This window comes from Chrysoperla carnea, chromosome 1, assembly GCF_905475395.1.
Source record: "Chrysoperla carnea chromosome 1, inChrCarn1.1, whole genome shotgun sequence".
NCBI lineage: Eukaryota > Metazoa > Arthropoda > Insecta > Neuroptera > Chrysopidae > Chrysoperla > Chrysoperla carnea.
Window position 1 is genome coordinate 123,244,666 of NC_058337.1, and position 72,089 is coordinate 123,316,754.

General features: G+C 29.5%; 4 protein-coding genes across 5 annotated transcripts; all 4 read right to left on the reverse strand.

Moving 5' to 3' along the window:
- Positions 1-244: 244 nt before the first annotated feature.
- LOC123298455 (cytochrome c oxidase subunit 6C-like) lies at positions 245-932 on the reverse strand. The gene is made up of 3 exons (XM_044880459.1): positions 803-932; positions 495-661; positions 245-426 (listed from the first exon to the last, which is right to left on the reverse strand). The coding sequence occupies exons 2-3, from the start codon at positions 659-661 to the stop codon at positions 354-356; spliced, it is 240 nt and encodes a 79-aa protein (XP_044736394.1). The 5' UTR covers positions 803-932; the 3' UTR covers positions 245-353.
- A 40-nt stretch (positions 933-972) lies between these two features.
- On the reverse strand, positions 973-2,578 carry LOC123298463 (cytochrome c oxidase subunit 6C-1-like). The gene is made up of 3 exons (XM_044880471.1): positions 2,434-2,578; positions 1,221-1,387; positions 973-1,157 (listed from the first exon to the last, which is right to left on the reverse strand). Exons 2-3 carry the CDS (start codon positions 1,385-1,387, stop codon positions 1,085-1,087), a joined length of 240 nt encoding a protein of 79 aa, XP_044736406.1. The 5' UTR covers positions 2,434-2,578; the 3' UTR covers positions 973-1,084.
- Positions 2,579-2,749: 171 nt separating this feature from the next.
- Positions 2,750-4,851, reverse strand: LOC123298422 (cytochrome c oxidase subunit 6C-like). Of its 2 annotated transcripts, XM_044880419.1 has the most exons (3): positions 4,775-4,851; positions 3,100-3,261; positions 2,750-3,041 (listed from the first exon to the last, which is right to left on the reverse strand). In XM_044880419.1, coding segments are annotated over exons 1-3 (297 nt in total). In that variant the 5' UTR covers positions 4,777-4,851; the 3' UTR covers positions 2,750-2,908. The 2 variants fall into 2 exon arrangements, with proteins under 2 accessions (XP_044736354.1, XP_044736361.1); XM_044880426.1 differs by lacking the exon at positions 4,775-4,851 and having other exon boundaries at positions 3,100-3,328.
- Positions 4,852-7,993: 3,142 nt separating this feature from the next.
- Positions 7,994-30,873, reverse strand: LOC123294149 (focal adhesion kinase 1). The gene is made up of 17 exons (XM_044875247.1): positions 30,446-30,873; positions 20,779-21,022; positions 20,558-20,713; positions 18,785-19,592; positions 18,260-18,295; positions 17,538-17,639; positions 17,290-17,475; positions 16,992-17,216; positions 16,081-16,468; positions 15,723-15,856; positions 14,590-15,662; positions 12,879-13,052; positions 12,354-12,507; positions 12,109-12,293; positions 11,182-11,513; positions 9,605-9,987; positions 7,994-8,214 (listed from the first exon to the last, which is right to left on the reverse strand). Exons 1-17 carry the CDS (start codon positions 30,775-30,777, stop codon positions 7,994-7,996), a joined length of 5,133 nt encoding a protein of 1,710 aa, XP_044731182.1. The 5' UTR covers positions 30,778-30,873.
- Between the last annotated feature and the right edge of the window lie 41,216 nt (positions 30,874-72,089).

Genomic DNA, 72,089 nt, shown 5'->3' on the forward strand with positions numbered 1-72,089 from the left:
TTTAACATTTTTAATAAAATGGCGTATCACCGAAACAGATGTAATTAAAAATAAACCAGTTCAATAAATAATTTTTAATGAAATCATTTCCATTTCAAACATAAAAATTAACAAATAATTAATTGTATATAATCTAATATATTCTTCAAGTTTCAAAACCTAATACTTTCATTAATATGATAATTTATCGACTTGGTGCTTAATTAATTATAGCGGCCATTTTATAAAAATAAATCTTTAGGCGTAATTTTTTTTAATTAATTTTTATTTTTAAATTATTTAAATATACAATAATGTTAACATCTAGTTAAATTGTCTAATAATCATTTTAATTTTTAATTCAAGAAATGCATTTATTGTTTTGGAACAGCACTGAATACACCTGCAGCTCTCATTTTATTGAACAAATCGTTGTTATCAAGGTTTCTATAAATAAACAAATCAAATTTAATATATATTATTTTCTATGTAGGTACCTAATGAAAGTTTTTTACCTGTAATATTCAGCGTATTTCTTTTTCCTTGCATCATTTACTGAAAGTTTCATTGCTGTACAAATTACAACTACTAAACCAAGAGTTACACCTAGATTAACCCCAATTTGTTTATTTAATAAACCACGTAAATTTGGTTTGGCCAATTTTGCTACTTCACCTGACATCTGAAAGAAAATTTCTGCTCATTAAGTCATCACTAAATCATTACATAATTATTATTATTATTAATTATAAGGGTATTAAAAGAGTTAATAATGACTTATAAAAATTTGATTACCGTTTAATTGAAAACAATTATTACTTACACTGATATTTAATTTGTATAAATTAGAAATATAAGTTAAAAACCCTTCGACTTTGGCGATAAGGGATGTTCTTTCTTTGCCTTATTCTTGCTATTCAGAATGATTATGTTTTAATGAGGAATAACTTCGATTTACAATAAATTCGTTTTTTTACGTTATTTTTACTAGGCACGTAATTTTTTTTATAACTTTTATTTTTAAATAATTCAAATATATAATAATGTTAACATCTAGTTAATTTGTCTAATATAATCATTTTAACTTTTAATTCAAGAAATGATTTTATTTTTTTGGAACAGCACTGAATACACCTGCAGCTCTCATTTGATTGAATAAGGCGTTGTTATCAAGTTTCCTATAAATAAAAAAAAATCCAATTTAATATAAAATTTTTTTCGATGTAATCAAAATTTTTTACCTGTAATATTCAGCGTATGCTCTTTTCTTTGGATCATGTACTATAAGTTTTACTGCTGTACAAATTACAACTACCAAACCGAGAGTTATACCTAGATTAACTCCAATTTGTTTATTTAATAAACCACGTAAATTTGGTTTAGCCAATTTTGCTACTTCACCTGACATCTAAAAGAAAATTTTTACTCATTAAGTCATCTCTATATAAAAATATACAGCTGTTCGGATGTCTGCCTGAGGGTAAAAAACGGCTTGACCGATTCGAATAGTTCTTTTTTTTTTGATATGTTTGTAATTATAACGAAGGTTTAGCAACCAAAATATTAGGGAAAACTCAAAAGAACAGCCCAAAAATTAATAAAATCAAAATTTCAAAAGCATCTATGAACGTAATAAGAACTTATCAAAGATCACAATAATTATATTGTCATTCTGATCGTCATTATTATTCTTATGCTTTCGAATTTTGATGTTTGTATTTTCAATAACCACCAAAAAAATTTTAAGGTCCGAGCAATTTTGAAAAAATTATTATGCTATTCGTGTCTTACAATGTTAAAATTAAACTATAAGTTAGAATCATAATTTGCTTAGGTTGTTTCGGGTTGAGTGACTGAAAAACTAAATTACGATCGAAGCGACTTCCGGAGTCGAAGAATCAACCCAGACCGAAAACCATCTAATTGACCAAGGAATGAAAGTAAATTTTGTGTTTAGCGGGGCCAATCATAATATAGATATTTATAAATTGGAGCTGAATGCGAGCACAACCAGCTCCAAGATCGAAGGTGTAAGCAAAGCCGAAGTTCATCTAATTGACCGAGAGATGGAAGTAAAGTTTGTGTTTAGCGGGCAGGCTAAGCGAGTATATTAAGTATAGCTATTAATGAATTGGAGCTGCATACGAGTGAAGCGATCTCCAAGTGATAGGTCAAATCGTCAAGAAATAAGAGTAAGGTTTGTGTTTAGTGGGCGGGGTAAGAGAGGGGTGGGTTAGTGGATGGGCTAAGCATAGTATAGCTATTAATAAAGTGGATCTGCTGGTTAATTAAGACAAATCTGATCAAAAGTTATAATAATATAAATTGTAGGTGAAACAAAGTTCACTGGGTCATCAAGTTACATAACAAGAATTATTATTAATTACAAGATGTTTAAAGAGTTAATGATGAATTCAAAACTTGATTATTAATTGCAAAACAATTTTTACTTACATTGAAATTTAATTTATATAAATTATATAATTAAGTTCGAAATACTTCGACTTGCGATACGTTAACGGTATGAGTATGTTGTTCGTAACGACGGACCGTCTGAAGAATTCGTTATTCTTTCTTTTCGGAATGATTTTTTTTTTTTAAAAAGAGGAATAACTTCGATTTACATTGAATTCATTTTAATGGTCTTATTATCTCTATGGTTTTAATACGTCATCTTTAATATTCGAAATAATGGAAATAATTTGGAAAAATTTCAAGAAAATTTAAACATATTATGTTAAATTTTAGATTAATAATTTATTTCGTTTAAATATCTTTCCATAAAATATTTTGAAATCTCAATAGTTATTTTTTTTCTAAAGTCAAGAATATTATATGGACAGCGGGAAATTTAAATACCTACTTACAATTTTGAAACTAATTGTATCTAATAGAATACTACTGATGATTTTCTTTCAGAAAAAAAAGATTAATTCATTTTTCCCTTTTTCTTTCCTTCGTTTGTGTCTTCTTGAGTTGGTGCCGGGGGTTCTTCGGGTGGAACACTTTGAAATACACCAGCTTTCCTCATTTCATTAAACATTGCTTCGGTATCCAAAGTACTGATATAAAGATTAATAAATAAAAATTTAATGATATTACTTAAATATATAATTTTACCTGTAATATTGAGCATAGGCATTTTTCCGTCCTTGCACAAGGTAGAATCGCAACGCTGTTACAGTAGACGCTACCAAACCAAAAGTGATAGCCAAATTGCGAAAAATTTGTCGAGTTAGTAAACCTCGTAATTGGGGTTTTCTTAACGCACCTGATGCCATCCTTTTAAAACGAATAAAAAATATTTTTCAGTGTTAATGAAATTATTTTTAAAGAGCACGAGATATTATTTAATGAATGATTGAATAGAAAAAAAGACGATCAATTCATTCAATATTTTCGATTAGATAAGGGTATCTATGGTTTAGATAACAATTATTATTAATATTTAAATCAAATAAAGTAGGAGTTAAATCGAAAAATTTAGTTGACTCTTTAAAATAATTTTGACTTTTTTCATATTTTAATTTTGCATTTATTACACTTAATTCAGAAAACAGCTGCATCTTAAGTGATTGCAATTATTTGAATTCGGCGAACCGTTAGTCGAAAAAATAACATAACGTGTGAAAAAGTGGACGAGTAAATTCAAAACATGTCATTATTTCATAAAAATTTCGCTTTATTTGAGTAAAACTATGATGACAAAATGGCTGCATAAAATGATTTGTTGTTAAAATTTTATCAATAAAAATAACCCATTGATTACCATTGAAGGAAACAAATGGGAATAGAAAAATCTTAAGATTCGATCGGTTTTTCAAAGTCAAAAATACATCTTTTAAAAGAAAATCATAATTTATTTGTTTCGTAACATCCTGGAAGTAGCTGTATGCCTATTAACCCTGACAAAATAGAGGGTTTATTAACTTGAAGCGGCTGCCTGCCTGGCTACCGCAGCCCCCAAATATATTGACTGATTTTAATCTAATTTAAGCAAAGCCATTACTAGTTATGTTTGAAAATCTGATTCAAAAATCATCAGCTCTTTTTCTAGTCGTGAGAGCCTGGTGACAATGTGAAAGCAGTGGGAACAGTAAAATACGAATTTCCCTTCCATAGCAAGAATATAAAATTTGTTACACTCCTTGCACAAAAGGTTTACTGTTTTATATTTGAGGTTTTTCGAATTATTGCAAATTTCACTTGTTTTAACTGGACTACACTAAATATAATTATTTTAGGAACTTTTGAGGACTGTATGTAATACACACGAATGAAACAATTTAGAATAAGTTTTGTTTTGAATTTTATTATATTTTTTTACATGTAATGATTTTAATAAATTACGATTGAACTTTCTAAAATCGTACAAAGAGATACTGAAAAACATTTTTCTATTTTAAAACATTAAAATTTATTGGCAAAATTTCTGTTGATTTGGTACTTTTGAATAAAATTTTTCTTGTATTTTAATTTTTTATATTTTTTGTATCCCAATTATTTACATATTATCTTAAAACACTTCGACGATATACAAAGCGAAATTAAATATTTTTGCTAAATATTGTAATTAGCTATATATATTTTTTTATTTGACTAGATTTTTAATTTTTTTTTATAAGCCATAGCAGACATTAAAATATATTTTATTTCACAAATTTACAGTTTAAAAATTAATTTTTGCCACTTTATATATTGGTAGATTTCTACTTTATCAGAAAAAGCAAAAACTTTTAAACGAATAATTAAATACAAAAAATAATTGTAATTAAAATATATAATATAAACTTACATTCAGAATTTTTCACAGATTTAGGTGTGTGAATTTAAAATGTAATCTCAAAGGTAATTTAAGAATTAAACGCAAGTTTACGTCATATAGGTATGTTATTTAATATCTATATCTACCTGCGCATTTTCGCCTGTAAAATTATACACACCGATTAGAATATGTAAATAAATTTTTTTATTATTTATTTTATTTATTTAAATATGAAATCAATATTTAATCAGTTAAAGTATCTTCTCTAGTCGTTTAAAAGTTTATGCAGAATAAAATTGTACAGTAGAGTCTTGATAATTATTGAAGTTGAGTAATATTGTATTAAATTGTTGTACAGGATGCCCATTTTAGAAGACGGATTTTAAAGATTCATTTTTGAAAAAAAATAGACCTTTTCATTTCAATTACGATTCATTATTGTTTCAGACAGACAGTAAGAAGTTGGACAAAGATACAAGATATTTGTTACTCATTTTATCACATTAGTTTTTTAACATACTGTCCGACACAAAAGGTAATCACTTTTTAAAATGAAAAGGTCTATTACTTTAAAACACAAAATTGAGTTGAAGTACAAAAACAACAAATATTGTTTGTAATAGTTTTCGCCAATCCAACTAAATTCTGTAGAAAATAATTGCAACGTAGAATTTTGCTTTAAATTTTTTCGTATTCTATTCAGGTTCCACAAAATTAAGAAACAAATTTCCGACTGAAAGCGTTCTTCTGTCTCGCATGGTTTATGAGTTTGAGTTGGCTTTTAAATGATTCTGAAGATCAAGGATACCGTACGATACCTCCCAACCGGAAAAAAACCGCCGTAACTCAAATCACCTTTTCCAAAAAAAAAAAAAGATTCATTGAAGAAATATTCAGCTCCGTTTTTTTAAATGCCACTCTGTGGCATAATATATGTCATGTTGAATGTGTTAAATAAAAATAAAAGCTCATATTTCAAGGTAACAAAGGTCGAAAGCGAGAAATTTTTTTTCATTTTATTAGCAATTATGGTCGTCACGGTGTAGGTTGAGAGGGAGTAGAGGGAGTTTTCACTATTTGCGTAGTGTATCTTTTTATTCTAAAGAAAAATTTAGAATGAAAGTTTAATTTGGTGTTGATGTCGAAAGTTTTATTATTTAATTAAAATTATAAATTAAATAAATTGTCAAATAAAACAAATACTAACTAAACGAAAAAGTAGATCAACCATCGATAACATGGTAACGATGTTCACAAGCATCTTAAAAAAGACAAATTTTTAATGGAAGAGTACCAATTTATTGTACTTCGGTCTGTAGATTTTTATCTCACTTAAAAATACAGACAAGCATCGAAAGAAGAAGAAAATTCAATCTTTACTATACCGTTTCTTGAAATCTAAATCTCAAAATTAGACCGCTTAAATTGAGATTTAGCGGAAACTGAAAACAGTTATAATAACTACATACCTGTCGATTTTTAGAATCTGATTAATTTTAAAAACATTTAAACCACCTTCTATTACTCTTATTATCTGAATTATTAGCAAAATTTTGGAAGACTTGTGTATTTTTTTCAAATATCTTTGAAATCAATTATTAGATTTTTCCATTAAGTTTATATTTCGATTTTCGAAGTTATAAAAAAACCTTGGTGATAAAAGTAAAAACTACCCGATTTAAGACTCTACTGTAGTATCATTAATCGTATAATTATGCAAATTCACGACTATCAATTTTTGGAGAAGTGTGAAAAATTCAATAATAGGGCTTTTCATTTTAAAATCACGATTCACATTTGTTTCGTACTAAATGATTTATAGCCAATGTGATAATATGAATAACAAATATCTTCTATCTTAGTCCTACTTATTGCTATCAGTACGAAAAAATAAACTCTGCACTTGCGCTTATGACATGATGAAAAAGCCTATTGATTACCTTTAGTAATTTTTATTTATATTGTTATATTGTATCACATGACGATGATGAAAAAAGAAGCAAAAACATTATTCTGCTACACAATTAAAAAATAATTTAATCCCAATGTAATTCAATCAACTTAGCTCGATTCGATATAAATCAACTTCAACCAAAACCAACCATAAACAACACAAATCAAGTTAGATGGATTCGAATGGTTATGGCAAATTATAAAAGTATAAAAAAATTTATTGAAATATTAATCGTTGATATAATAATAAAAATAATAATCATATATAAGAGGGGTACCGCTAATGGTTCCCTAGCACCTAGACCAGGGGGTTCTCTGTGCTCTCCTTGAGAACAATCTCTTACCCGAAGACGAGACGTCTGCAGGTAAGAGATGCTATTTTAAGCAGATGAAGTTATAGAATTCTGTCGAGACTGATAGGCTCAGTTGAAATGAGCGTTTGAGATGACACCTTTTGTGCCAACTAGTCCGCTGCTTCATTCCTTTTGAGGCCAGAGTGGTCCGATATCCAGATCAATCTGACTGTGTTATTCAATGCCAGGTGGTTCAGTTCTTCGAAGTATTCATAGACTATTCTCGATTGGAATCTTGACGCCTCGTTGATATACCTCGCTTGTTTACACCTTCTTCTCTAGTCCATAATTCAGTTAACAGATATAGCAGGTCAATAATTTTGACTCACGAATATAAAACAATCTTTCTCACCTCCGTGCAGAAAGTGTCAACTGCTGCCTGCTGTGCAAAACGAAGTTGGCGCTTTATACACACCACGGGAGCAAGAATGTCTCAGATCTTATGCTCATTGTCGCCCGAGGCGAAGCCGCTGGCTATGAGATTACTTTCATTGCCAACCGTCGGTAATACTAATTAAGGAAAACAGAGTTAATTTTTTTTATATATTTTATATCCAAAAATAGATAGACCTATGAATTTGCCATAATTACCTCATATTTCTTTAATATTAAAATATTTTCATTTTAAAGTACATATCTAAACAATTTTTCTTTAAATATAATCACAATTGATATCAATTTTTACTTATTTTATGGAAAATATAATATTAAATTTGAATAACAATATATATTTCGATATTTTATACGTACCAAATCCAACTTTTTTTTAGAAGCCAAACATATTTTTTTTTTTAAATAAATATAATCAGCATCTCGAAAATCACTTATGAAAAGCTTTTACATTACGATATTTATAATAATTTTTATAAAAAATAAAAAAACACAATAAAAAAAAAATTAAATAAAAATTTTATTAAAATATATTATATTGTATTTGAATTATTTAACTATTATCTGAGTTGTTGATATTCTTAGTTGTAGCTGTAATTTTTTGTGAATGTGCATATATCGGTTGACTAACATAAGTACATCCAACAGATTTTGGTAACTGTTGATTATTGATTAAATGTAAGTCGTCTTCATTCTCAATTATTTGTAATGGTTCATCATCCAAACATGATGACGATGTTGCTGTCATTGATGGGATGGAATGATTTTTTGTATCTAAATCAAAAAACATATTCTTAAAATAATATAAATCACTTGCTATATTCAGAATTGGGATGAGAACTTGGTTAAGTCAAAGGCCGTGGTATTCTACACTGACAGATTGTAGCGTGAGATCATTGTAGCGTGTATCAAGCGAAAGTGAATTGCTATTTACGATGTATTAAATGTATAAGACTAAATAAGACTAAACGACAGACAAGCAGCACCAAAATCCTTCAGCTCGGTCTACCATATCTCAGAAGTAGCACAGGATTGCCGAACGACCTTAAATGAGCTAGCGGAACAAATAAATGTAAAGCTGGCATGGATACCTGGTTACATTAACATTTCAGGGAATTGTGAAGTCGGTGAGCTTGCTAGAAATGCCATAAGGCTACCAGACATAAGCATTAATGCATCCTGGAGTTCCGTTTGAGAACTGCAAGGTGCTTCTGAATGGGGACAACTTAAAAAAGGCCAATCTTAGATGAATGGATGAACGCACTTGTAGTACTACAAGTTAGATATGTTTTAAGTACAATCGTAGGCGTTTCAAAGATCTTATAACGCTTCAAAGAGCCTCTATAAGAAAATTGGTGCGACTGTTACAGGAAACTGACTAGACGGCAAGCCTGCAGAACGCCTGGCCCTAACAGCTTATTACGATTATTGCAGGAATTGTCACAGTGGGGAGGATGCAGAAACGATGATTCATCTTGTCTGTCACTGTCCAGCTCTTGCCATGAGGAAATGAGCTCATCTGAGCCGGCCATTCTTTGACTACCTCTCCGACCTTAAATCCGTTGACGTCAAAATAATCCAGTTATTCGTAAACGGCCCTAAATGATTCATGGAGTAGAGGCTGGAAATGAACAACCCTATTTTGGTATCAGAACGTATTTGGTCTAAGTGTGTCCCACCTCATGACATCCACTCTAACATAGCCTAACCTAAGATGCTATATTTGCTCAGGTATAAAACACTGAATTGATTAATTTAATTATTGTTTGGCTCTAAGGGTAAAAGACAATGTACGAATCCAGAAAGGGTAAATAGAATTCAAAAAAAAAAAAATCTACTCATTTGACGATTAGTTGACTCATTTTTTGAGATATCTACAAAATCGGAAAATTTTGTTTGTCACGGATTTGCACAAAAATTATTTTTTACAGTAATTTATTACCGAAACACCTAAAAATGGAGTCCATTTGACAATTGAACAATGTAATTTCTGAGCTGTCATCTAAACTTATATTCAATGAGCGATATCCCGGAGCAATTTTAGTCGATATTTCAGAAATTTGTGTTTCAATCGCAAAATGAACATAATATTCATTGTAAGGTAAAGGTTCAGTATCAGTATGAAATACTTAAAAATTTAATTTTACAGAAAACAATTCATTACCTCTATAATTATAATCATCTAGTTTACTTGTTTGAGCAGCCATTTCTGTTTCATTTGTATAAAGTTGAGCATTGATTGGTTGCTGATGTCGATATGACATATACATTGATTGTGGTTGATTAGTTTGAGGAACTGTTCTTTGGGATTTATAAAGATGTGACTGAGTGGTGCTGGCAGTATTGTGATCCGTTTCATCAACAGTAGCAGCAGTATTTGGTAAATCATTAATGGTAGCGGAAATTGTATTCTCCATATCTAATGTTTCAATATACATTGATAATATACGTTGATTCACTTCAGGAAATCGTATACGTATTGAATCAACTACATCTAATAAATTTTTAGCATCCATTGCTAAAACATGAGCAGCTGCCAACATACTCCTGAAAAAAATATTTTATTTAATTAACAATTTATTTAAGTTTTCTAAAAATAAGGCTCCGAGAAGGATCGAAATGTTATAGTACAGATAGTACAGAGTGTCTCGCAGTGCTAGTAAACCACCTATGATTAACTTAAAGAATGTCATACATAAATTGCCTCGGTACAACCAAGCCCACTGATCTTTAGAAAGAGATAATCTATCTGTCTTTAACGCTTTTAAAATGGAGACACTATAATCAATTTGTGGGGGGGGGGTGTTATTTTTGTTAATCATGTTAGATCATAAAGTAAATAAAAACAAGAAACTCTTTTTTCGAGTAAAATAACAATTTATTATATCAAAATGTGATATCCAATCACTATTTTTTCTTTTGCGAGATACAAAATAACTTTTCCAAAACCGTTTAGCCGATCTTCAAACTTTATCGATCGCAAATACGTTTTGAGACGAAGCAAAGTTTGGGAAATGCATCTTCATTGCAATTATCGAGTGCTTCGAGTGAATTTTTGACGTTCTAAACTTGAAAGCATCGTACAAAATTGAAGAGCATGGTTCAAAAAGTTTAGCGCAGGAGTTTTTATCAAAATTGTTCATTTTGATGTGTCAAAATTGTTCATTTTGATGTGAACAAGTATGAAATATATTGCGATGATTCAAAAATCGATTTTAAAAATGTGTCAGAAACAAATTTATATATTTATATTAACGCGAACATTGTCTTCCGCAGTTCGTTAGCCTCTCCAAGATCCTGTTATTTCACTCAAAAAGCGACGAATATCCATGATCAACAGTCTCAGGATCAAAAATCAATAAATGTTAACAAATGTCGAAACAACTTGAACAGCTAACTAGTCAGTGGCGACGCGTTCATAAATGGCTGCATTTACAGGAGATTTTCAATGTGGGTATATCACCATACATTGGGATATATCAACATAAAGTTTTATTTTACCATTCAATCGTTCAAAACAAAGATAAAATTCTATTTAAAACTACTAATTTCCTGGTGCAAATTGAGATTCAATATTTCAAGTGTTTTTATTTTTATTACCTTAAGTTTCAACCCAAATATTATAATTTTTAAATTCACAAATTTAAAGTATATGAAATGATTTTGTTTTTTCTCGGTACAGAGAGAAACGTACCAAATTCTACTGGATTTTTTTATTGAAGTTATTTAAAAAATACATACTTTCTATACTCAGCATCGAGTGTAGTATTAGCATAATTTTGTGCTAATTTCATTGCATTCACTAATTCAGCCATATCTTTTGATAATACTTTATGAGCCATTTCCACTTCTCTGTATGCTGTTGCTGGAAATATTGATACTAACGAATCAACACTGGTAAGTAATGCTTTCAATTCTAAACCAACTTTCCGTACTAATTCTAAATATTGATGTGCAAATGCTTGTTGTACACCTTGCGATAATGCCATAATTGCTTTCACTACTTGTGTAGTACAATCGTAAACTTTATCATTAGTACGATCCAAATCAGCTGTTGGTGTTGGTTCAACTTTCTGGAAAATTAAAACAAGTTATTAACTTTGAGAAAAAATAGAATTTTTTTGTTTTCAATCTTACATTATAATTTTGAGATATTTAAACGCAGTTTTTTGGCGCTCTCTGTTGATGACGTATAAGTACGTGATCTGTCAATTGGTGACAGTTCAATGTATAATTTACAATTAAAAAAAATTAATTTACAACACAGAATTTACACTCGTTATTATTAAGTTTTCTAATAAAAAGCTGTAGAATAGTATAATTTAATGAAATACCATATAAAATGTAAGTAATTAATATCATACAGTATGTCAACAAATTTGACAAGCCCGTACTTTGATGTCACGTCCGTATACAAATTTAAATTTCCGTTTTAAAAATTTTTAAATGCCCTCACTGAATTTGTACTTTTATTAATTAATTTTAAGTAATTAAAAAGATATTAATTACTAAAATAATGGTTTAAATGAAATGTCCAGTCATTAAAGTTACGGAAGAAAAATATTTGAACCAAATTTAAATTTCATGAATATTCCCTATTTACTGTATCTTATTGGAATAAATAAATGTTTAGGATAAGGATAGAATCTTTAAGATTTTTAATATTACCTTAATCACAGGTTTATCAGATGCAGCTTGATCATTTGATCTTGTTTCATCATTTTCAAATGATAATGACGACTGTTGACTTGGAGATTCAGATTGACGATGATGATCACCTTTGGTCATTGTTAATGCTGAATTTGCTGGTGAATGACTTTTTGAACTAGTTTGAGATGAGTTACCACCACCACCTGAATAGAACTGATGGTTAACAGATGAACTATTCAAACTAACATTTGAAAAGCTATTACTTAAGTTTTGTATATTTGATGGTAGTTTTTGTTGTGCATGTGTTGTAGTTAAACATGGATTACTGTTGCTGTACGTATTTTTTGGACTTGTTGGTAATGTTTCCGTACAATCAGAATTCTCTGACATTGTTGTTATAATTGATAAGCGTTTTTTCTGTAAAAATAAATCAAATTTTTGAATTCAGTTAAATGACATCATACCCAAAAGTGATCCTTAACAGAATTGGGTATTTCGCTCGCTAAACAGAAGAAACTTGGAAAAAAATTTTCTGACAAAAATCAGAATGTTTTCTTAAAAGATTCTATAGTTTTTACATGTAAGTCGATAGTTTCCATGGATAAAAAATTCAATGAACATGGGTTATAGAGATAAAGAGGACCAATGTTCAAATATATATCAATATCTGGTATTATATTCACCTGGACCATGAAATTAATCATTTTTAGAAACAAAAAGTCTCTCGAATGTTTATACCTCAATAGAGATTAATTAGAAATACTTAAATAATTATATGAGGAACTCACCAAATTAATTTCTTCTTCTTGTAACCATTTTGAATCCTCCTCGGATTCACGTAATTGTCTTTGAAGCCTTTGTTCTAATAATTGTTGTTCATAATCTAAACTATTATCGTGATTACGATCTAACATGTCATCACCATATAAATTACTTTGTACACTTTGAAAACTATGTAATGCCTGAAAAATTATAAATTCATAATAAATCATTGATTTTAATACTAATATTTCGATTTATTGAATTTATAAAGAATAAACACAAGTAGTTATTAGCCGCAAATTCCCATGTTTGGATATTGAAAAGAGGATTATTATATTTTCCTGCGTTAAAATTAAAAGTAGCCTGTACATGTCTCCAGAAGGAAAGTCTTCACTCTTCCTGTCACACTACATACAGAGATCAGAATTATTTATTAAATCATAAGTATAGGTAGAAATTTTCGAGTTTATCTATTAGTATGGACTTCGGTAGAAAAAAGATAACTCGATTAAAAATTGATGCGATAATCCTTTTTAACTTAATGACTTCTCTATATAATCTGAATTAGGCTATGTTTCTCAGGCCTTCAAATGATATATAACTACTATATAACTTCTCTTCAGTATAAAAATTAAGGCCTCTTTACACATAAACTCAATAAATTGAAATATTAATTAATTGTTAATTGTCTTTAAAATGCAATTAAAAAAAATCAAATCAAATTATTTTTCTACTTTATTATTAATTTTAGGATTTAAAAATTGGAAAAGGATGCACACAAAAAAAATAAGGAAATACATAAGGATTATAATTATATAATCATGCATTTTGTTTAAAAATGCGGGCGCGAGCATGATGCAATATCATTTTAAGCTACAAAGACAACATTTTACCTACGACACTCATAAAAAATTAAACAAACTACTAATTTTGTTCAAAAAAATTAAAAAAAGAGTGAGTGCTTTTAGGATTACACGTTAAAAGTGAAACTTCTTTTGAGATTTTCGGATGTTGGGAAACTCAAAATATAAGCCTATTGGTTATTTATCCAATTAATTAGTAAAATTAAAATTGGCCAAGTAAAGCCTTGAGCCTTAAAATTTCTGATTACAGTTCCATTTATGGAACTTGATCGGAAAATAAAAAAAAAACATTATTAACGTTGGTATAAATTAGTGAAAATTCAGAGAGATCGTTGACCAGAACCCAAAAATGACCTACCGTCATCGTTCTCAGCATTCTGTTGTCAGTGGAAGCACTTTGCGGCGCATTTTGATGGATGATTTGGATTTGTTTCCATATAAAGTAAACGCCAATAAGCCTCAGACCACGAGGTCATGGGAAACATCGAAATCACCGCTATACCGCCCGAGATACTTGAAAAGGTAATGGAAAACGCAGCAAAAAAGGCACATTTTGTTTTAGAAAAGAGATGCGAGCACTTGATTGATGTTGTTTGTACATAAAAAAACTAGCCCAAATAAATTTCAAAGGACCAAATTAAATAAAAATAATGTTAACACACCGAAACAAAAGATGGCGCACACGTTAGAATTTACAAAATCACTTAAAAGGCTGTAAATTTAGCACTTAAAGGAAGTTTCACTTAAAAAAAAAATTATTTGATGCAAAAACAAAAATGAAAATAACATGCGATTTTGTTTTTCAAAGTGCACACAAAAATCAAACAAAAAAAAATCATTTTGTCACTTATAATCAATGCGAATAATCTCACACCTGTGGCTGATTCAAATTTTGTATTGGTCGACTTTGTGTAACACTAAATTGTTGCTTTAAACGCGATGTTGGTGGTAATTGTTGCTGTTGTTGAGCGATTTGTGATGCAGTTGAATGTTGCATATCAACATTCTCATGGTATTGGGGTAAAACATACTTATTTGGAGCAGGATATTGAGCAAAATGTTGATTATTTTTAATATGAGCACAACTTTTAACATTTGCTCCACCGAAATCATAAATATTTTCTGTTTGCTGATCTTGATAAACATATTCAGTAGCAACTTTTTGTTGGAAACAGGGATATTGTCGTATAGGAATATTTTGTTCACAATGTGATAAATTCTCAATCTTTTTGGAGCATGATGAAAACATTGTGTTATGTTGTTGTTCAATATGCGACGATGATGTTGACATTGGACTAGAATCAACCGGTGTTTTGGTCATGCTACGTTCTAATGAGTTTGTTTTTGAAGTATTTCGAGAGTCAGATTCAAATGATCGACAACTTTTATTGTCACGTTCAAGTGAATTATGTTTTGAGACACGTTCCAAAGAACTTTTCTTATATAAATTTTTATCTAACGAACTAAATTTTGAGCCTGCGCCTCGTTCTAAAGAACTCATACGTGAATTCGGTGACATATTTTTACGATCTAATGAATTCATTTTAGGTGATGAATGTTGTGGACTAGATTTTTGACTAGAGGATTGTGATTTTAGACCAATATCATCACCACTGTTAACGGATGTGATTGTGTTAGTAGGTAAAGTTGGTGTTTCTGTTATAATTGGATCTAAACTGTGTATAGTTTGGACGGGTATTGGAGCTGTAGCTAGAACGGGACCTTGATCTTTTTCAACAAAATCAACAGCTAAGGTGTTAAATACCGATGCAGGTGTTGTATATGCTGATGGACATAATCCACGATTTTCATTTTCACGTAATAAATGTTTTAATACTTCTGGATTTTGGGCAACAATATACGTTTGTGGACCGCCAGTTTGTGACACAGGACTTAAATTCACTCCTAATGTTGATGATAAACTGTTTGTGGATGTGGAATCAACACCTAAAAAAATTAATCGATATTTTATTTTTCTTTAATATTAAAATTAAATTAAAAAATTACCTTGAAGAGGTAATCGACTTGGTTTTGGTGGGGCTTCGTCCATTAAACCAGATCCCCATGACATTGCTTGGACACGTCTATTCTCTCGTCGCATTGTTTCCTGCTGCTGTGACTGCTCTTCCATTAAAATTTCACTGTAAATATTTAATTGCTGTTTAGATATCATTTATCCGTATTTTTAGGCTACGGATACACGAGCGTTTAATTTAACGTCCGTTATAACCTCGGTACATTATTTAACATACACTTTGAATAGATCTGCCTAACATAAGATATTGTAATTGCGACATCGAATTAAACGGACATTAATAAAAAGCTCTAGTGTTTCTTGATTTGTCTGTATTCATAATAGACTTACTTTAAGACTTCTTTAATATTTTTAAATGTAGGCCGTTTACTTGGTTCATAACACCAACACTGACTCATTAACGAATATAAACGTGGCGGACAATTTGCTGGCAATGCTAAACGTTCACCATTTTCAATTTTACCAATCACATCTGTATTTTTTACACCTTGGAATGGTTTGATACCAAACATTAATATTTCCCACATACATACACCAAACATCCATACATCACTAGCCGTTGTAAATCGACGAAAGTTTATTGATTCGGGTGCCATCCATTTAATGGGTAACACACATTTGGAAGCCTTATAATAACTTTGTTCTTCTACCCAACGTGATAAGCCAAAATCAGCTAATTTTACACAATTTGGTGATGATACAAGGACATTTCTTGCAGCTGAAAAAATGCAATCTTATTTATCTTATTTAAATCTCGTCTCGTCACGGGTCAAGTAGGCAAGGTTTTTAGCTCAGAATTTTTCTATAGTCGACTGATTTAGTAATGGTTCCCTAACACCTAGACCAAGGGGTCCTCTGGACCCTCCTTAAAAAGAATTTGAGGGCGAGACGTCTCCGGGTAAGACATGCTATTCTAAGCAGATGAGGCTATATGATTCTGCCGAGGCCAGACGCCACGCACAAAAGTGCAAGGCTTCTCCGTCGGGATTTTCCCAGGATTGATGGATTTAAGGTTTCGGAACAGTGGAATCCTGCACCATTTCCATAAGTGAAGTTACAGTCTCAAAACTGTTCATCATACTTGCATGACTTGTGCTTATTCTAGTGCCACTGGCTGTAGCTGTCAGCCGATACTGGTAGGCAGTTGTCATGACTTCCGCTTCAATCATGAATGATTTAGTATAGCGCTCAGATTAACGCTGTATTCTGTGAATAGAAAAGAAATTCTAAATATAACTTACCAATATCACGATGAACAAATTTCTTAGATTCTAAATAACTTAAAGCTGTCGATAATTGAAATGAATATAATAGTAAGTGACCTAAATCAAGTCTTTGTTTATTTTGTTGCAAGTAGGCTCGAAGTTCACCAATTTTAGCTAATTCCATAACAATCCATATTGGATTTTGTGAACATACACCGATTAATTTAATAATATGTGGATGATCAAATTGTTGCATGATGTCTATAACCAAAAAAATACTAATTATCAGTAAATCCGTATTACGGCTTGGAATTTGTGAAATAATTTTACTTACAAGCTTCTTCTAAAAATTTTTCAGCTGTTGCAAAATCTGCCTCCACTTTACATGTTTTTACAGCCACGGGTGTTACGGAACCATCACGTAACGATTTATAAGTACCTTTATGCACATCACCAAATTGTCCTTCCCCAATGATTTCACCCAACTCGATTTGATCACGTATTAATTCATAATTTCGTGCTAAAATTCAAAATGATACTTAAAAATTTTAACACCATTTATAATTTTTTGTTTGTGCTTACTTGCTGGCGTTGAGTAATCACCTTCTTCATCAACAATCTCTGCATAATCTTCTGATAGCATTGTGCCATGTTTATTAGCTTCTTTCTTTTGTTGCGAAGTATCTTAAAATTTGTAAAATAAAATTAGTTTTTGATTCTATAATGGACCTAAAATTACAGATTGGATCGACGATCGCGATAGTAAAATTTGGATTGCAAATACGAATCTTTATAACTTTAACAAAACTCAATCATTTGATTTTGAAATTAGTTGTATGTGTAAATAATGCCAGAACACAAATAATTCCTCTTCACTCTCTAAGGCTAATTGTAAGTATGTATTGATAGTAACCGAGAATCGAACCCAGGACTATCGTATTACCTTTTATTGTTATAGTTGCTTTGAAACTATGCATAATTGACTTGATTTTTCGTGATTAATAATTAAAGCTTTTTTGATAGCCGAAATTTTAGTATGTTTATTGTTATAATCTATGCAGAGGACGAAATTTTTAAGTGAGTTACGTTTGCACATGATCTTTACATCTATAAATATTGAAACTTATTAATCTGTTTTTGTAATATTTGAAAAATTCGTCATATGCATTGATTGGCCTTAAATTCGTATAATGAATTGTCATAAATTTGAAATTTGTATGAAATAACATTTTTGAAGCATAATGAAAAATATATGTAGTTGTTTTTCTTAAAAATATAGGTAATTATTACGTTCTAACACAAACCTTTGCATGGACATGGAAAATTAGTCCAAACGGCAGCTTGGGAATATTACATATTATTAGAATACAAATTTAAATGGGAATACTTATACATAGAAAATTAAATTTATAATTTAAAAATAAAAACAAAATTGAAAATAGTTAAAAATTATGTAAGAAAGAACCACAAACTTTACTTTGGGAAAAGTGCAACGATTCAACAAACAAACAACACTTTTTCCCTATTACTCTCATGGTGGTATGGAAAAAAGTACATAATCCTAATCCTAACTAATATTATTGAATATTGAAAGTAATCAAATTCTACACAAGATACACTAAATTGCTTTTGAAACTTTTGCCTAACATTAGATTCATTATTGATTTGATGAAAATAAATGATCGCAGCATCATCGGATATTTATATTACAATAATCGGAAAATAGAAAAAAGGAAAACGCATTTTAATATGAGCTTATAACATTTATCACCGAATATCATAAATATTTTGCCTTGTTACAAAAATAGTCTAAAAATCATAATAATTACCTTTACGATTCCATAACGACGTCTGCGTATTATTAATTAACCGACAATAACCATCAATTAAATCAGCTAAACTCTCCGTTTTCTCCAACGAGTCACATGTAATTGATAATGTCTCTTGTGCACCCTGTACACGTATTTGTAAAATAAATTTTTGATGTGTATCACAATCACTTAAAACAATTTGTATTTGTTGTATTTTCTCAAAATCAGCAATACGCATTGGATTTGTATCACGTAACGTAAAATATGATATACCTAAATGTGGACCAATAACTAATTCTACCGGTATGGACCATGATGATCCCAAATCAACACTAAAACGTTCTTCATCATAATTATATTGTGTTTTTAATAATTCAAAAAAGCGTAATAAACAATCACGTTCCGATAAATTGGATACTTTCTTAAAATTTTGTTGTATTAATTTTCGTAATTGTTTTGGTTTTATTGTATCGGTAATACATTTTGGTAAAAATTTATTCCAACCAATTTCACGTTCTAAATATTCTAAATTTGATTTTTTATCTAATGCCATTTGTGGCATATCTTTAAAATAATTACGTATTTCTAAACAACATAGTTGTATTGCGATATCAGCATCGATGTTTGTACGATTCGTTGCTAGATAATCAATACGAACTTGATCGTAGAAGAAATGAAATGTTACGTTATCTTTTTCATATAATTCTTGCATACTGGGTGGTAAATAACGTATTCGTAATTCATAACGCCATTCGGATGGTGCATGTTTTTTTGAACATTTTTCTTGAACTTGTGACATTGTTGTATCTTGATGAATCCAATAAACCTAACATAAAAAAGTTTATTAGTGCGTGATGTTTATTTTAAGAATTATAATAAAAAATGATTTCCGAATTTTTATCCAATTTAATGTCAGGGATATAAAATGGGTTAGTGTGCATATAGAAAAATTCTTTTAAGAAAATTGTAAAAAATTGGAAGGATTTGAGATATATACAAAAATGGATCAATAAATACAAAAATCGGTCTCCTTTAATGGTTCGATGAACATTTGTTTATATTTAAAAACATAAGACTTCGATTTAATTTCACGGTTAGATGGACATTTTTCGAGATATCTATGAGGCTAGAATAGAATAGAATATTAGGCTATAACTCACAAATTACCCCCCAATCGTTCAATGAATCTGATTTTTGTGTCACATCACGCGGTAGATTATTTTGAAGGAATAAATATTATTTTGAAAGGAAATTTTAAAATTTTTGAAACTGCTGTTTTAATTTAATTACCAGGGGGCGGGGTTTTACAATTATATCCACTTAGGGAGGACCGAACGAGGGGAGGATTATAAAATTTGTGTGGCGTATTTTAAGGCTGGCCCTTAAAAGAGTACACTCCTTAAGAAAATTATGAATAACCGGATAAATTTTTTTGTCTTGGAAATGGTCATTTTCTAGTGAAATTTTGACCCAAAAAAACCAAAATCGAGTCTATTGACCGTATATTCATCACTGGACGTGTAGTTTCTGAAACAAAGATTTACTTTGAGTGGATAACGAAGCAAACTTAAAAGGAAGATAATGATGACAAGTATTGCTCCCTACAAAAAATGGATTCTGGATTCCCGGACAGCGTAATAAGAGGTGGCAAACTTATGAGTCGGTAAAAGCAAGACGAATATAACAGACCCATTGCTTCCACTAATTTAAGGAAAGGACCTACTTAGAGACCCAAGGTTCGATTTTGGAAGGATGTATAATTTGATCTAAAAACAAACAATGAATATTTACCTCTCCCGTTCCAGGATGATATAAGCGTATTGCATACAAATTCTTAAAGTATCTAACTCCTGTAGCTAATCTTTCTGTTACTAGCGATATAATTCCTTTAACGTCTGTTGCATCTCCATATTTAATAACATTTAGTCCACATTTCGGTAAATGAATCTAAAAATAATTGTCAAAAATTAACACAAAATTGAAACAAAAAAAAACTTTTATGTAATGCTTACTTTTAAAGTCGATTTATCCTGATTCATTTGTGAAACAGAAGATGAAGGGGAACCCCTCATCCCATGGGACGGTGTATGTCTGTCTTCAGCCATTCCACTATTTCGGGATGCTACTGGACTGCCACGAGATTTGAGTGGACAATGATCCGAACTCGTCCCGCTACTGTTGGATGACTCTCGGGATCTCCCCGAATGTTGTGGACTACTTCGGTTCGATGAACCGCTTGCCGTTGCCGGTTCATGACTGAAACAATATTAAAATAAAATTAATATTTTAAAAACAATTTTTAATTCTATATGCAACTTGTTTCACATATCAACAATTTACTTCACATAGATTAAGGACGAAATTTGAATTTTTATTGGAATATTACTTATAATAACAATTTCAGATGAATTTTCTTGTTTTCATACTTTTTAGAACGTGATTTTGTAGTCGTCGAGGTTTTAGTTTTTGAAATTTTACAGTGTGTTGAAATTTTGAAAGAAAAAGAATATTTTTCCAAATATAGTCAAAATTCTTGCTTAAAAAAATTGAAAAGACAGTAAATAATAATAATAATAATAATAATAATGGGGTTTAATGTCCGTTTCTCAGAGGCCACCCACATCATTATTTTTAATATTTATTTATTTTTTAAACTACATTCGAATATATAGTTAATTTTATGATGTGGGTGGAATGAGTTACTTCGTTCTTATCCAAGCGACGATAGTATGATCAATTGACCGTCTCATTAACATTTTTGTTCACACTACCGCTGCCTGGATTCGAACTCGCAATTTCCCAGCCTAGCTGGGAAATTTGAGAGTAGGAACTAAGAATTCGTCATGATTTCGGTCTAGGAATGATAAATTACGAAAAACAGCGGTAGAGACATGCTGGTATCACCGATTCGAGAAAAAAATCTTTAGCACCAATAACTTTATTACAACAAATTTCTAAACAGTATTTGTATTTAGAAAAGGACGCTTTCTCGGATATAATTTGAATCACCCTGTATAAATCGCTCAACAATGTAGACAGGTGTGAACAGAGCCTTATAATTATAATAATAAAATTGGTTTATCTCGTTCTATTTTTTAAAAATGTAGGCTATAATTATGAGTACTAAATTATGATTTTTAAATGACATTTATTTTCATAATGAAAATGAAAAGACAATGACTAGAATGTTAACAACATAAAAAGATGTTCACAACTTTATTTATTGATAGTTATGACCTTTTACAAAAAAAAATCTAAATATCTCATAAAAAATTTAATATGAATGCGTATAAACAAAATAATATTTGTAAAAATTTAAAAAAACAATCATTAATAAACTAAACATTCAATTTAAATAATATAAATAATTCATTAATAAAGATTGTTTTAAAAGAGCATATTTTTTATCTAATAAATTAGACTGAGTTGTATAAAAAAGATAAGCTCTTGAAATCTGTAAAAGATATCGAGATTAATTTTTTCAATTTTCAATTTCATGGTACTTTTTTTTAGGACATACTCCATAATTGTTGCCAATTGGACCAATATTGTCTGTAAAAATTAAAGTTGTTTCAAATATTGCTTAACTAACGCTATTTAGAGGAAGGGGGGGGGTATGCTAGTTAAAATTGATTCGTTTGTGATTTTGGATTTAACCAATTTTCGGAACTTGAAACAAAAAATGTGTGCCTTTGAAACTAACATTTTCCGTTTGAAGAATTTTCGCATATGTCAACTTAAAAAAGAGACCCTGTTTAGTGACTTTTCCAAGTAAAAAGTTGTATCTACACATAAAATTGAATCGTATTAACTAATGTTTATAAAATAAAATGTGTAATACTATTTTATATACCTGTAGGTATAAATAATTGAATAAAAAAATGGTAAAATTTCTCTATGTTGACATCATCAACTTTGCTGCTATAGCAGCGCAAAACTCAATATTATTCAAGACTTCAAGAGTACCAAACCCACGTTTATTTTTAAAACTATATTATATTATCATAATCATAATAATAATAATATACTCAAGGCATGTGTGATTTTTTGAATATATAATAACATAAATGGGTATAGGAAGTAAATTAGGCATTTTTACTCAAATTCGAATCCATCCACTTGTCTTTGTATTTAATAATTCAGCGCCATAACACAAATATTAACCATCATCTTCGATAAAACAGTGTTTTTATACCTTGTATGTATGAAATATATGTCAAGGTATACTAAGTTTAAACCCAAGTTTGTAACGCTTAAGAATATTGATGCTACGAACAAATTTTTGGTAAAGGCTGTCGTCTGTCTGCCCGTCTGTCTGTGGGCACGATAACTCAAAAACGATAACAGATATCAAGCTGAAATTTGTAAAGCGTACTCAGGACAAAAAAAGTAAGATTGAATTCGTAAATGAAGAATATAGGTCAGTTGAGTCTTTGGTCCATAGGAAACATCTTGTAAACCGTTAGAGAGAAAAGTTTAAATGTGTCCATTTTCTCCAAAACTATAAAAGATAGGGAGTTGAAAATTTGGAGGTAGCTTCAACTAGTGGTCTTGTGAAACATTCTCGAAAAACGAAAAATAATGCATTATGCATTAATAGTCAAAGAAAATTTCGGCTGGCGAAATCTTTTAGTGTTATTCGATAGGCTATAATTTTTACCAGATATGCTATTAATCCATTTTATATACTTTATGAATCAATAAAAAAATTTTGAACTTTATTAAAAACTTGTGTTTTGTTTCCAAATTACTTCTTGCGTTAATTTTGGGACACTCATTACTATAAAGGTATACATTAACTTTATTTTACCTATAATAAAATCAAACTATATTTTTTACAATTACATTTTTTTAGCTTCAAATTTATTGCACATTAATATTTAATTAATAAATGTATGGGTATATTAATATTTAATTAATGTACATTTATATTAATTATCAAGTATTAATTAATTACTAATTTGCGTGGATGGGAGCCTACTTATATGTTCAATTTTATTACCAAGTGCTCAATTTACACACGCTCAAATATAATAACGCAATAATATTTATATTGACTAAAACATATTGTATAAATAAAAATTAATTATTTTATAATAATTAGTATTGGATATTTATTAGGTATTATTATTTTATGATATTTATTAGATAAAATTCGTGATTGAATAATAAATAAAAAATACGTGCGAAATACAATAGTTAAGTACTCAAAACACTTTTAATAAAAAGTGTAAATCAAAAGTAGGTTTGGCGTATTTAATTCATTGGTTTACAGCCAGTACTGAACCTTGGCTTATTCTAAAATGTTTGACGTCATTTATATCGATTGTTGGGATTTCTTCAATCATCGATTCTAATCTACTCTGATAATTTCTAAATTTGCATTAAAGTTTACTTCGAGATAACGATTTTTTTATTCACTTATTTGAATCATGCATGAGTTTTATTTCAGGAGTTTCCATGGTAATGACACACTACTTTGTTAATCGAATTTCATGCATGGACATTCTTAAATCGTTCAAACTCATTAGATTTGCCCTTATTTCAGCTGTAATTTTTTATAAATAATTCATTGACTAATCCCAGAATAAAATGGTTGATGAGTTTAATGCTTTAAACAATATTGTCACTGATAAATAAAGTAAGGAGAATAAATTAAGTTCCTTCCGATATAATAAAAGATTTTATATTCGAATTTATTTTGAATACCAAAGTGTTAATTTTAAACATAAAACAAAAGCATAAAAATTCTACTTAAAAATTTACTGCTATTTACGTTAAAAATAACATTTAAATTCGTTTTAAAACTTAAGAGATATCAATATCCTACTCAGAATTATATATATCATTTCGTTGCTAATCCGATGTGTAATTTTAAATTATCTCAAAAAACTATAAGATTTAGGTAGTTATCATCACAGTTAGTCTGGCAGTTATAAGACACGAACGCAAGAGAGAAACTATCTTTTGTATTCGACTTTAGAGAAATTTTCAGAATCGCTATATATTATAACTGCGAAAGTAAGGATGTTTGTTTGTTTGTTACACTTTCACGCTAAAATTAGCGAATGGTTTTTAATGAAACTGTACAGCCATATAGCTCATACTTCAGAATAACATATAGTGGAGTCAATGAGTGTTTTTACTTGGAAGTCCTCAGGAACAGCTCCGATTTTGATGATTTTTTTTCAGAACGATTCTTTTTGTATATTATTTAAAATGAGAAACATTTCAGATGGGGGAAATAATTTGGAGGGGGAATAGCCAATGTCGTGACTGATATATCGACTCCCAGCCTAAATCGCTAATGATAGAAGTTTGAAATTTCGAGAAGTTATTGATTTTATACTGTAAATGTCACATAAAAAAGGATTTTTCGAAATTCATCCCCTAAAAGGGTGAAATAGGGGATGAAAGTTTGTATGAAAATATATAAAAACCATCATTTTTGAGTTCATTTCTTAACCGATTTTAAAAATTCTTTCACCAATATAATGCTACATTATCAGCAAGTAAAATGGGCTATATTTTATTTTCAAAAAAATTAAGGTTCCGTAGCAAAAGTTAAAATCAATTAAATACTGAAACCGACATTTTTGAGTTCACTACGTTACCGATTTTAAAAATTTTTTCACCTATAGAATGCTATATTATCAACAAGTAACATGGCCGAATGTTCTTTTCAAAATTATTCGGGATTCGCACTAAAAGTCATGGTCAGGACAATCCATTAAATAGTGAACATAAGGGAACTTAAGAGAATTGAAGACTATAACGTGGATAACTACTAGTTATTTATATTGTTTAAACAATATTTTTGCAACTTATATAAAAAAATTCATTCTTGCGTGATTTTTTTCCACGCACACCAAAAATTGATTTTAACTTTTAGTGCGGAACCCTAACTTTTTTGAAAATAAAATACAACATATGTTACTTGCTGATAATGTAGCATTCTATAGGTGAAAGAATTTTTAAAATCGGTAACGTAGTGAACTCAAAAATGTCGGTTTCAGTATTTAATTGATTTTAACTTTTGCTACTCTTGAACCTTAATTTTTTTGAAAATAAAATATAGCCCATTTTACTTGCTGATAATGTAGCATTATATTGGTGAAAGAATTTTTAAAATCGGTTAAGAAATGAACTCAATTTTTTTGGTTTTTATATATTTTCATACAAACTTTCATCCCCTATTTCACCATTTTAGGGGATGAATTTCAAAAAATCCTTTTTTATGTGACATTTACAGTATAAAATCAATAACTTCTCGAAATTTCAAACTTCTATCATTAGCGATTTAGGCTGGGAGTCGATATATCAGTCACGACATTGGCTATTCCCCCTCCAAATTATTTCCCCCATCTGAAATGTTTCTGATTTTAAATAATATACAAAAAGAATCGTTCTGAAAAAAAAATCATCAAAATCGGAGCTGTTCCTGAGGACTTCCTAAGAAAGCCTGTTTTATGTATTCATTGACTCCACTAATATGAAGTATAATTTATAAAGATATATTTTAAAAAAATTAAAAAAATAAAATAATAAAATTGAATCTGACATTTACAATTTTTTAATTTTTACAGAAATCTGTAATTTATGGTTCAAAATGATGATTATAGATGGAGCGGATCTATAATCATCATTTTGAACCATAAATTAAAGTATTCTGTAAAAATTAAAAATAGTAAATGTAAAACCATTCATGGCCAACTTTTCTGATATACTCAATGAATTATGGAGGCTATAAAGCGGTGTTTTTCACTTTTAAGCCCAGTGAAACGGGCGGGTATCAAGCTAGTCACCTATATTTTATTAGATTGATTTTGGAGACTTTTGCTCTAAATTTTTGTGATTTTGGGGACTTTTATCTGTATTAACTTTTTCATTAAACTAAATTAATGTCGAAAAATCCGTTTTAAAATATGTGTAGTGATTCCTAATTTACTTGAGACCGAAGACTGGCTTCCCCGTAAGGAGGGTAGGAAGAGAACCGTTTTAGTGGGTAAGAATCCCACACTACCAAAGTACCAACATACCATCGTTGGTGTCTTTTTGAAGATTTTTCAATATTTTAACGGGTTATCCTTCTTGTGATAAAATAACATTGACAAGACAAGGAATTTAGAACAATATTTTTAAGTTTAAAAATAACATGTTACACACATAAATAAATTTAGAAAATATTTTTTTTTTTTTTTTTCTGAAGGATTTGTCTGAAAACTTTGTATTTTTTTTATTCCATTCAGTCTAATTTTTTGAGAGGGTATTGTAAACAAATATTTGGAAATACCTTTTGTTACAATTTGCAGTTTGCGTCAAATTCTTAAGATTAATTATCATTATGTAATCATTTGGTTCATATTTGGTAATTTAATTAGATTTTTTATATATTAGCAAACAATTCAAATTTCAATTAACCATATTTGGATCTAAAATATTGGATAAAAAAAATTTATTGAACACACGGAAATCATCAAAATAATATTATGATGTAATATTTGTTAAACAAAAGACAATATTTTGTACAGAGTGGTTAGAAAAAAGTTACCCCATGAAATAATTTTGCGATCCAAGACCGTCTATCATTCTTGAAGAGATGTCAATCGACTTTAAAATATTTTTTGGTTTAAAAATAGCCCAAAAACATTTTTAAATTTAAACTTGTTTGTTTAAGTATTAAGGGCGGGTCTTAGCCATAGTAAGAATCAAGGACGTACTAGGAAGAATTCGGAAAATTCTTCTCATTGAAACTGAAGTGAATTTAATGTGTCAAAATCTACTATTTGTAGAATAATTCAGAATAAATTTAATCACAATGTCCTGATGGACAAGGAAAACTAAAACGTATACGTTTATCAGAATATCCTGAACTTGAATAGTGTTTGCTAACATGGGTCAAGCAACTTCGCAACAAAAACGTTCCGGTATATGACTGATGATTAAAGAAAAAGCACAAGATTTCGCGCGAAGTTTCGGTATTCATAATTCTTGTAGCGGCAATGATGTTCATAATACATTATTTTATTTAATAATAGCACCTCTATAACTGAAATAACCTGTATTCTGACCTCTATTAATGGAACCCTCTGGAAATGAGATAGATATTTATTTGTACCTGGATATCTGAGACACTGGGTAAGTGAAATACCTCTACAAGAGCGACAAATTTGCGAGTCTATTGAGTTCTCATTTAACCAGGTTTCACTGTATTATCAGAAAGCTTAAGTTAAGATGTTTAACATGTTTAACTAAAGATTTAATCGCTCCAATGGTCATAAAACCTTAAGGTAGTAAGGTATCGTAAATCAATATAATTTTTTATTTTTCAAATACATCAAACATTTAATTAAAATATGACGAAATCATTGTGAAACTGTACAAAATGAAAAATCAAAACATCTATTAAATGAACAGTTAAAAATATTTTAAAAATAAAAGTAATCTAAATTTAGTGTATGGCAATATATCTACGAGGCGTTAAGACATTGAAAGAGAGGTTATTTTGATTCCAATGATACTGATTCATCCAAAAATTTGTATATTTCTTATTGGAAACATATCTGTATGCAAAACTGTTTTGTTTTTGATTTTGCGGGTAATGCACCATCGTTTAAAGCGATAAAGATAGAATTATAAAAGTTAGAAAATACATTTCCCATTCAGAGGGTTAAACGAAGGAGTATAGCTCAAGCAAGGAATCCGAAAGAGGACAATTTCCCCGTTCAAAAAGAAAAGAAGCCAACTTTTAAAGTAACAAATAATAACTCTTAGGCCTTAGTAACATAAGTCAATCGGAAATTTAATAGCTGGAACGGAATGAAATTTCCATGTGAAACTTTCATTATGCGATGATGATGAAGATGATTTACGATTTTCATCCGAATGATTCGACGAAGAAGATTTAAACGAACACAATAAACTTTTTGGACGTTCAAATTTTTTCCGTTGTAAACAATTTTCCCGTTTAAAAAGAAAAGAAGCCAACTTTTAAAGTAACAAATAATAACTCCTAAGCCTTAGTAACATAAGTCAATCGGAAATTTAATAGCTGGAACGGAATAATGTATCTCTAAGTCAACATAAACGCAAAACTTAAAACCATTCTAAAGATTATTACAAAGGGAATCACATTACGTATGTGATTCACATATAATGTTATCGTTATAACACTAAGAATGGTATAACACGAGCAGTTTTTATGACGGACAAAAATCGACTTGATACTGCTTCTTTTCTAGGCCCGCACTTGTAGTTTCTAAAATTTTGTCATAAAAAACAAAGCAAAGCAAGCAAATGGAAAATAATTTTAAAATTAGTTGCACAATCGAATAAATAAAAAAACGTTATTTGGAAGTCTTTAGTTAGCGTGAATGTTGCCCGCCTTCAGACGTTCAAAAATTATAACCCAGCCACATCGTCTGCTTACACATGTTAACATAAACAAAACAAAAATACTGACATAAATGATGTCATTTTATCTCAAGATATCCTTAATTGATACCTTAATTGTATACTTCTGTTAATTTTGCATAAATTATAAATTTTTTAATTTTTTTATTTCATCGATTTGGGATGAATCATCATCTGATATGAATTTCGTAATATTATGTATATTTCAGACATGCCGGAACTTGTCTGAATATGAACGAATATTTCAACAGTTATCTAAAATAAAACATTTTGGTGTAGGCGCTTTGGGTGAACATGATAACTCAAAACTAAAAGAGATATCAAGCTGAAATTGTTATAGCGTGCTTTAGATATAAAAAATGAGTTTGGATTCGTAAATGAGCAACACAAATCAATTGGATCTCAGATCCGTAGGACTAATCTTGTAAGACGTTAGATATACAATTCTTAGATTGTTAGAGATTTACTATCTTCAAATTTATTAAAAATAATGCAAGCACTAACATTCAACATTATCTATACAGGGTATTTAAACAATTAACTAATTCAATTATTTGTTTTCAATTGTTTAAATTATTTTTAATTAGTACAAACTTTATAATATACGAGAACACGAAACAAATATCAAATGAATGATTCCAAACTTGTTACTTGAGGGATTTTTGGGGTCGCTGAACATGAATACTGCTACAAAATTGGTCTTCGAGGTACTTGGTACCAGGGTGAACGTTATTCACGTCATCTCCTGAAGTTTTCGGGGAATTCGTTGTATAATCGGTTCCAAACTCGTCACTCGGGGGTTTAGGGATCGGTGTTACAAAAAATGCACGGATTACATATAGTATTATATGTAATCCGTGCATTTTTAGTGACACTGAGTATACCTGGTGCCCGGGGTATCCAGAGTATCCCGATGGTGGTTCTTGGTGCCCGTTTCTGTTGCGATATTCGTGTTCAGGGACCTCAAATCAGTCGTAATGTTCAAATTTTTGAATTTCAGTGTTTCGTTTACGCGACTAGACAGACTTTAATATTGTTCCGTTTGTATTTAAACTTTGTGCTTGTAACATTTTTCACAGAAGAAAAAAGGAGTAAAAAGTAGATTCGAGAAAAAAACGGAAGATATAAATTATTGACTTCGTCCCTAAAAGTGAAGTATGTGACCATTTCCTAGTGGAATCCCAAGGGGAAAAACTTAAAATTCACATGTTCCGAGGGAATCTTATTTCGGCTTAATACTATTTCATAAACAATAATTCTAATTACCGTAAATAATCAGAATCGTTAAAACTCTTTGGTCTTGGCGGACGATGAAATTTCCATGTGAAACTTTCATTATGCGATGATGATGAAGATGATTTACGATTTTCATCTGAATGATTCGACGAGGACGATTTAAACGAACACAATAAACTTTTTGGACGATCAAATTTTTTCCGTTGTAAACAATCACCTGTAGTCGTTTTTTTCACATCACTTGTAAATTTTTCAATATTTTTTTTAAACTGTACGCCACCATTACTACCGGATGTACCCCTATTTCCATTGTTAATTGGTGGTTTTAAAAAATTACTGTTCCGTTTCACTAATTCTAACATGATTTATCAATTTATTTTATTTTTTTTTAGTATTTACATTGTTTATTGTTGTAAACAAGGTAAAATTGTTTATGAGAGAACATGAACTGCACAAACAACAAACAAACATAGTCACATCAACAAACAACAAACTTAGTCAGTTATTTAGAGTCAAGTTAACATATTTTAGAATTTTGTATACGCTAATAATAATACTCTGTTGAGTGTGGATATATGCGAGGAGATTGCGCGTCTCATTCAAAGATGAGCCCACTTACTTTTTAATTCTTTTTTTGTTTCATTACAAATGAAAAAAAAATTGAAGTACAGGTAAAATATTATAATGTGGACATAAATGAGATCAATATATTTACCTATCATAATGTTCATAAAAAACGAAAGTCCATTTCCCGTGAGCAAAGTGTACTTCAGTGAGCTTTAGTGAAAAAAAGTACGATTGAATGGCGAGTTTCTGAGACTTCGACTGAACTTACTCCAGAATATTCCCATTCAAATAGTATTTTGAGATATACCTCAGAAACTACGCGTCACTTGGACTAGATTTTTGTATATTTTGGGTTATAATTACTTTAAAATTGATTTGAATCCAAATCGGGGACAACAAATTTTTTCCGATTTTCTTAAACCTGACAATTTTGATTACAGACATTGAACGACAAGTTTTTGAGATTCGTTAAATTCGCCCATTCATTAAATGAATCCCCTTTTTGCATTTTTCGAGCTATAATTTCTCTAGATAATAATTTGAATCGAAATTGGAGAAACAATTTTTTTTGAGATTTTGCTTAAGGACATCCCTTTGAAAAAATCGAGAAAATCATCAAAATATCTATTGTTTCAGTATTTCGTGGAATTTGGTGTATAGGATAACTATGATCTACAAAACTTTAAAAATCGACCTCATTTAACGGTTGGTTGAGTAGTTTTCGAGATATCGCCTGTACGAAAACGTTTTATTTCGGAGCGATTTCTAACTCTGAGAGCTGAAAAAATTGCTCTGAGATTTCACACGATTTTTCCAGAGTTAAAATTACTGTAGACCAGTTGAAGACTTTAGAATCAATCAACCGTTCTTGAGGATGTATATATTTCAAATTTCTGACAATCTTTTACTTATAGAAATACTTTTCGATTCTAGTGTATAGGCAGTCCCGGATTAAGTCAGGGTCGGGTCCGTAGCAAAATTTTATATGGAGTCAACGAATATTTTACCACTATATTTTAACTTTCGTTTTTCCTTTTTAACGACGCCATTATCAAAAACTTTTTTTCCGTTTCCGTGGGGCTCCCAATTGCCTGGAGCCTGTGGCATTGCTATATGGCTAATCCGCTACTGTGTATAGGTGAACAAAGTACTATACCTAATCTACAGAAAGAAAGCAAAATTACGAAACAGTTGCAAATGTTTTGAAAGAAGAATACTAAAGAAATTTTGAACGAAAGTAAAATCTGAGTTTCTTCGGGATCTTAAAGAAGAGAAACGTATCCCGTGTTCAGAAAAAATATAATAACATATTGCAAAAGAATTGCCCACATTAAAATGGTAACACCTTTATGTATGGTAAGTAAACTTGTATGTTTTGCTTCGCTACGTTTTAGCTTGAAAGAAATGCATATTATTTTTCAATAAACATTAGTGTCAATTTACACGGGGATGTATTCTATTCACCGTCAAGTTATATTTGTAAAGAATTCTCTTCTTGCTACATATTATTGAGTAAATAAGAATTAAGGATAGGAAATGTCGTTTATGGTGGATGCACCATTTTGAATTGCTACAATGGGAAACTAACTTTGAGTTACAATCTCGTATTAAATGTCTTACCTAAGAAGCGAAAAATTGTAAAAAAACTAATACAATATAAGATACGAATTATCCAAGGGAAGGAGATCCTAAGGGTAGTTGTTGCATGAACTTTTGCTTCGAAATTTTATTATTCTAAAAATTGCTTAAAAAACGCTGCTTGAAGCGCATTGCGTTATACCCTGATGTAGTTCATATTACGGTAAATGTATTTCTATATTGTTTATCAAATAAATCTATGATTCTCTACTTTCTCAGTTTTTATAGATAAAAACTGATATAACTTTTGAAACGTTAGGCTTGATAATCCTACCCCAAGGGCTTTTGAGAGAACACTATTAAATTTTTGATTGCGTTTGGAAAAAAAACAGTTATTTCACATTTCATAATATAATGTAATAATAAAACAAAAGAGGGGTATAAGAGAGCAAGTGGGTCTCTAGCACTTGGACCAAAAGACCTCGTGCCCTCTTTGAAAACGACCTGTTACCAGAAGATGAGACGTCTTCTGGATAATAAGAATAATAAGATAATAATAAGAATTGAATAAATATATTTGATAGGATATTCCCTATGTCTCAGATCTCAAGGTAACAAATATTAAATTTGAGACATTCTTTACTTGCTCCCGTGATGTGAATATTATTTTTCTGCTCGACGAAGGCAGAAAGCGGCCTCATTTAGCACACCGGTACGAAAGTTGACACTTTCTACCCGGAGAGAAACTAATTTTGGGTTCGTGTTACCAAGCATACCAAGATATTAAAATGTCATTTGGGCGAAGTAACAATACCTATTTGTCCTTAATATTTTGTCTTTTTCTAAGACAATTTTTTCGTATCGCATGATACGTAATGTTTTTGTCAATGTTTGTAAGGTTTCGATAAAATCGCATCTTGACTAATAATCTTATAAGAAAGTTATTAACCAAATATGTATTTAAAAACTTTATTTAAGCTTGATAAATAGAATATTATCGTGTAAGTAGCGATTTATACTGTTAATATTAAGTATTTAGTTATAGTTTTGAAAAGCTGGGAGTATGGTTCGATGAATTGAGGTGTGCTTATTATAAACTTCATATGCTAAAGAGATAGAAACTATAATATATATATACTTAGTAGCTTAGGTATATGCAGTAATATTTAATACTTTGTAGTATAAGAGAGTAGTTAGTCGATTTCGAGTAAACAAAACACGGTAAGAGCATATTTACGAATTGATTGAAGTAATTTTGTGGTAAATTTCGACTTTATCATATTTTGTTTGAGTATGTGGATCCAAAGACCTATTTTACTGGCTGTTTTACTCCAGTGAAAGAATTTTCGGCGTCTAAGCGCTTTTTTGATACACTCCCAACTGTACAAAAAAGAATAAGAGTCACAAAAAACAAAAAAATAACTTTTGTTTGAGATATTCTTTAAAAACTAAACTAGACGTAAGAGAGTCTCATAGCCTTCATTTCCTTTACCTCAATTACCCTTTCCCTTCCAAAACACACACACAAATGGGCCACATGCAATCCTTCAACTCACTAGCAGCGCAGGCCGATCCCTGCTAAAACCAGCGTCACTTTAATTTCAAGTACAATAAAGCGGCCTTCGTCCTGCCTTCAACCTCAAAGATCGCTGCACTCGCAATATAATATAGCCATTAGTTTAATTACTATAAAACATTCTTAGGGCACTGAGGTTCGGTTGTGGATTTTTAGCGCCACGAACAGACAAATTGACACCAACTTTTTTTCTTAATCCCTTCAGTTGAAAACTGAAAATTCTTTATGAATGAGAGATAGAAGTCTACCATACCCTCCTATAAGTCTCTCACATGAGACTGCAGGGTTCGGTTGTAGAACTTTAGCGGCAAGCATGTACAAACCCTTTCTTCTTATTTATGTATTGATTTGCTACTATTTTAGTTCAAATTTTGCATTTAAACTATTTAAAAAGTATGTTTTTTAAAAGTGGTCTACAAGGCCCCAAAATCTAAATATCATCAGAGATCATATGTTTCGAAAGTGAATTACAATTTCCACAGGTGGATTTTCATATACTTTGAAAGTTTCTATAAAATTTAACTAGAAACTGTGCTCATCAGCTTTTGTATGCTCAAAATCAACCACCAGCCGCTTTATATTATTACAACTCAAGTAAAACTGTAATATGTAATAAGATTATTTATATATAGTTGAGTCCTCATAATTCACGAAAATAAAATAAAGATTATTTTTAGTTTATGGCTCCATTCGTAAAAGCTTGAGAAGCTCTGACAACTTTTATTTTTATCACAATATTGCATTATTATTGTATCCTGAGCAATGTTTAAAATTCTCTAGCTCAAAAAGAATATGGTTTAAATACGACCCCAAATGTGAAAAAAAAAAAAATTAGTTTTTAAAATTTTTGTCTGTGTGTTTGTTCTGGTTAACATCAACTGGACTGGACTGATTTTGACGTGACCTAAACTGACAGATAGCTGATGTTATACAGAGAAACTTAAGCCAGTTTTAATTTAGAAAAAAATTAGAATTAGGGGCAATAAAATTAAAATATTGAAGTTGCGAACAAAAGGAGGGATAAATGAAGGCAAGGGAAGTGAAGGCTATAACACGGTAGTCTTTGTTTTTACCAAACTGCCACCAGAAGGAGGGTTATGTTTTTCGAGTCAATGTATGTATGTTCATTTCCATCATGGATTTTAGCTTGAGAGGTGTCTTAATTGTAAGAGTGACCCTGGTTGTAATAAAATTATAGAAATTACCCAATTGCGCCAGGAGAGTTATGGTTTTTATGTTTTTTACTCGACTGCGCGACTCAAAGGAGTGGTAATGTGTTTATCATTCTATATAGGTATTTATATATTTATATTTGTTCCTTTTTGTCGTTCTAGAGACAAAATGCGTCGGCCTTTTGATGATTCTTACGTCGGAACGAATGCTAAGTGGGGTATCATTGAATAGGTATTTGAAAATCCTAACTAAAAGTGTTAAATTAAAAAAATTTAACGCAATCAAGTTTTTTGATTTTTAAATTTTTTTAAAAATTATTGTTAAAATACCACAGCGAAGCGGTTGGGTAAGCTAGTAGTATAGTACCTATGCAAGATAAAAACTAGACGTGTACCAATGTACCCATTTAGGTGTACTTTTGTTCTATACAAATGATACATAAGCTCCATTCAAGTATCAATAACAAGAAAATAGGTAATAGAAAATTGATAACTCAACTGTAAGCAATTTCAGTTTTCAAGTCAATCCCAATTCGAATACAAAATGAATGAAGTTGAAGTTGAAGAGATGGAAGAACTATTTTAGTGGAGGAGTTAACTGAACTGAATGATATCTACAAATAATATTACAAGTATACATATATAGATATATTAACAGAAATAAATTCGAAAGTGAAAATAACTTCAGTTATTATCTTTCTGATATAATGTTGGTGTTTTCACATCGAAAATAGAAATCATTTAATTAAATCTTAACGTATTGTCTTTCGTGTGCCTTCAATGTGAAAGTATCATTAAAAAATACTATAATAGGCCAGGAAAATGTTTTTTGCGTTAAGAAACCTTATTTTTTATATAAAAATTTACAAAAAATTCAATAACAAATATTGTCGAATATTGGCTTATTAAATTTAAATAACTTTTAAACGTCAAAATTAGCGTATTCGTTGCAGTCAAAATTGAATAAAATGTGTGGCAGTCGTGGTCGTGAAACTTCACTCGCAATGAAACAAAATTTATATAAATTATAAAAATTTGAAATTGATTATGTAGAATAAATTGCCATCTGTGAGTAGGAAATAAAACTATTGTTAAATTTTATTCTTGAACTCAAAATCGTATATTTCACTCTTAGCAGGTTAAAGGAAAAATGATAGTTTAGATGATGAATTTACATTTTTGAAGTTAGAATGATTTAATTGGATTTGGTCAAATTATCCCTCTTTTTATAATATTATTGTAAACATTAGATTATTAGTAAACAATCAAATCACGCCCATTGTGAATTTACTTATACTTTTTTTTAAATCATTTCTTTTGTTGAATATTATTAAATGAAAACTAATATCAACTGATTATTATCATTGGCTACTGGTTATCGAATTATAGTCAACGAATGAACAAATTTATCAATTTTTGCCATACCCGTATCTACCAAATTAGGTCTCAGATCCAAATTTGGAAAATAGCTTTTTTAAGATGTTAATCTTGATAAGCTTTGGTAAGCTGGATTTCTGCAGTCAATAACAGAACACGGTGTATATTCATCAATGAATAAAATAAATTTAATTGCGCAAGAAGTTCCTGGTCTGATCTGTTAAGTCCAAACTCAGCACGATTTGTTATATTTTAGTAGGTATAAGATATATTATAGGGATATATAAAACTGGATATTATTATTAAAAGACTGTTTACAATATATAAACAGCATAATAATATTATTTACTTGGAAATTATTAGCTATAATATGATATGAAATTAAAGGGTTTGGTTTCTTAAAAAGCCTAATTATATTTTTTGTGAATCGTTTAAATATCTTTATTATCTATCAGTAAACATAAGTTATTGTTTGATATTTATTACATTTGTAATACGATAATTATAATTTAAATTCAACAGAATTATTATAATTATTTCATACAAAATTATTGGAATTCAATTAGTGAGAATTTGGATTGAGTTCTAACCGAAAGTAACAGTTTTAATTGCCACGAGCAGTAAATATCACATTTTAAATATCCAAGTAAAGTAAGCTTACAAACACGATCTAATGGTGGAAGCGCAAGGAATAACGTTTAATATAATGGAAACTCAAACATTATAATTTTTATGATTATTTGTTTGTTGTTTAATTATCTTATGCTTCCAAACCTGTTTTAATTAAACATATTTTTATTATAGACGAAATAACTCATTGTTTAAAAAAAGATAAACAAGCAGATAAGGCAAGCAACGTAGAGAACGATTATTTATTTTCAAATCAGTGAAAATAACATATTTTAGTCAGATTAATAGGATGATATAATTGGGTTTATTTATTTTCTGCCTGCCTGTCTGTGGCATCGTAATTTAAAAGAAAATGTTCTTAGCTATGTTTCAAGTGCGAATTAAGGGTTTCATATTCGAACAACAATCGATTCAGTTTGCAGAAGACTTCAAGGAAAAAGGTAATTTAATAGGGAGTGTTCATAGATATGTTTCAAGTGCGAGCTTAGGGTTCCGTTCTTGCCATGAAATTAAATTAACTATAAAATCTTTCTTATTCTCGCAAAAAACGCTATCAGCCATTTTAGTGACGATTATCTTATGATTTTAAATTTTTAATTAACTGATAGTTATTACGCATTATTGGCATCCCTACGTTTAAAACAAACATTAAAACACTTACATTAATAAAATATACAGTGCAAACTTAAAATAATTTTACTTAAATATTATTAGCTGTGAACTTTTTGTACTTAATATGTTTTATAAATAAAATTGTATTTAAAATATTATAATCTGGTGAAGAACTTGTTTTTAAGTATTTTATATACACCAATAATATTAATTACAAAACATTTATTTCAGTTGTTGTGTACAAAAAAAATATATTGTTTTTAAGTTAAACAACCACCTACCTTCCTTTTTAAAACACACAAATAAATGCAAAAATAATAAGTTTCAACTATGCACCATTACAGTTGTGGTTTGCTTATCTCGGTTAAGACTTAATGATTAATGATATTAAGTATGATAAATATATTTTATTATTCTTATCAATTTCGATCTCTTTGCAGGCAGTTGTATACTGTTTAATTCTTGAGTGGGTGTCACATTTGCGACAAAATACTATCATTAGTCTCGAGATAACTCAGAAGTGAAAATTAAGAAGATGTATTTGAAAGAAATTTGTTTAAGTCGTTAAATCAATACTATTCAACATGGTTTTACTGTACTTAAATGGTCTCCATAAGTGAAAACCTTGATTTATCTTTAAGGATGATACCTAAAAGAATGATTTATTGCTTTATGCACACTGAAAAATACATACAAAATAGCTTTCAGTGGCCCTGAAACTGATCCTTGTGGCACTCTTCATCTAACAATTTTTTTTAAAGACAATACTCTCTCAATTTGGCTATTTAATTTATTAAAAAGGCTAACGATTTGGAATCGATTGTTTAGGAAAAATATTATAGTAGGTATTCATTTCATTACTTCTGTGAGCTCATTTTCTCTCCCCTGAAAAAAAAATTGAGAAAATATTCCTTGTAAGAAACTAAACTGTAATTTTTTCTCAAAATGTTACATTTTCAGTTACATTTCAACTTTCAAGAGACAAGATATCAATCAAAACAAATGCACAATCATAACAAAAAAATATGTCTCTGTCGAAGCTCTCAGTGAATCAACTTTTACTCATCTATAGCAGGCATAGTGAACTCTTCCTAGGAAAAGTGGGTTTACTTATTTTGAATAAACTGTTACTCATGTTTTTAGTAAGAATTTACTCTGCCTAGGAAGAGTCAATTCAACTTTTCCAGTTACATCGAAACAAATAATATTTTCAATTCGTAGGAATTTGAACATTGTGTATTGTTTGTTTACTGCATAGTAAACTTTATAAGATTTTTCTCTAGAGCGTACACTAACCTCTTTTTTCTTAAATCTTTTATAAATAATTCCAAGAAAAGCATGTCAATAACTTGATTGTATTTCATATTATGTTTACTTCAAAAGCACAACAACCAGTCACATAATTAACTAGAAACCTATTTCTAAGAAGCTTTTTCTTTACAGTGTACAACTACCTTTATATATGAAAAAGACAGTGACAATGTGATCTTGTTAAACAGCCATCTATTAATAATATCACAAAGACAAACAGTTTTAGTACATGGGACGAGTAATAGGTGGCTGTATATAAATAACAATTGAATATACAAGAATGGTGAAAGAGTAAAACAAAAGAACACCAAGGCGTCAAATTAGTAATTAAACTAAGTGATTTTTGCTGAAGAATAAATATCTTTTTCATAAACACATTGGGGGATGTGATTTGAGGAAATATACACGACTAATCATAATAGATGAAGAATGAGAAATAATTCCATGTCTCTCCATAAATCGATTTCCTGATGCAAGGGCGTGTCTTATATACTGGTACCATATAGTCGTCTATACGGGTATCTATGTGCAGTATTATAATTCAAAACTACCACCGTACGTACAAACGGCGACGCGACGGCCGGTTCGTTCGACTATCCAACCGACCGACTGACTGATATACCGTGTTTTATTCACCACTACCGTCGCACCGGTGTGTATGCGAGAAGAGCTATAGACATACAAATTTATCAGCATGGTAGCATAGATAGATAAAACATTGAAACTTACCAGACATATATTATTATACAATATACATAGTTGCAGTGGCAACGAATAAAGTGATTGGCTTATATTAATGGTGAAATGGTGTTATTCTGAATATTTATGATTCAGGAATTGATTCATTCAATTGTGCTATTACTTAGATTCTTATTTTATAAATGTTGGTTATAGTTCCTCCAAAAACTGTGCTGCTGGAAGCATTAAATAATAAAAAATTAAAAACTCCGACTGCGTGGAATAGAAACTGAAAAGAAAAAAACAAATCTAGCAGTTTACGGGACCCATTAAAATCTGGGCCGACTCAAATCTTCCCAAAAATGGGTCTCGAACTGTTAAAGTCGCTATGTAAACTGATGGACTTGTTTTTTCTTTTCAGTTTTTATTTAACGCAATCGCGTTTTTTTATATTTTAAATTAATTTTATTATTTTACACTTTTTAGTTATTATTAGATTCTCAAATACGAATGATACCCCATTTACCACAGTTCGTCGACTTTCATTTTCAGTCTATACATGTGCTTTTTGTCCTTTGTAGCGATGTCCTGGTGGTCACCATATTGTATATTCATTACTGCCATACCTTCAGTAGCACTCGCAAGTTTAAGACAAATTGATTGACGTAAGAATAATCAAAATTGGCCCCTCGTGTTTGCTCTCTAGTGTGCTACATAGGAAAACACATACATACATACATATATAGACAGATAAACATAATTACCACTCCTTTGCATCGCGCAGTCGGGTAAAAAGTATTCATTCATTATTTTTGCAATTAAAGAATTTAAAAAATTGCAAAAACAAAATTTTTATAATTTGTTCCTGCTCATTCAAGTGTTCAGTGCCTTTTCTCCTTAGATTAAATGATAATTATTTTTGTAATTTATAGCCTCAAAACGATTACCGTTCGCTGTAAAATGAGCGTACATTTGATGCAAAGTGTCAAACTTTAATGAAATTTCGTGGCGTAATGTAACGTTGAAACTATTTTTCGCGTCGAGCTCTAAAAGGATAAGTTTAATGTGAAATTCAAGCGACGAGTATTTGAATAAGCATATTTGCTGAGTGTGATCGAGCCTCGCATACAAGACCAAGGAACACGTGTGAGAATAAGACCAAGCCATATATCGCCGAATCAAATATGACAGACACTATATACAAACAAAAGTTTGAACAGCGAGGTCAGCTGCAAGGCGAGTAATTTATCAATAAGAAAATTTAAGAAATCTTCTATTTTTATCCATGATAAAAGATAGAGACAATCTTTTGGAAGAAATCTATTGAATTACATTAAAGTTCGTTTTATCTAGCGGTATGCATCAAAATCCAGAATGGTTTAACTGTTCCAGTGATGGCAGGTAGTATTGAAAGCTCATTTCTTACATTTCGATGGGCTAAGACGTGGAATTGGCTGAAGATGGCGGGAGACGAATAAGTGTACCGTCTGTGCATGCTCGCCAATCATAGACAAAGAGACGGACCGTAAATTCATTGGCAAATCGGTCCACGTAAACATTAAATACATTTTAAAAACAACTAAAAGAGACGAATGAATTCAATACAACACTATTTAAAAATTAAATAGAGTAAACCAACTTGATGTAGCACACATGAATACGATCTCGATTCTCGATCACTATTCACTCTAGTGGTGTTTACATACACTAATACTAATAATAAATAAATCATGGTATTTGTTATAAATTGTCATTGAATAATAAACTTTTTTGATTATACTTCTGTTCTATTTTTAATAAAAATGTATATAAATTTAAATTAGAGATATTTTATAGTTTATTTAATTTAATTAAAAATATTATTATTTTAAATGTTGAAATATTTTGGATATTTATACAGCTTAGTTTAAATATTTAACATTATATAAAATCATTCTATTCCACATTATTATCTATAAAGCATATTTAGTTTTTTTTTGAATAAGTAATGATTGAAATTCACAAAAAATCTTTAAATAGTAAGATTATATAGCCGAGATCAGAGTAGTTTAAAATGTTTATATCACCAGTAATTCTTCGCCGATTTAAATTTTAATTTCCTTTAATTTTATATTTTGTTAAGGGGTTATTGATAAATGGTAAGTAGTCAGGTGTTCTAAATTGAAACTACCGAAAAAGTGGTCCACTTCCTCTTTAATAGTACAAATTTTTATCGCCAGTTGGTGGGATTTATCTGTTATGAATTTGAATATTTTTATTGGCCTTAAAAAATGGTACAAGTATTGACATCTGGTAGTAGAAATTGTAACTACTGAATTCGGGCCTTCTTCAGATTTTAGTTAGTACGAATTACTATCGCAGTTGGAGAGTTGCAACTCCTAGTTATCAATATTTGGTTAGAATTTTCTAAGAATCGATTTTTTTTTGTTTTCTCAGCATGTGTAGGTATATAATATATACATATTTTAACTATATTCTCCGAAAATTTCAAGTCAGGTAAACATTCAAGAAGATGAGCGCGTCAAAAAAAATTTTTAACTGGTTGTAAACGTCTTTTGAAACGTTAAATGCGTTTTTTCTCGAAACATCGTTTTTAAAGTCGGTGAGCAAGATTTCTCCGAAACGGCTCGACCGATCGGTTTTGAATTTTTACCCAATCTTCTTAGATATTTATTTTAATTGAAGGAAAAAGATTTCTAAAAATTACTTTTATATTTCAGATCACTTAAAAGTTGGAAAATTTTTGAAAAGTTGCCATTTTTGTCAAAAATCATAATTTTGACTATTCCTTCGATTAGTAACTGTATTCATCTATTGTCTAAAGAAATTTTCTGGATTTTTTCATTTTAGACAGTCCAAACTAGATATATGGTCCTCACTGCCGGACATCTTTTTCCGGAGGGTCTCCGGGAGGAGATCGTATACAGGAGCAGTACCATATAAAATTTTGAAATATCCTAAATGTTTACGTTTTTTATATTTTTGTTAAATAAATGGTCTTTCCTGGATATAACTCCTGAAGAAATGCGAAAAAAAATTGTATTGTATTGATCTAAAAATCTTGTCTTATAAAAATCCAATAACTCGCAACTCAATAAATTAATTGATGACTTTTCAATAAACAGTGTTTTTATTTCAAAACATTTCTCGAAATTCGTTATAACCACTTTGAGACCAAGTACAACTGCTTCAAAGAATGTGTGTTCTTAATTTTATCTGTTTCATTCTACTATATTTCCAAGAGGTATATGCAAATGGTATTTACTGTTATGAAATACAAGTTGCCTACTATTACAAATTAAAATTATTGAAATATAAATTATTTTGTTTAATTTTTTGTGAACATTTAAAACAGTGTTATTTTCACATTATTATTAACACAATTTAACAGTAAATTTCTAGAAATGTGTTCTTGTAAATAATATTAAATAAGTATAGTTCGTTTAAAATTTATATATTATTTTATAAAATAAAATGGAATGGGCAGCTGTGGTGAGTGAGGCTGGTTACTATTTAAAATGAGATAATTAACATTTCCTGTTCAAAATAAATAATATAAAATTATATAAATATTATTATACTTTACCAGATAATTTACATTAAAATTTTCAAATTAATATACTTTTTAGAAGAATAACAATAAGAATTCATGTGATGACGAAACATACCTACTAGTTTTTTTTTTATATAAATATGTTTACGACGGAAACGGATAATAATTTCAATTGTTATTGTGAAATTTATTGTAGTATTTTTATCATTTTTATCGAAATGAGACCGCATAATGAATACGTAAACTTACAAACCACATTGATTAGGTGGTATGTATGCAATTCCCTTTCACAAGGTCTTTTTATGTTAATTACTTTTATAGCGTTATTGTGAGTAGATCGTGAATGCATTTTGGGATACTGTAACGAAATGTAGAGCAGATATTCCTTAGACGCCACAATTGGAGGTGTTTTCCTGGAAAACTTGAATGATTGTTACAAGATACAAAAATTTATTCCCTTGCGTTTTTCTCGATTTCACTTTTTCTGTCGTTACAGAATCTAAAATTGCAAATTGATATTGGGAAAATCACTAATGATGTCTAGCAGTCAATATTGTAGAGTAAGAAGGTTTAAATCTTAAAAAAGATAACAGTGCTCTATGGAATAACTAAACCATTTAATAAATAATAGTTTAAAAAAACTAAAAATGGACGCTTTTGCACCTAGGTAAACTAAAAAAGCGTGGGCTGCTAGATTTCAATTACTGTAAATATTTTAATGTATATTTTGGTTTAAAATTATCATCTCTAGTAGATATTTTTGTTCGTTGAATCCGAATCTGATGTCAGATGAAAAGGTATCTGTCACGTATTCTGAAAATTGTGCCATTTTTGTCAGAACGGCAATATTTATTATGTTTTTGCCAAAACATTATTGTGTGTGTTATGTTTTAAAATGGCACGATTTTCGGAAGATATGGATCACTTTTATCTGACATCGAATTCGTAATCAGCGACCAAATATACCCCCTAAAACACAATTTGGACGATAAGTACTTAGTTTGCGGTTTTTGTGTCAAAAAGTGGAATTTCCGGTCGAAAATGGCACGACTTTCGGAATACGAGACAGAATCAGTGTAATCTGATATCAGATTCGCATTTAGCGACGAAAAATATATACAAGATGACAATTTTAAGCAATTTCAAAAAAAATTTGAGATATTTAAGCCTTCCGCTGGGGCCATATGCTCCATTTACGAGCGCTTCATTGCGAAATGTACAGAATACAACATTCGACCCAAGACTATCAATAGATACATACCAAGATAATAAAAGTTCAAATGTTCGTACATTTGAACAGTATTCTTAATCCAGGGAATAAAGAATAAATAAAGACTGAACTTCGAAAGAATTCCCGTAAAGCTGGATTTTTGCATGAACCTTCTATTTCTTGTTTCTAAACAAAATCGAGGAGATGGAGAGTTTGAGTTGATTTTTAAAGTTAAAATAAATGCAAGGTTACCATAAAACTTTGACAACAACTTTATGCAGAAACTTTTTTAAGTTTCCTGTGTAGAAACTGGAGGTTTTAGAAGGGGGTGAGTATTCATTATCACTACCATAGTTGAAGAAAATAAATTTTCCTACATTTTTACTTAATTCTTCTTTAGGTACAATATTTATCGATTATTATTATCCGATTCCGGAAAGCTATGTGTTCCGGTCTTTTGTTACACCAGGTACAAAAAATTTCTTGTAGTACAAATAACATATGCAGTTACTTTGATACGTACGTGGGATGGTTAACCAAACTTTTTGTAAATGTAATTGATCAGTTAATTACTAAATATAATCAACATGAATCAGGTGTTTGTGTTGAATCTGTGTTAATATCAACTATTAAAATTACGCTTAAGTCAACGATTTCATTAAAAAATATTACTTTAAAAAATAATAATGGTCAGTCAGCAAGTTTCATTTATGTGTGTGCAATGCACTAGCACTATTCTGGTTCATTGCTCATTCATAAACAGCAGTAATATTATTTTTATTGTTTTTTTTTTAACAAGTCGTCTTCCTGTCATAATTTTTTCCACCTTGCATTCAAACGTATGTAAGAAAAAAATACTTGAAATATTCCAACGACTTTCGTGTGGAGATTAATGAAAAATTTAAAGAAACCCCCGACACAAAATCAGTTGTATTTGGCAACTAAACGGCTAAAAAAAAACGCTACGCTTAAGCTACGCTAAAACTCGATGGGCGTAGCTTAAGAGCGTAAGAGCTTAAAAGCAACCTGTATAAACACTTATTTTTACCTATATAACCGACTGAGATTTCTGATAACTTCGTTAAATTCACTGCCAGATTGCGAAAATATAGTTCGCAATATACCTTAAATATTCGACCCGTCCAAAGAAGTCAGATAATATATTATTTCTGGATATATTTTTTTACTTTTTAGAGACGAGTTGGAAAATGCAGCACAAAAAACCCAAGTTGGTGGGGAGCGCGGCAGAGCAATACAAATACTACAGCCAGAAAATATGTAACCATTTCGAACAGTAGTAATTCCTTGTGATAACATGCAGCCGAACACTTACATATTAAAAGAGAGAGACAACACTATTTCGGGAGTCTCCCGATCAAATCTGGAGAGGTGGCAACTCTAATTTAAAACAAGTGAAAACAAACAATTGACTGAGTTAATTGTTGAAATACTATGTATAGACAGTGTTGATTACTCTGTCACATTACACATATATACATGTCACACATATATAACTGATAATACATACTATACCCATACCATATAATACATACTATACAATTTGAGCAAAATATTTCAAACAAAGTTGTATATTTTTTTGCTTATTTACGAACTCGACCTCACTTTTTACGTCCTAAGTACACTATAAAAAGCGTTATAAACTTGGGACTAAACTTAGTATGACTTGATATATTTCATATACACGCTATAAAAATGGAAACCTCTGGAAGTGCAAGTTATTATTTAACCAATAATTACTTTGATATTCCTAAGTTTCAGTAAGTATAAGTATTCGAATTAATTTTTTTGTTTAAAATTTATTTATTTTCAAAATAACACAATTTTGTACACGATTGTAAAAATTATATTAATAAAAGTCAAAAGAGTCATACTTTAGTAAGTAAAACTCGTACACACATCATACTCAACACTAAAATACACAATTCAATAAAATGTGTATTTTTTGATGCGTAATGCGTTTTATAATTTTGTGTGTGATTTCATCAAGTTTATTTTAAGGATAGGTGGTAAATTTATGTAGTATTTTATTTTTAAAATATGTGTTATTTTGACTGTCACCTACAAATACTGATTTATTTTATGGAATTTTTAGTGTTTTTAAGATAATTTTTAATTTTCAATAATATTATTGTAGGTATTCCGAAGAAATAGATTAAAATATGGGTCATTCTACGATAAAAGATAAAGTAATATGTGCGGCAATCATTATAAAATAGATGTTTTATATTGATTGTTGTAATTTCATGCACTTAATGATTGTTATAAATGAAATTGAATTTAAGATAAGAAAAAGTTTCTATCCTGTTAAGTAAATATAATTAAGGAAAAATATAAAAATATCGAACTTCTTTTCTACGTATCTACTCTGGCAAATTTGAATCCGCTAAAAAATACAAGAATATTAGACCGCTATTTTCCCAGAGGCGTTCAACGAACCATATCGATGTAAAGTTATTGATACGAAACACACGAACCGTTAATTCGCTGTTATTGTAAATTGACTGGCGAGATACTGCGCTGCAATCTTTTCGCATGGTCAGTTTAGCAAGCCATAAAATTTATAAAATTCACTTAATTTATTTGCTTTTATTGCCTAAATTCAACAAGACTGTAATAGTTGAGGTGTTGATATTTTATTAATACAAATCTTAATTATGCCAATATAAAAAAAAGTCTCTTCCTTGGCGTCTTTCCCCTGGAGCATGATTTTCTAAGATATCTAGTGGAGGTATAAGGTCGTGAAGTTTTTATATACAGACGCAAATTTACAAGGCATAGGTGTTGTATTTAAACAGCTAGAAGTAAACGAAGATTCGAAAATTGAAAAACCGGTGGCATATTTTTCAAGGAAACTAAATAAATCACAAAAAAGTACTCGTAAAAATGAATAATTTTTAATTGGCTTTTTGAAGAGTCCAAGGGAGAGACTTTACGCCATATAATCACTGAAATCTTTTTCCTCGTCTCTTATAAAACGATAAAAAAATGAAAAATTGAGTTGCCACTTTGTAGATTTGTACAAATGAATTGGTTCAATAGTCTTATATAAATAAATTAAAATTCTAAAATATTTTCGTGGTGCTTTTTTATATAAAATAATACCTCTTATCGTAGAATGACCCATATAATGAAAGAGTAACAAATTGGGGTTTTGTGCACGTTTACAGAATCTATGTTCGAGATGAATTTGTATTCAAAGCATAAATTTCTTAAATATTTCAAATTAAATTTAACCGTGTGGTAAACACAACACATTTTATTTACTTTAACTTTAAAATTCATGAAATCGATGATTAAGAATAGTACCCACAGAAACAATTTTAGAAGAACGTGATGTGTGATGGGTGAAATTGTCAGAAAAGCTAGGCTTAAAAAACGACCTCGAATGATAATAAAAGAAAATATATAGAAAATATACATCTATAAAAAAATATCGGAACTTTGAAACTCAAATTCTGAAGGTTTTCTTGATTGCGGTATTTCTGGTTTTACCGTATCTGGTCAAAATTAGTTTTTAAAGAACCCACACGTTACAGTAGTTTGATTTAGTCTGTATATCTAACTAGTTTAACATGGTAAGTTTATAATCTGCAAGCCTGAGTTTGACTAACCTGAACAAAATTTATCTTATGCATATTCGCTATGCGAAACCTCACCAGCACATAGTTTTTTTCGAGATTATTATAAATGGAGATATTCCGTTTGAAGTGTCAATAAAATATTTCTTAGACTTTGTAGATTATCCGGCCCAATTTTTTTGCCCTAAAGGGGGTTTTTTACCTGGCAAACCATTCCGATGGATATAGTTTCTACAATGGTAAAGACCAATTAGTAAGCATACACAGCAAAAGTTTATGGTACAACGATTATATAGGTAACAATTAAACGATTAAACAATAAATTAAAATCGAATTGATTAATATAGAGTTGAGTTGCTATTAAAATAATAATTTATTAATTGATTGATTGGCATTTTAGGCACTAATAATTACATCACAAATAATAATAATAAATGAATAAATATATACTTTTAGAAATTAAAAAAAAAATTCACTTCCTTAAAGACATTATATTCAACATTCAACAAACAGCATTAAAATTACCGTGTGCTTCAAATACACCCTTCCTGATTTTAAATACCGTTTTTCTTTTCTTATGCATATATACAAAAACAAATGTGTATTGTGTTTTTATTAACGTAGTTCCAGCATGGTATTTGCAGTTTCTATGTTAAAGCAATGGTACAATTTTTTTTTCGACAGAATTTAACGAAAAATTAAATTTAAGAATTTAATAATGCTTACTATTAATTCCCAAAGTTTCAGAAATTTTGGCCGTTTAAAATGGGAAATAATTATGCCAACGTCCCAATTTCGATCAATTTACGTCAAAATTAATATCTCGAAAGTGAAAATTAATTTCTAAATTTTTTTTTTAGAATTTTATTGTATAAACATTTTTTTCTACTTTTTCTTCAATATATAATAATATCATAAAAAATAGTTGGAGAGACCGGACATTTTACATGCTTTAAATGGGACATGACCCTCAAAATCGCGAACTTTGTCTTTAAATATCTCGCGATCTAAACGGTCAAAAATTATGAAATTTTAGGAATTCATAAATAAAGCTATTATAAACCCGAGAAAAAAAATTCGGCCAAATCTGTCGAAAAGTGATTTCATGCTGGTACTACCTTAATCAAACTAATTAACATATTACATTTCTTATTAATGTAAATGAATAATAAATTTTATTTTTATATATATATACAACGTGGCCGATGACCACAGTGGCGTGTTTTAAGGAAGTTTAAAGTACAAGGTAGGAAATGTATGGTTTTCCTACATAAGGACTGACTGACCAGCCCTGTTCTAAAATTTAACTGACTAACTGTCAAAACTGCTACTTATATGCAATATACAATCTGTATAATAATTTACAGCTTTAATAAATTCATTTAAATATCACGGTAATCATAACTGAATCTCATTTATTTATTGTACATACATAAAGGCTGACTGACCAGCTCTGTTCTAATATTAAACTGACTGACTATCATAACTGTTATTTATATGCAATATACAATCTGTATAACAATTTTCAGCTTTAATAAATTCATTTAAATACCACGACAATCATAACTGAATCTTATTTATTTATTGTACATACATAAGAGCTGACTGACCAGCTCTTTTCTCATATTTAACTGACTGACTGTCATAGCTGTTATTTATATGCAATATACAATCTGTATAACAATTTTCAGCTTTAGTATATTCACTTAAACATCACGGAAATCATATCCGATTCGATAAAATATATCTGAAGCCTGTTCTATCGTTCGCTTGACTGATCGCGGTATTAGTGTGTACACAACTATTATAACCAATCCTCAAATAATCACCTTTAGTAAATTCAACGAATTTTTTTGGCTTGGCTTTCCCATTATTCGTTTTTTTAATCAATTTTAATTTCACTTTCAAATCCTGTCATGGTATCAAGTCTAGTTTTACATTTTTTGCGTAAAATGGCAAATTCGACTTTAGAGAAAATTTCGAATCTAGAACTTTAAGAAAAACTAATTAACCCTGTAAAATAAATTTATATGGACAATCGCCACTGTTTCGAATCGTGTTCGATGTGTGTATAGTTGTTATTAATATTTTGTCTCGTCTGATATTCATTATTATTTATCATATACATAAAAATAATTGTGTATGTGCATTACGCGTTGCGTTTTTTTATCATTTTAACAATAAAGTTGTATCCGTTAACAAACATTATACATTATAAATTCATACAATAATGATAATCATACACAGGGCTGTGGTGTTAGCTGTTAGTTATAATAAATAGCTCACAAACTTCTGTTAAATTACACATATTAAATAGACATGTATACTACATTAATTCACACATACATTAGGACAAGCAAATAATATTTTTACATTAATGTTAAACAAATTTAACGATTTTTTTTTGTCTATAGGGGAAAGTCCGCGGAGCTTGTTTTTATATACACTTACACTGAACACCTTTTGGATATAGTCAGTGTACATTTTTTGGAAATATTTCTAATAAGTACTAAGAACGTTTTAAGATAAAGAAAAATTATGAACTCGATAAAAGTTCCTTTAGTATGGTTTTAATAATTGGCAATTAATCCCTTTAGCATCATTTTTATACCTTGTATATGAAATATATCAGAGTATATTAAATTTAGTCCCAATTTTGTAGCGTTTACAAATATTGATGCAACTGTGATAACTCAAAAACGAAAAGAGAATTATCGAGTTGAAATTTGTTCAGGATGTTAAAAGTGACTTTCAGTTAGTAAACGAGCAGTACAGGTCAATTGGGTCACAGTTCCTAAGGACCCATTTTTTTAAACCGTATGAGACAGAATAAAAACTTAAAATTTGTTCCTTATATATTTTTGTTTTTCCGTGAGGGTCAAACTTTTGGTGAAACTTAAGTTTCCAATTTCTTAAAAGCTTTAAAAGATAGAGAGTTGAAAATTTGTAGGTAGCTTCAAATAGTGAGTATATTAATTCCAATTTAATACTAAAGACTAAACTCATTCGATTTTTTGTTTAAAATTTCGTTTTAAATGTTCGTAGTAAAATACATATCTTTTTTTTTAAAAACTTATTTATAAAAATAATACAAGGACTGATATTCAACACTGTATATATCGGGTATTTTAACAATTATAGTTTAATCCTCCATGTCACTCTGTTCTACAAACGCGATATTTTTGCACACGCCTGGAATAGATAAAAAGGTTCATGATCCGCTTTTATAAGGTATTTTAAAACTATCGAAAACAATATTAAGTCTCACATCACTTATACAATGTGTCATATTTGTGTCGCTTAGTGGAGGGCACCATCTCCAATCATTTCCTTACATGTCTGCGATACTGAAACACATATTTCCTTATCCCAAAACGGCAATTTTATTAGCTTCACGTGAACTTCTTACTTGTACTGTTCATGGCTTTTCTTTTTGAATATTTCCAAGCCACTCAATAGATTTAATAATCAATACATAGTATAAAACAAAGTCGCTTTCTCTGTCCCTATGTCCCTTTGTATGCTTAAATCTTTGAAACTATGCAACGGATTTTGATGCGGTTTTTAATAGATAGAGTGATTCAAGAGGAAGGTTTTTATGTATAATACATCCATATTATAGTAGAGTAAGGGGTTGAAAGGGATATGCTTCAAAAACTAAAAAAGTTGTGCATCGATTAAGCTCAGATATTGACACAATATACAACCAGCTTCAAAGATCTATTGTTTTTATCTACTTTTAACCTTCGGAGGGTAGAAAGGTGTAGGGAGAAAGTGGGAAGGAATTATCGAATATTTACAAATATACCTAAGTGGGGTATCAAATAAAAGAGCATGACGTGTACATTACAAAGCTGTTATCCCATGCAAGGAAATGTGGAGGGAGGGATGCAAGTGGGGATGTTGCCCAGGAAAGCGGGTAGTTCACAGCTAGTATATTATAAAGATGATACAATATTTGTATGCATTACAATGTCATAATTAAAATAATGTATTAAATATCACAAAAGGCTCTGACGATTGTTTTAAATATGGGTGTATGTAACGTTTTTTTTTTCTAAGTTCATTGTTCTTTGAAAAAAATTATTATAAACTAGACATATGCTTCTATAATATAAATATTAATATACAACAATACCGCATACAACATATTACATAGTGTTATGTAATAAACAAATGCTCAATTTTTGTGAAATACTTAATAATGAGGTTTAATCTCCGTTTTTTTAACTCCCGACTAACCATTATATATTTGTGTGACTGTCTGTGGCATTATAGTTCCTAAACAGATGAACCGATTGTATTTGAAAGGTAATTTGTTCGAAGTGTTCTTAGCTTTGTGAGAGTTTAGGGTTCCGTTCCAGATAACAAAAAAGAGGCATTGACCTTCAAACGGCGGAGCAGAATCAAAATCGGTTCATCCGTTAAGGAGGTACGATACCACAGACGAATCGATCGAATCTGATTTTGTGTTGTAGATTTCTTTAAATTCTTCGAATATCATTTACATAATTATTTGCAGCATCTACTAAGACCACTGCTGAGTGACTTGATTTTTTTCTTAGATATTCATAAAGAATAAAGTTATAAGTTTAAAAGGTAGCTTTTTTACGTCATGTATAAGTAAAGAAAGATAGTCACTCTTAGACAGCCACAGTTGTGTATATATAACACGGTTGTGATGTCACACATATATAGCTTATATTCCCACAAAATACATACTATAAAAATTATCATACGAAAAAATGGTCTAACATAATTTGCGCGCTCACGGTTAAACAGTGATGCCTAAGACAAAATGTTTCAAACAAAAGTTGTTTATTTTTTATAAGGAATATTTTTTACGTTTAAACTTGTGTTCTATCTGTAGTGGTTTACAAGATTAGTTCTACGGATTCAAGAACCAATCGATCTATGGTGCTCATTTACGAACTCAAACTTAATTTTTACATCAATTGAGCATACTTTAAAATTTTCAGCTTGATATCTTTTTTCGTTTTTAAGATATCGTGTTGACGAACGGAAAAACGGACGGAAAACCGGAAATGGACTAATTGGGTGATTTTATAAACACCTATACCAAAATTTTGTTTGACAACCACAAAATATATCTGATAATACATAGTGTCTCGTTTTTATTGAACACAAGTATACATGGATGTGAATTGTCATATTAAATAATAAATATTAGTGTACAGAAATTTCTTTTTCAAATGGTTTATTAGTTAAGTTTATTTGTATGCTGTCTAAGAAGTTACTTAACGAGTTCAACAATGCAAAATAAATAAGTCGGGGTAGTTCAGACACAATAAAAGCAATATATAATGCATTAAGCACTTTTAATGTGTAAAATAAAAGCCGACACCTTAGGACTTATGTATTATTTAATGTCTTATGTCATTAGCAATTACAATTAATTTAGATCATTCTTGGAAACACTTGCTATTATGATTTATTATTGATTTTATACTGCTTCAATCCCCCAATTAAGATCCTTTTACCTACGAAAAAAAGGATATTTAAAAGGATTGATTATCTCTAGCTTCTGTTCCTGACATTGTAGATCGAAACTGACAACTCGTTATATTATTCGGAGATTAGTTTCGCTTTAAAAAGGACCGTGAAATTCATTTACATCAATTTTTATTTAACAGTCTGTGCACCTATATACAGGGTATACCATTTTAATATATTATGGATATTAGCTTGTTTTGAAGTAAACCAATCAAAAATAGCAAAGTTTGATAGCGGACATCCTGTTCTGACATCAGATTGGATCTAGTTCTTTGGGTATGAATGGCATCTTTATCAAAGTCCTCATCCATTTTGTGGGTTAAATATCGATTTATTGTTTATTCCCCACTTTCTAAAATCGAAATAGTGAAAAATATAAAGAATCACTATTTTGTAGTGAATATTCACTATTTGCTAGTGAGAAGTATACTATTATTTGAAATAGTGGTATACTTCTCACCAACGAATAATGAATAGTCACTATTTTCACTATTTCAAAATGAAGAGTGTAATGGCAAGTATCAGCTTCTTTTTTTTTCAGGTTTCTTACAAGAGAATTTAAAAGGATTCACAATATTATTTATTTATAATTAATGGTTCTCTTAGATTTCACAAATAAATATATCATTATATTATTAAAATAAATATATCATTTTTATAACAAAAATGAAAGGAAAAGCATGAATTATTAATAGAGAATCGTATATATCACTTGTAATCAAAGAACAATGAAAGATAATTAGTGTTAAATTATTTTTTTATCAATACAATATTTAACAATCTTAACATTAAGTGGTAGCAGATTGTGAAACTTGATTATTTAGATAAAATTTAGACAATACGTAAAAAGGCTAAAAAAATTTGGAATTAGTAATCATTAAATGATTACTAATTCGCCAATGCGACAATCGGCCTCTAAATAAAAGTACGATAACAGCTTTAAACTAGGTTTTAGCAGCCCTAGAATAAATGGATCGTAAATTGGATACTATGGAAACGAAACAGTCGCCCTTTTTCAGTTTTTTACCCATTTGTTTCTGTAGAATTAATATTTACAGTAATGTAAATGTATATTAAATTTTATTAATTAAATAATTTAAAAAAAAAATTTTGTTAGTGCTGGATTTTCTGTAAGCTTCGAATTTTGATAGGAAAAAAAGTTATTCCAAAGCGAATTAGTTTTCTTTCAATTATTGAAAAATTTACAAAAAAGGTTATTTTTCTGGGGTGGTTCTCATTAAATTTGTTGTCGTGCCATGGGCATAGTGTCAGAAAATTCTAAAAATTATACTTATTAAGGATATTATAATACAATTACTATAAAAATTTGAATTCTATTGACAATTCCCTAACTCGAGATAAATTTAAAAGTTTCGATCAAAGAGGTTATGTTTTCATTTTATAAAAAAACTGTCAGAAATTTTCAAAAAAATGAAATGAACATTGATGTATTTTTTCTGGGTTAAAAAAACAAAAACCAAAATTATTGATCGTTTCATTGTTTAGATATAATCAGGCTAAGTTAAACAACTTTATTATTGAACAGAAACGACTATAGCGAGGATGGTGGTTGAAGAGAGGTTACTATATTCACAGAATTTTAAACAAATCTTCGTACATTATAATTTATTGTATATAAACAGGTAAGAGGTACAGGGGAGGCAAAAATTATACATTATTTCACTACAAGCCAAGTTTATATACTCTTACCGTCCATATAATCAAAAACTTGTTTACAATATTGTAGGAAGACAATAACCTTAATATGCTCGACTGGCTTTTAACCTGCTGGGTGTATCTTGGATGTTGAAAAATAAATAGGTTTAGTTTTAAGAAATTTGACTAGATATAACCATTATAGAAAGTACCTTGAAGACCGAGCTTTACTCGGTGTTTTTTTGAGTTAAAAAAACAAAAATTTTATCACTAATATAAGAACCATTTAGAATGTTTCCACACAAACATCAATTTGAATGTCCCGGTAATGTAGTTTATTTCGTCGGTAATAGATGTCAGGAAGAGTCATATTTTGCAGTCTATGTTTCATTTTTTCCTGGAAACATGGATAAAACGACGTTTTCTAAAACTGAACCCTTACTAGATCGATTTTTTGCTCTAAAAGCCCTTTGTATACTAATTTTCGTGAAAATTGTTGGAGCCGTTTCTGAGATTGCTGATTTGCCTGTTTAAATTTATAACATATTGTGTTCGTATTACCGCCATTGCTCTTGAATAACCCAAAATTAAAATAGCATTTTGCTAAAAATTTATATCAGTGTAATTTAGCCTGTGATTTATTGTACCAGCTAGACAATCTGAATATTGACAGATTTCAAATCTTTGTCGCTAACAGATATATAAGATGAGAATTAATTTCAAGGTTTTCTATTTGATTTGATTTTTTTTTTCTTTTCATAAATACATTAAATTGGGGTCAATTTAGTTGCATTTCTTTTTCAATAATAATAATAATAATAATAATAATAATAAATAATGTTGATTTTGATTGGACAAACTTTAATGACAAAATGATTATATACTAAGGTCGGTTCAATTTTATGTTCTATAAAAATTATTACCTTGAAATTGAAACATTGATGTGAATCAAATCAAAACAATTTTATGTCGGAAATACATTTTTAAAGTAAGTAGCTTTTATTCACAAATTCATCCACAAAGATTTTGATACAGCTTTTGTTCAACGCAAACTAGATTTACAACCTTCATCCTCGTTGATAATTGGTATAGCATTTTACAGTTTAAACCAAAAACCTGCATACCAATTTTCAAGTATCAGGTAAAAAATTAGTAGAAGTCTCATACAAACTTTCATGATGAAGTATAGTTTCGACTTCAAGATTTATATTCTCTGATAATATCCGTGATATTTTAATTGGAAAAATTATTGAGAGTTCATATTTTTTTGGTGACTTTTTAATGAAAAATTAGTTTCTACGATGTAAAGAAATGTTTGACGAGAAAATGTACAAAATTAACTTTGATGGAAATTAACTCCAATTAACATTCCTTAATATTTCTAACCTTTCCTGACATAATGTCTAATTTTAAATCTTAGATATTGCGAAAATGTTTGGAATAAAATTTAAAATCCCATACACAAAAGCAGGTCTCATCGATTCGTTTGTGATATCATAGTTCTTAAACGAACTTGAGCGGATTTTGAGTTTTTATTTGTTTGAAAAGTAATTTGATCGGGACTGTTTTCTTAGCTAAGTTTAAGAAAATCTGCTCAGCCGTTTGAAGATCATGAACTCTTTTGAGTTGTTATACAGCTAAGAACCTTTCGATGCCACAGACAGTCACACACAGATACGTTAAACTTATAACGCCACTCTTTGTTAGTCGAGGGTTAAAAATAGCCGATTACTTAGGGGTTTTTAATCAAATATCGATACGATATACTTCATAAAAAATTTCAAAAGTAAAGAATGTCTCAGATCTCATGTTAATTTTGAAATATGAGATGAGATTTGTGACATTCTTTATTTGCTTCTGTGGTGAGTATACAATTTTCTGTCCGGCGGAAAGCGGCTACTTCGTTTAGCACAGCGGGACGAAAGTCGACTTTTTCCACCCGGAGAAAGAAAAAAAAGGTTTTGGTTTTTTGGTAGATTTACTCTTTTGGTACTTCTGCAGGGCTCTTTGAGTGGGAGTCAAACTCCTCACTTGACGACTCTGATTAACTGTGTTAATTCAATTGTAAAAAAATTAATAAGTAACAGTTACTATATTTTATTTTTTTGGTGAAAGTTGCCAAAAAAAAAAAAAAAAAACAAAAACAAAAAAAAAAAGATTAAAGAAAGTTTTTGTAAGTACATATTTTTTGTAATTGTAAATGGTTTTCTTTAACAAAAACAATTAGGTATATTTTAATTACTACAAAATTAGTCATAGAAATTAATTAATTTTAATAAATACATTAATTATTATTATTATCTGTTAATTAAATATATAATATGTTTTTTTGTTATTTTTTTTTTAATAATAATTATTTTTAACACTACACACAAAAAAAGTGGCTGTTATTGACCGTTTATAATAATTTATGAGTAATTAAACTTATTGTTGTATTTGTGTTAATATTAACAGCGCATACCAAGTTAATGTATACTTTTGTTCAAAAAATTGGATAACATAATTTAAATATAAGTACAACTCAATTGAATCAATTGGTAATCCAAAGGATAAAACAGTCAACGAGCAACAGTCGGGAATCTATTGCATTGTATGTCAAAATTCCTCGAGAAAATGTGTGGCTCAAAGAACACATGGCACACTAAAAATCTCGGTAGAAACGAAAAATCATAAGTAGTCGCTTAGCTTATCAAAAATAATCAACCCAAACTTGAAACTTTTTATAACCCAACCCTAGCAAATTAGATGCCCATGAAGGCCTCTACGCCAAAAAATGGGCACTGAAACAATGAACCTGGATAAAGTACCAATTCCAAATTCAGATTTAATAAAAATTTCAAAGTTTAAATGTTAAAAGGACCACGTGATCCACGCTCGTTGGCCAAAAATGAAGCATCTAATCGAAGTTTATGGGCAGACACTTCAATTTGTTAGATACTTGGAAAGTATAGATAGTGAAGACACCAAAACACCAGTTTGCAAACCGCCAGAAAATTAGCAACGAGTAACATAAACATTTTATAAGATTAATTATGGTTAGCTAATTCATACTGATGATGACTACATGGTAGTCGAAATACGTATTTATATAATACAAAAATTGATCTATGAAATAGGAGAAAAAATCGATATTTAATTCGAACAGTCCTAGAGTTCTTATTTATCAACTTTAATAATACTTATAAACTTGTAACCGAAGGATCCTTTATGATTTAAGGCTTACAGTTATAAATTACGGAAACAAGAGATACGGATTTCGAGAAACAGAAAAAATTACAAAACCTTTCCAAGTCTAAAAAATTGTATGTTCAGATTGTCATATTCAAATTGTGAAATTTGTTTCGGAAATATCGAAATTTACCTACTTTAATTTTAAAAACTAGAGTTTGTCATTTAAATTCGCCATTTTTAAAACTGATTAAATAAGTTTACCTTTTTAATGTTTTGGTATGCAGTTTTTGTTTGTCTAATTTAATTTGAAACAAAATAGCGAAAAATTGAACAGATTGAATTTAACAAAAATTACGTCTACAAATTTGATTGATTTTCTTGGTCCATACTATATGGATTGTTATCAGCGCCATTGTATAGGCAATATTATTTATAAACGAGAAAATTTTACTAATTTATCAGTTGGTTTACTTTTTATTGAATTCGAGTGTACTTGTAGTGAGTTATGCCGACTGGAGTGGTATATAATAGCTGCTACTTACTTACTGTATGTGTTATGTAGTAGCCTTCATACATCAGTCATTTTATTTTATTTTATAATGTCAAAATTTATAAATAAATGTTTTATGTTATTGGAGAGTTTGAGTTTTTATATTAAATGCAAAATAATAAAAACATTTATTTTACTTTAAATCAATTTTATTTATTGTTCTCTCTTTATTTAGAATCCAAATAATTTTTGTTAAAATTACTGGAAGTTTCAATTTCAACTTTTCAAAAAACGTGTATCGAATAATACTTAAAAATAAGCGTTATTATCTCTTACTTTTCATAAAGGAAGTTGGTTTGGAAAATTTACAAACTCCATTAAAGGCTTCAATCCCATTACTATGAAATTAGTACTCTTAGAGACATAGAGGTCATGGACTAAGTCGTGTATACGTCGAAAATAGGAAATAACGATGATTTTTGAAGTGAAAACGTCTTTTGTAATTGTGTGTGTACGTAGGTGTTTGTAATTGAACTCCTACCAAACGGATGGGCCGTTTTTTTGAGGGTTTTTATTTGCACTCCCACCATATTTATCTAGAATTGTGAACAGCTATTTGAATATTATTAAGGTATTATTTATTATTATTCAGGTATTGTTAATTAGAGCTATGCAAGGAGCTCCATTGCCGAAGGCTCTAGCTAGGCTGAAGGCCAGGTATTCTAAAGTTTTCAGTTCTCACTTCCGTCGACAGTCCCTATGACATACTATCTTTTTTTCGCATTTGTTTACAAAATATGAAAATACCGTTAAAGAGATGACTAAAAGTGAAGTTAAAATTAAAATCGACCAAAAAATATGGATTATAAAAGTATTTTAAACCACTAATTAGACAGATATTAGACAGAGAGACCGAACATAGTGTTTGACGTCATATACTATGTTTGCCATAAGAACTCCATGCTAATTTCTGTTTTGCTAGAAAGAGATACAAACAAATCGTTGATTACTTTTATCTTGGTTGTTTTTAGAGTTATTCGAAAATCAATTTTTCTCTACTGTTGGTTACAAAGTATAGATGTCATTTTTGATTTTGACAAAAATATGTCTGATGAATTTGTAATAGCTTATATTTTAAGATGCTTCTTTATAATTTTTATATTCTTAAAATGTACTCTCTTAAGTTTGAAATAGTCAAAATATAGTGACCACTATTTGAAATAGTGATATACTTCTCACTAGCAAATAGTGAATATTCACTACAAAATAGTGATTTTTTATACTTTTCACTATTTCGATTTTAGACAATAGACAGACAATTAAATAAAAAAAACAAATGTTTTTAAACATATCGTTTATACAGTTTTTTTTAATCAGCTTTTAAAATTTTCTATTTTGTATTACAGTGAAACCTTAATGTTCCTTTAAATAAGTTTTTTTAGTAAGTATAGCTAAAATAATAAACGTCTGGACAAGTTCATACCCTTATATATTTCAAATTCAAATTACCTATATCATATTATATCGATAATTATTATATAATTTAAAAAAGGATATTGAAATATAATCATTGTCTATAATGATACAAAAAAACAACAACGGCCACTTTTAAATACTTACGTTTCAAGATATTGGAATATCCGGTATACAGGTTTCCGGTACATTAGAAATCCGTCAACACGTTCAACCATCATTGTATTCCAAACATGTACATCAACAATAATAATAATAATCACATAACACACAATTCACTAAGCTTACTGTATTCACATCAAATAAAATAAATAATTATTAAAAAAAAATTATTAATTATTATTGATTAAATAAAAATATAATCACGATAATAATGTGAATATAAACAAACGCGTGTGATGATGATTACCTCTCTCCCACTACTCTTTATATACAGACAAACACACACATAATTAATCAATAATTAATAATATTAATAAATACTAATAATCATTTGAATGTTTAATTTAACTAATGAATTTCTGTTTTGAAGTGATTTAATAATTAGTAAGTAGGTATTTACTGTTTTATTAGTGATGTCATTTAATTATTTGATTAGGTATATTTTATGTATATTTAACATATATCGATTAATTGTTATTGAAATTTATTTTATTGGTTATCAAGTTGAGTATTATGCTTCTGGAATAAATATTTAAAACAAATGTTATGCTTTGTTTAACATCAACTCCGAGATCTGAGGGCCGTAGTGAGTAAAATTGGAGTCGGAAATAAGAAAACAAACTAGAATTTGATCCAATCTTTTTTTACCGAAGATTTCATGTGTAGTTTCTAAAGTTTGCCCTGGAACGATATTTTTGGCGGGTTATTTTGAAAAATTTTGAAATAAAGGCGGTTTTTTGAGAAAACTATTGATTTATGCTGATAAAATTAAATGGGAAAGTGGAAGGTAATTGAAAAATACGTATTTTGAGACTCGACCCTGTATCATTATCCCTTTTCTAGTTATAAGCAATTGAAGTTTTGTAATTGACTTTTTTTTCCCTCGGAAACGGCGGAGTGAGGGGGGTTAATAATAGTACGAAAAGGTAGCACTTTTTATGTACTATTTATGATATTTATTTCGAATTTGTATTAATAATAGAAACGAGTCTAAAACTGTTTGTTTTTGAAAATTGATGAACCGCCGCTGACAATTGAGTTAGGGACCGAAAGGAATCTCCCCAGGTCGAAGTATGACTGAATATGTACAAAATATTCTAAAATCAAATTTTTTTTATTAACTTGCCTGGCAGGAATTGCAGAATTAACATTATGGACATTTAAAGTTATAAGCAAAAATCAATAATTTTTCCCAAAAAACCGCCTTTTTCTTCTTCAAAAAACCAGCCAAAAAAGATCGTTCTGTTGCAAATTTTTGTGTAACTTTTTTGGTTTTTTGTTTTTGTTAACATTACGAACCCATCCCCCATGGCCACGAAGTGTGTACCTCAAAAAAGTTGACCTTCAAATTGAAGGGCTGAACTAATATTCGACTTTAAGTTCTATATCTAGGGAAACCCATGTATGTTCTTGAAAATGAGTTTGTGATTTTATTAGGAATGCTTTATTACCGTGTTCTTATTTAAAATTAAAACTAATATATAAATTTTGAATTGGATATAACAAAGTTATTTGAAATTGACAAAAATAGAACCTGCAATAGTATTTTGTGTATTGGTCCAGTCATTATAGTAAGTTCACCTCGGAATTCGAGATACCCAGCTGTAAGTCTGTAAATAGTTGTATATTGACACCCTAAAAGTTGTCTCAAAACCTACATATGGTAGGGTGTAAGCAACTATTAAATTTCAAGGTCAAAGGTAACAAAAATCGGTTTTTTGCGCTTTTTTTGGAAATATCTCATTTTCTATGGGTTTTTTGCTATTTGTATTTATTATCAATATTGTAGAATACAAAATTCTCTACAAATTTTGTTTAAAAAATTTTTTATACGGTGAACCGTTTTCGAGACAGAGGGCTGAGAGCGCGCGGTCACCACATCACTTCAGGTCAACCGGTGCCTCCGGTCGAAAACGCGCCATATATAGTTGATGAACTTTCAATAAATCAATGATTATAAATATTTGTCAATTTTTATTAACTATTATATTATATTTTATCATTTTCTTCATGCATTAAATCTATATCTATTCAATAATACTGATAACCGTTTACTAAAATTAAAAAATAATTTTCTTTAAAAAAGTTGGGAAAGGAAATGTAAAAACGGAGATATACTCTACTAAAAGTTTTGATAATTATCCTCATTCCAAAAAACATATTTTATTTCTGCACGCATTAAGTGGCTGTGACACAACTTCTGCGCTTTTTAAAAAGGGAAAAAAATCATTTTTAAAAGTTTTTGAGAAACTGACAAATTTGGATGAACTAGCTGCAGCATTTGAGGAAGAAAATTGTTCGGCCCAGAGATTATTAGAGAGTGGAACTCAAACCTTATTGGCAGTCTATAATGCTCCGAAATCTGTGAAAAGTCTCGATCATCTTCGTTATACGCATTACGTCAAGTCTACAAAACTTAATAAACCTGTGCAGCTTTCAAATATTCCACCAACAACTGCAGCTGCTCATCAACATTTCAACCGTGTATATTATCAAGTTCAAACTTGGTTAGAACATGATTCGGAACCCCAGGTATGGGGTTGGGCAATGCGAAATGATTTTCTGGAGCCTATCATGACAATTTTACCACCTGCTCCAGAAGATTTGCTAAATACAATTTTCTGCAACTGCAAAAGTGGTTGTGGTTCGCGATGCGGATGCAGGAAAGCGGGCTTGCAAATCTCTTTAGCTTGTGGCCAATGTAATGGGCAAGCTTGTCTCAATGCTCTACCATATCAGAGCGACATTAACGAAGATGGAACCTTTGATCCCGAAATCATGGAAGAACTTGAGACAAATGTCGTTGAAGACGATAATGAAGACCAGTTTGAAATTTACCAGCAGCCAGAAGACGACGATGGAGAGGAAGAAGATGTTTAAAATTATAAATTGTAGTTTTTGTACCCTTTATTCCATTTTTTTACTTTCAATAAAAAAAATTTATTCAATGATATTTTTTAATAAAAAGATTAATTCATAATTTATTTGTTTTTTTTTCATCATGTAAGAAGTTATTAATATTAATTAGGTTAAAATTCAAATATAATTCTTATATTTTCATTAACAATTCTGCAATTACATGGGCAGGTAAGTGTTGTTAAATAAATTAATACTGAATAAAAAGTGGATAAGTTAGGAAAAAAATGATAAAATATAATATAATAGTTAATAAAAATTGACAAATATTTATAATCATTGATTTATTGATAGTTCATCAACTATATATGGCGCGTTTTCGACCGGAGGCACCGGTTGACCTGAAGTGATGTGGTGACCGCGCGCTTTCCGCCCTCTATCTCGAAAACGGTTCACCGTATAAAAAATTTTTTTAAACAAAATTTGTAGAGAATTTTGTATTCTACAATATTGATAATAAATACAAATAGCAAAAAACCCATAGAAAATGAGATATTTCCAAAAAAAGCGCAAAAAACCGATTTTTGTTACCTTTGACCTTGAAATTTAATAGTTGCTTACACCCTACCATATGTAGGTTTTGAGACAACTTTTAGAGTGTCAATATACAACTATTTACAGACTTACAGCTGGGTATCTCGAATTCCGAGATTCTTACCTAATTTAAGCTTAAATGACTGGACCATATTTAGTAGGAAAAGCAATACATTTCCGGACGACTATGGATAAGCAACCAAAGAAGTCTGGGAATGTGCGTTTCCTACGAAATTCACACGCTAGTTTTCTTAAAATCCTTTTAAAAATAGTACGAAAAATTACTTTCCCGTACTGTTATTTGTTTCAATTTCTTGGAACCATTTTAAATATTAGAAAAACAGGTTTTCTGTCGTCCAAACACTTGAAAATGGCTTTTATTTAACAATTTTGGGAAAAAAATTTTTTTACCTTATAATATTAAAAACATTCAACCGTGTAAAGTAACAGAAAAAACAAAATTTCGTAATAAAAATTGCAAAAGCAGACATTCATATTTTATAAAAAATTTTCTTGTGCAATTTTTATGATAAGAAAATTTATGCCAATAGGGAATTAATTATCTGATATAGAACATCATAAAACTTTAGTCATTGAACTTTGCTGCAATATTTATTTTTTTAAGACTATAACCTACATATTAGGTATATAACTTCTATATACTAAATTCTCTGCATCGCAGTTTCTAAATTGAATTTCAAACGATATCGAATTACTACCTTAGTCGTATGAACATTTTATTTCAGTCGAATGACCAACTGGCAAATCACATATTAATACTTCATCAACAGAGAGCGCCAAAAGACTGCGTTTAAATATCTCAAAATTATACTGTATTTAACAATTTTTTTTTTCATTTAATTACAGCATTTTTAAACAGTATTTATATTTTTTATTTTGTTATAACGGTGTAAACAATGAATGAAAAATATAAAAAAAAATACATGAATATTTCCTATTCTGTATATAGAGGTATGTGGAGCTCATAATAATTTTTTTAAATAAAATTGTATATAATATCGAATGGTTTAACGAGATTGATTTTTGAATATAGATTGAAAGTACATTTCCCTTGATACATAATTTTGTTGTGTCGAATTAAACGTACAAACTTTTATCAGATCGAATACAAAACGAAATAAAAATTTATTTCGAATATAGATTACGTATAACGTGTCTTCTTATATTACTATAAAAACATTTTAAAATAGTAAATAAAATTAGGGGTTAATAAATGTGGAAGCCACAATTCTGTAATTGTAGTTGCACGTGTATCAAACGTTACAATGTATGAACTATTGACATTAGTAGATGTGCGGATATTGGGGGAAATAAATTTAATATAATTAATTGATAAGGTTTCACATCATTTTCTAGGTTCTATAGAGCAGCGTTTCTCAAACTTTTGTCAAAGAGAGGTCTAATTTTTGAACACTCTTTTATTAGCTTGCCTATTTAAGAATGATTCAAATTGATTTTCCTAACTTCAATAAAAAAACACAGAAAATGTAATATTATCTTGGTCATATTGGAACTATGCTCCTTATCCCACCAAAAAAACTGCAACAGACAACAAAAACCGACATCTAGGTTACCTAGGAAACTAAAACTGTTTCAATCGATTTAGGTTGCCATGAATTTAGAGAAAATGCAAAAATCTTTGTATAACTGTCAATTTGTATTTTTTGTTAAAAAAATTGAGTTGTGAAAGTTATCAGAAGGTAAAGAAAACAGAGATAATTTAAAGTAAGTACAATGCAATTTTAATGTTATGCCATAATAAATATCCTAATCAAACCAAACGTAATGTACACACATATTGGGTTGACTACTAAATCAGAAGTATGCCTTTTTATAAACTAATACTACAATTATTTCATACAGTAAAAACTAAAAGTAGCTATAAAATTAAATTCTTTAAAAAATAAACAAGTATTTGACTGCTCAAATTAACACCTTAAATTTTCAGAAAAATATCTTGTAAATAAAAAAAGTAAGCGCTACATTTATAATGTAGCAAGATACGAATATGGTTACTAACGGATATCCCACGACACCTCTCAATCTTTTTTTTTTTATATTAAGGACGTTCCCAACAAAGTGATGAATTTCAGGATAGATTCTGTTAGAACTTGGGAAAATTAGACGAAAATAAAGAGAATTTCGAGCAAGAGCGCTAGACAGCGTTTGTGAAAAAATGATAATGAATCACTTTGTACTTAAGAAAGTTGGCGAGTATGTATGAAGTCCGTTCGATTTTCAGGTAAATAAAGTACAGAACTAGAAAATAAATTTTGGATGAAAATTTCACAGATGGTTTTTTAAAGACAAAAACCGAAATTTTTCGGTAATTATTTAAATAATATTTATCATAAGCAAAATAGAAAATAAATCATTTTATAATTTATCAAGTTTAGTTTTTAAGAGTCTTAACTAACCAAGAACACTTGCGTACTTAATAATTTCTATGTGAATATTTATTAATTACAGTTTTAAAATTATTAAATTCAATAACCAGAACATTAAACGGATACGATAAATAGTGTGAACTTATCTTTACATACAGCGCACAAATAAAATTTAAATAAAAACGTTACATTTAACTGTGTTTTCTTTTAATAACAAAAAACACAAATTATTATTATTTTTTGAATAAATTTTATCATTAACTGCATGCATAAATTTACACGCAAAATTAACTTTAATTATTATTAAAAAAAAAAAAAAACATAGATATTAGATGTCACTATGCGGAAACATGTCATATATCATTTGAAAGTTAAGTAACAAATTTAGCATAAGCTATTATCAGTTATTTTATTTTGGGTTACAAATTCAAATTTTATGTTTGTGTTTGATTATGAATTATGTGCTGATAATTTAAAATTTGATTAGTTTTTGTTTAACAGATTAATAAAATTTATAAATAGCTATATTTTTATTAATGGTCATTGCCGTCATTGGTATGATGGCGCCATATTTGTCGATTGATTTTAATATTTTAATAAAATTTAGTAAATTCAATATTTATCGTAATAATTTGTTTTGCCTATTTGGATTGGATTTATTCATTGATATAAACTGCTAGTGAAAGCGTAACAATACACTTCTGAATCTTTTATTTAATCTTGCTGGTAAAATTCAGTTATAATTTTCAAGAATACTACTCACTAATGACAGACCAAGCAGATTTAAAACCTGTTGCATAATTCTGCTGAAACAGAGAAATACTTTCTTTTATCTTTAAAAATTTAAAGTCGTCGTGAGGAGTTGCAAATAATTTTTTTAAGAGTTGAAACCTGCAACGAGATATGTCTATTTGTTCAACGTGAGAACTGTCTACGTCTCAGTCGTGGTGGTTTCAAATGGGGCTGACGATACACACACCTTCTGGGACAATATCCTCGCAACGCCAGATTGAGCTATATAACTCAAGGTGAGATTAGCTAGCATTAGACCTCGGGCGTGTTTTTCATAAAGAAGATGCCCAATGGTAAGAGGAAACCAACGACGCATGAAAGAGGTAAGGTATGTAAGGATACGACTGAATAAAAGGTCGGTAATATTACTAAATAGGCGGAGACCTATTGAAAAAAATTTTGAAAAAAATAACCGCATATTTTGATTTGTTAACATACTTTATTTTGCGGATTAGAGGTTTTCAGCATAAATTTTTGGTCGCCAGTACTGAACAATAATTTGATGCCTATAATATTTATTTGCAATTTCTATATTTGTCTTAAATCAATACATAGTCTATGAGTATTCGTTGTGTGCGTAGTCATGGTAGGGATAATAAAATCGATGCCAGCGCTTTAAGTGAAAAATTTTGGAGATAAAGGGGGCTGTTATGACTAATTTGCAATTCTTTACATGTTAATGATATAGAAACTGTCAAATTAAAATGATTGAAAAACACTAATTAATTAAACTTAAGGTAGTACCAGCATGAAATCACTTTTCGACAGATTTGGCCGAATTTTTTTTCTCGGGTTTATAATAGCTTTATTTATGAATTCCTAAAATTTCATAATTTTTGACCGTTTAGATCGCGAGATATTTAAAGACAAAGTTCGCGATTTTGAGGGTCATGTCCCATTTAAAGCATGTAAAATGTCCGGTCTCTCCAACTATTTTTTATGATATTATTATATATTGAAGAAAAAGTAGAAAAAAATGTTTATACAACAAAATTCTAAAAAAAAAAATTTAGAAATTAATTTTCACTTTCGAGATATTAATTTTGACGTAAATTGATCGAAATTGGGACGTTGGCATAATTATTTCCTATTTTAAACGGTCAAAATTTCTGAAACTTTGGGAATTAATAGTAAGCATTCTTAAATTCTTAAATTTAATTTTTCGTTAAATTCTGTCGAAAAAAAAATTGTACCATTGCTTTAACATAGAAACTGCAAATAAAAATAAATAAAATAAATAAATAAAATTTATTTGTTTAAAGATTTTACAACCTTTTACAAAGAATTCCTAGACATTAAACAACAAAAAAAACACAAAAATATATGTAAGAAAAACAAGAAAAAATCAAACTCAAAAGAACAGAAAAAATAAAAATTCTAGAAATAATCAAAATGATTGGAAAAAAAATTAGCAATAAAAGTATACAATCATATTAATTCATAATGGAAAAAAAATATATAAATTCTAAACCTAGAATGACAAATTTCTTCATTCATTCAAAAGAAAAGACCTTATCATGAGAATTGTTTGTAGAAAATAAAAAACTTTTTTTATATGTGAAATAGTTTCACCGTATAACAAACCTTCCAAGTCCCAAGTCGTAGAATTGAGTTTCTTGAAAAAACCGTCACGCTCAAAGTTGTAAACAGGACAAACAAACAACAAATGATGTAAAGTTTCATGAACATTTAAATTGCAAAGAGTGCATGTGGCAGCCAAATCTATAACATAACTGATTTTACTGAAAACAACACGCAAAATTTGTTTGTTCGAGGTACGGAGTTGTGCAAATACTCGAATAAAAGACAGAGGACAGTCAAAAGTTAAATAGTTCTGATATCCATCTGTAGCTATAAAATCCCTAAATAACGGGTTATATGTTGACAAGGCCACCCTTTCAATGTCTTGTTTCGCGTAGTATCTTTGAAATTTCTCAAGAGTGGTTCTTATTCTTGATTGCGAAAGGAAATCGCTATTTAGAATGTCTACTGAGTCAATTAATTCGAGTAGGTTTTTAAATTGAGAGACCCAATTTAACTTAATCGGGACGGTTTCGGAAGTATTGGTTAAGTTTAGAAGCCTTTTGTAGCATAACTTTGGATATCGCTCGTCGTCCATGCGCAAAATTCTTTTCAACCAAAAAAGAGCTAGAAACTGCAAATACCATGCTGGAAATACCTTAATGCATTAAAAATTGTGAAAATAAGAAATCAAATTGCACAAATATTTTTTTTCAAATGTAAATTATCATAATTATTTATTTAAATTTGTGAAACAAGAATATTAAATTTTAAATGTAAGTTTTCAATGCAATCCATTCAATTATATATGCATCCATACAATTCTATAATTAAAGTAGTGTATCGTTGTCATGGAAACGAAACTCACGCACGGAGCGAATAAAATAATAATTCTATGTATAAGATTTAAAAAAATATTTTTTTTTGTGTTTGAATTGCAATTATTAAAAATTTTAACTTCTTGTTAATTATTATAAAGCGTTGCTACAATGAAAAATTATAATATTTTTTATACGCAAGTTATACAAAAAGAAAATTGTAGATAGTACAAATAAGATTAGCAAGGAAGTATAAGTATAATAGAAGAAGAAATAGGCTGTATCTCATTATATGAAATCCGTATGGTTTTAAAATGGATTAACAAAGTATTAAACATTAATTTAATTTCTAAATAATGTTTGTAATTATTTCTATAAAGATTATTGAACTGTTAAATAAAAAAAAAATCTTGATACACATTGGTACAGATGCACAGAGTGTTCAGGGATGAAATTGAACAATTTTGTGATAAGATATATTAGTCACTAAAAGCCGTAAAAAAGAAAACTGCCAGTGTCTGACATTCTACTAAAATTTTGTAGACAATTCCGTTTCCTTTCCCAGTGAAAATCTGTTCCGTTTCCCTCAGGTCCCGTTTCCTTTCTCAGTGAAAATTTGTCATTCAAAAGAAAAGTGTGTCAGATTGAGAAAGTTGATCCTGTTAAGACAAAACTTGATAATGATGCATATAATACAGGGAATAAGCAAGAAAAAATTGTCGATAGTGGAAAACTTGGGAAAAAGCACTGATTTTAATGAAACTTTTGTAACGGATTTATAGGACCCCAAGGAACATTCGGTCAACTTAACCAAGTCATAGGAGAGCATATGTAGCCCAAAATATTTTGGAAATGCTTAGGCTTAAAAATATGATCTAGTAGGTATATTTGGACACTGAATACGAATCCGATCCAAATTACAAGGATTCTGGCACGTATTGAAAAATCGTGTCATTTTTGTTAAGAATTTCACTTTTTTGCATCATAAAACGGCACAAAAAACACCCGCACAACATTTTTTTGGCAAAATTAAATCAAGGTATTAGTACTTCTAGAGACTATGTTCAGAAAAATATATTGAATTTTTAGTGCAAAGTTCAAAAATACCCTTTAGTGCACAGTTTGCCCGATAAATACTTAGTTTGCTGTTTTTGGACCAAAAAGTGAAATTTCTGAATACGTGACAGAAACCGTAAAATTTGATATCGGATTCGTATTCAGCGACCAAAAATACCTACTAAATGAAAATTTTAAGCATTTAAAAAAAAATAAGGGTTACATATACCTTCCGCTTAGGCTCTAGGTTCCCCTATGACTAGGTTAAGTTGGCTCAATGTTCCGCGGGGTCGTATACATATGCTACAAAAAGTTTCAGGACTCAATGGAGGCTTTTAACTTCCAAAGCCCCCTCCCCCCTCGACACTCCACGCACAAGAGACATACTGTTGTTCAATATGTTATCGTTTTTTTCTCGATTTGTGAGCATCTTTCATGATACATTTTGTATTAATATAATATTACAAAACAAGGGTAATAATTAATGTCTCATTAAAATTATATTACCCAGAAGAAGACAACGAAGAAGGATTACATATAATAATAATATAATATTGTTAATAGTTTATAGCCAATAATAATGACTTCGATGTCATTAATATACACACATAATGTAGGTATAACATTAATATAGAAGTTCGATTACATTAAAGTTGGAGAAGAGCAAAGCCAGCGTTTATGAAATGGCGACAGACGGACAATAAATACAATATGTGACATAAACGAAGTCATACAAATGCATCACGCACATAGATAATTTTAATTATTATAAACAATGATTTTTTATTATAAAAAATTATAATTAAAATTTTATTATTATAAATATTATGAAGACTGTATTATTTTTTATAATTGTTGGGAGGGCTTCGATCTCAAGCCCCCCGTAATGATCAATTAACGACAAAAGTATTACGTACGACAAAATTGATTATTATGTCATCTACATATATTTTTACCACACTATGAAAGCATGATAAGAAGGTAATAAAATAAATTGTAATAATAATGGGGTTTAACCTCCGTTTCTCTGACATACAATTACATTTTTGATGTGGATGGAGTCGGTTACTACGTTCTTATCCAAGCGACGACAATGTGATCAATTCTGCACTCCCATTAATTATAATTGTTCACACTGCCGCTGCCTGGATTCGAACCCGCAACCTAAGTCTAAGTAAACTAACTGTCTATAACTAATGCCTTAGACCGCTCGGCCACTTAGGCTCTATTTGCAATGTATATGTAACTATGTTTGTTCGGGTAGAGTCTTGCAACTCAATTTTGAAGGAGTTATACGCAA

Excerpts from the sequence above, each read along its gene's own strand:
- LOC123298455 (XM_044880459.1), bottom strand. The coding sequence starts at position 661 with ATGTCAGGTGAAGTAGCAAAATTGGCCAAACCAAATTTACGTGGTTTA. Across the intron at positions 427-494 it reads AAATACGCTGAATATTACAG|AAACCTTGATAACAACGATT; the intron begins GTAAAAAACTTT and ends GTTTATTTATAG.
- LOC123298463 (XM_044880471.1), bottom strand. The coding sequence starts at position 1,387 with ATGTCAGGTGAAGTAGCAAAATTGGCTAAACCAAATTTACGTGGTTTA. Across the intron at positions 1,158-1,220 it reads GCATACGCTGAATATTACAG|GAAACTTGATAACAACGCCT; the intron begins GTAAAAAATTTT and ends TTTTATTTATAG.
- LOC123298422 (XM_044880419.1), bottom strand. Across the intron at positions 3,042-3,099 it reads GCCTATGCTCAATATTACAG|TACTTTGGATACCGAAGCAA; the intron begins GTAAAATTATAT and ends TCTTTATATCAG.
- LOC123294149 (XM_044875247.1), bottom strand. The coding sequence starts at position 30,777 with ATGTTAGAATTAGTGAAACGGAACAGTAATTTTTTAAAACCACCAATT. Across the intron at positions 13,053-14,589 it reads AAAATTTGAATCAGCCACAG|GCATTACATAGTTTTCAAAG; the intron begins GTGTGAGATTAT and ends ATAATTTTTCAG. Across the intron at positions 12,294-12,353 it reads ATCAAATATACAAAACTTAA|GTGGTGGTGGTAACTCATCT; the intron begins GTAATAGCTTTT and ends AGTTCTATTCAG.